We start from the raw sequence: 60,948 nt of genomic DNA, 5'->3' as shown, positions 1-60,948 counted from the left end.
TGAGTGACTAATGCTTTACAGTAAAGGAATCAGCTACCATCACTTCAGTTTGGTAAAGAATCAAAGTCAAGTAGAAGAGTGGGAAAACTTCATTGTGGGAAAAAGGAAGGTGTCATGTATGCCCTATTAGAGATTTTTGACTTGTGGAAGCTGTAGGCAGGCTAACTAAAAACAGAGTATCCTGTGTTATTGATTAGGAGAGGATATTTGGCTTCTTCCAATTGGTCAGAAGTTGGAAATGAGCACAAGAACTAAGACTGATAATAATTAATCAAGTCTTAACTGGTTCAGGTCAGTTGCTATTGGGTTATCATCTGATCTCTTGAATTGGTTACTAGAGAGTATAGGCTGGCTTCCTGGGCTGATTGCTGAAAGTTGTGGGTAGAAGTTCTGTTTTGATACAGAGTCTGGCTGTTATCCATTTGTTATCCATTTGTATGCTTACCTCACACTTCTAGCAATATTTGATATGGATAGTTTTAACACTGCAAGACTGTGAATATTTACTACTTGTACTTTCCACGTAATAACCGAACACTTTTTATTCTCTTGAAGTGAAGGTGTTAGTTGCTCAGTCATGTCTGACTCTCTGTGACCCCAAGGAATGTAGCCCACCAGGCTCCTTTGTCCATGGAATCCTCCAGGCAAGCATACTGGAGTGGGTATCCATTCCTTTCTCCAAGGGATCTTCCTTACCCAGGGATCAAACCTGGGTCTCCTGAACTGCAGGCAGATTCTTTATTGTCTGAGCCACCAGGGAAGCCCCATTCTCTTTATTGGTGGGAAATTAAAATGACATTTTTGCAAGATTAACAACCAAATACCAGTACTAGAGATTGTGATTATTTTATTCATCAAAGATACCACATTTGGAATGAAACCATTCTAGGGAATATCATCAACCTGCTAATCCCTTCATCCTTAAAATGGAGAATAAAATTAATATAATGTCATATTTCATATTCACTAACAATTAGTAATGGAGAAGGCAATGGCACCCCACTCCAGTACTCCTGCCTGGAAAATCCCATGGACAGAGGAGCCTGGTAGGCTGCAGTCCGTGGGGTCGCTGAGGGTCAGACACGACTGAGCAACTTCACTTTCACTTTTCACTTTCATGCATTGGAGAAGGAAATGGCAACCCAGTCCAGTGTTCTTGCCTGGAGAATCCCAGGGACAGGAGAGCCTGGTGGGCTGCCGTCTATGGGGTCACACAGAGTCGGACACAACTGAAGTGACTTAGCAGCAGCATCAGCAACAATTAGTGAATATGTTTTCAATAAACTTATAAAGATAACAAAGACCAGAAGTTGGCAAACTTTTCTTTGAAGATTCAGATATTTAATATTTTAGTCTTTGTGGTCTATAGGGTCTCTGCCACAACTAATCAACTCTGAAAATATAGAAGCAGCTGTAGCTACTATGGAAATTAATAAGAATGAATAAACCTTCCTGATGGACACTGAAATTTGAATTTCACACAATTTTCTGAGCCCATGTGCCATACAAATATATGCAGCAGGACACATTTGGTGGTAGGTTGCTGACTCTAAATAAAGATGATATAAAGGTAAATTAGTGTTATCTTTGTCCTCAAACAGCTGCATTATAACATGAAAGTGTAAACACATATGCTAGAGTAATTCAAATAACAAGGCAGAACTTTTGATCAAAAATCCAGAGTACTGTATGGTATATTTGTTCATACCACTTGTACAAATTAAGCACATAAATTTATACATTTGTATGCAAAGAGTTGATATTGCCAAAATAATACATATTAATTTATAATTGCATTTTTATTGATAAAACATAAAATTATTAAATTATTTCCAACCCTTTTGAGATTTGCATGTGTGATGAAGGGGTTAAAGTGTTTAGAACTAAGCTTACATTTTTAACTAAGGTACATTACTTTTCCAACTTTTTCTGAATGTATTTGCCTGATTTTTTATTTCCTTTGACAATTTGCTGTTTTTAAGGAATTGAAATGTATATTTCAAAACAATCTGGTTTTCATGATAATTATTTTGCAAATTATTTTTGAGTCTTTGTGGGCAAATATTCAGTCATAGTCAGTCAGCCTGCTTTTAGAGACAGAAAACATTAAATCTTTAGATACTGTGTTTTGCTCTAGATATGCAAAAGGTACTCTCAAAACCAGGTAATAATAATAAACCAAGACAGACTTCACATTGACTTTCTTTTTTTTTTTTTTTAGGTTAAGCTTTTTGAAAGTAATGAAAGTGTTAGTTACTCAGTCTGACTTTTATTTATTGACTTTCTGAGAAACATTACAAGGACTCCATTAATTTTGTTAATTCAAATGGGTTATATAAAACACAGCCTAGTGAGACAGCTTTACTATGCCCACATCCACAGACAACATTACTAAAACTCAGAAATTTAATTTACTTGAATATAATTTACAGTTAAAAAATTGGAGAGATGACCATTAATTTAGGTCCATCTGATCCCAGTTAATTTTATTTACCATATGTCAGTATGGTAAAATGAAGCTATATTATCAAACTGCTATAAAATGAACTTCATTATAAGTCATATTGGCTATAAAGAATCATATAAAAATTGGGAAAGTTTCTTGGGGGGGCGAGGTAAATGTAGAGATACTGGATATTGAGTATCCTTCTATTTTTGAAGTTTATCATAGGGCAGATTACATGTCCCTGATGGAAATTCATCATTTGCCTTGTGGTTTATCATGTGAAAATATTTTAAAACATCTGAATATTTTTCCATGGTGAGGGATATTTTAGTACATTTTAACTGTTGCCAATTAATTTCTAAGTTTTCCTATTACAATCTGGAATCAAAATTAATTAAAGTCTGGGGACTGTGTTCCCATAAGTCACTCACTAACAAGGTCTCCAGATCCTTGAAGGGAAATTATTAAACAATCTTACTATCAAGTTAGATCTTCACTGATATACCAACCAGTATATAATATACACAGAATCATAGCCACTGGTCTCACTTTCAAAATGCATGACTCGCCATCAACATCATGTCAGTTGCATTCACTTTCCTATGCAAAATAAAGGGCTAATGCCGCATAGTGAGAAGGTGTGCCTGATCACAGAAAATTTGGAAGTTTTCAGCAATTGCAAGAAGCAGAGGAGACTGGAGACAAATAGAATTTAAGGTAGAAATGAAACCAGGAAAATAAAGAGTTTTGAACCTTGCCTGGTAATGGAAATTCTGTAGAGAATCTATATGATTATCATTAAGTCCTCAAATGTCACACTTTGGTGACTGTATTTGTCAAAGGAAAATAAAAATCTGACTGTAGGCTTCCCAGGATTGAGGTCTAGGGGAAAGCTACATAGAATTACATTTCTGTTTGACTATCTGTAGGAATTACATCACTTAAATAATGAGTCATAAATACTCATATAATCAAACACAGCATAATACTAAGCAGGTACCATTTATGATGTCAAGTAAAACATTTGAGAATGAGAATTACTATTCATTTAGACTCAAACTGATATGCAAAGATGCACCTAAACTCAGGAAACAATTTAATCTCTTGATAATTTCTTGAATCAATCCTGTTGCTTTAGAAAAGCTGTTTGATGACTGAGTTGTGATTTCATTTCCATCTGCCTTGTATGAACCCATAATAGGTATGACTTCAAAGTATGCAAACAATAAGGGCAAACTCTGTTCCTAAAATGATATAGTAGTCATATCATTGTAAAAAGTCTTAAAAGGTCAATAAAATTCTACAGGTTAATATCACACTGTCCTCTTTATAAGTAGATTTATCTTCCATATTAGAGAAATAATGGAAATATATTCAGAGTTGACTCTCAGTAAGTACTTATTCCATTGAATTAAACTAATAAAATTGATCCACTTTTGTGAGGAAAATTTAATAAATAATAGAGAAATATTTTCTAAGTGATAGTTGATTGTTCTATTTTAAAAATACTGTGTATAATTGGGTTATGCTATGATCCAAGGTTTCTACTTCCTAAACACCAACCAACAATTTGTTTTCAGGTAGCTGGTTATTATTTAATAAGAATTTATAAAAAGCGAAGTACAAGTATCACGTAAAAAATTAAACATATTTGGATGTTTTGTCTTAAAGTTTTGGCTCCAAAATTTTTAAACACTGACTTGGTCATCTTCATTAACCTCTTTGCCAGTTGTATTCTCATTGTTATAAAGTTAACCACTCATAATCTTAATGAATATCATAACTTGGGTAATTGAAGTTAGGAGCACAGACCTAAAGCAAATTGTCAAATAGGGTGGTTACAGTGATACTGATGATTTTTGAGATTTAGAATGTTTGAATGTTAGAATGTTTGCCATACCTCATACTAACTTTAAGTTGGAAGTCCTTTGATTATTATTCTAGCAAGAGAAATCAAGTATTTTTTAGTAGACATATGAGTTCAACATAAAATACCGAAAGAGTTGGATGTCTCGACTCATTGAAGTAAATAGAAGGACAAGTTACATGGCATGATATGACTGTACAGTTAAGAATTCCATGAGGTTACTCAGGAATGAGAAAACCTCAGGCTTTCAGAGTTATATAGTTCAAAACAGTTGGATAAAAAAGTGTGTAAGAATTCTAATTTGTTTCCCACTTACGTAGGAAATGTGATTTTCGCCATCAATGTGTTTTTAACCACAACAGACTCCGTGTTGCCTCAAATTTAAATGTACATGAGTTGCTGTGTACTAAGGTAGATATGGGGCTTCCCTGGTGGCTCAGATGGTGAAGAATCCACCGGCAATGCGGGAGACCTGGGTTCGATCCCTGGATTGGGAAGATCCCCTGAAGGAGAGCATGGCAACCCACTCCAGGATTTTTGCCTGGAGAATCCCCATGGACAGAGGAGCCTGACGGGCTACAGTCCATAGGATCACGAAGAGTCAGACATGACTGAGCGACTAAGCACAGCACAAGGTAGATAGAACTCAAATTACATCTTACCTAATTATCCACTTACATCGTACTCAGACATTAGCTCTGTCTACTGTGTTGGCATGTCACCCTATAGGAGACTTAGTTATAGCACTTGTTTCACTCTTCTGTGATTAGTAGATAGAAATGATTTCATATCTAAACTCACAGTTCATTGAAGGTATTGACTGTATCTGAATGCATTGCTGTCTCTTCTTCAACACCTAGTACAGAATGTGTAAAATATAGTGATTATTAAGTAAATGTAGAATGAAAAATAAGTGGCTGGTAAAAGTATTTCAAGAACTATTCTGTAACTCTTCTGAAATCATATGAATATGACTTTAGCAAAATTTGTGCTTCCTGATCATTTGTAACAAGATTACCTTCATAATTTATATTTTAGCAGAGTTGTTACTAAAGGAACGATAATAGTAGTTATTAACTGATATTTTGTTACAAAAATCATCTGGATAAACACATTCAGAAATGAACCATCACCATTAAACCAAAGGAGGGCATTGTTTAAATTATGAAATTCCTGCTGCATTCATAGAGAACAGGATTTCCAGCTATTTTGATGTCTATGCTATATCACTGCACTTCTGAGAGGAAACAGCAAAGAATATGAAATTTCCCCACATACAGCAACTGTCTTATTCAGGAGCAGGAAATCCACTTTTCCATAAGATTACATGGAAGGAACGAGCTTTAGTTCTCATCATCAATGCCAATCCAGTGAGGGATTTGTCCTATATTCTACATGAAAATGTTTACTACTAACTCCATGGGGTTTGTTCAACTTTCTGGTTAAATATTTATTGACTATATATTCTTCTATAGCTACTGTGCTGATTTTATTGAGATAGAGTAGATAAGTAAAACATAATCCTAGCACTTAAAACCTTAACTTTTATGTGAGGAGAAATATGTATACATGGAAAACTATAATAAACATATATAATAATAACTCATCTAAGCTTCATGACTACACTCTTGATGTCACTTGATTAACTTCCGTATTTTAAAGATCAGGAAAGTGAGGCATAGATAGTAAATGATGCAGCTAGGCTTGAATTTGGGTATCCTAGCCGTTGATACACTGAGGTGTCTCAGTGGTAAGTATCCATCTGCCAGGGCAGGAGACGCAGGAAACATGGGTTCGATCCCTGGGTCAGGAAGATCACTTGGAGGAGGACATGGCAAGCCATCCAGTATTTGTTTCTGAAAAATCCCATGGACAGAGGAGCCTGGAGGGCTACAGTCCATTGCGGTCACAAAGAGTCAGACGACTGAGTGACTGAGCACGTATGCAGCCTCTGACATATGCTCTTAGACTCCAAGCTACACTGTCTCTTAGTTATGATGATAAATAATTATATGTCTGATGTTATTAGGGACCGTAGGAATGTGGATAGGAAAATTTCTTCTTCTTCAGCTTTCAGTATACTGATAATTCTGAGCAGAAATAAAAGCGAAGGAATTCAGCTGTGTGAATACATAAGTCCTGTGGAGAAACCATGAGAACGTAGGTTTGACTGGAATTTGGGTTATCTGTTTTAAATTAATAGAATCTAAGATTTATAAGCTTTCTTGGACCCAAGTCATGGAAAATCTAAAATGCTAGACTGAAAATATAAGCTTTATTTGGTCAGAAATAGGGGATATTGATGGCTTCCTAGCAGGCAATAATGTAAGTCTAGGAATTTCTATTACTCCATCTGTGATGCTGTGCATACCTGCTAAGTTGCTCAATCAAGTCTGACTCTTTGTGACCCCATGGACTGTAGCCTGCCAGGCTCCTTTGTCCATGGGATTTCCCAAGCAAGATTACTGGAGTGGGTTGTCATTTCTTATTCCAGGGAATCGTCCCAATCCAGGGATTGAACCCCTGTCTCTTGCATCTCCTGCATTGGCAGGCAGATTCTTTACCACCTGTGCCACTTGGGAAGCCTGTTTATGATGGCACTTACCCATAAAAAGTAAATCAATGGGATATTTCATTAAAAATTTGAAAAGTAATTGATTTGTGATTTTCAAAACTAATTGAGTGAATTAAGTTGATATTTCTTTTGCCCAAATCTCTAAGAGTTAATTGGGTCCATGACTATCAGAAATAATATATACATTTTGAGGTTCAAATTTGTAGAAAGTAGAAACATTGCTATGATAAGATTCTCCAAGTAAAAGCAAAGAAAGAGAAAATATAAAGAATAGAAAAACAAGATGAATCTAATCGAGGTGAAGAGGAACTAAATTTGATCATTTTTTATAATATTCTTTATTTAACACACTTTAGGCAATTGCTCAACAAAATGTAGTTAAATACTTCTGATGAGTTAATAGCACATATTGTGAGAGTCCAATGTTGGGAGGAAAGATATAAAATTTTAGATCCACATATTGATATAAGACATGTACTGAGTGTCCATTGTTCTAATCCATTTGATTTGTTCCCCAGCCCTGTTATATTTCTTTTAGAGGCATGGTGGGTGGGAATGCGTCATCAGTAACTGATTTCATCCTTGTGGGACTCTTTCCTGAGTTTCAGCATTCCATTGTTCTCAACTTCGTGGTCATTTTCATCTACATCCTTGCTTTCCTGGGAAACTTACTTCTCATTGTCTTGATCTGGGGGGACTCTCGGCTCCATACACCCATGTACATTCTCCTCAGTCAACTCTCCCTCATTGACTTGACATTAACTTCTACCATTGTTCCGAAGACAGCCTCTAACTTTTTCACAGGGAAAAGGACCATATCATGGATTGGCTGTGGAACACAGAGTTTCTTCTACCTGATGTTGGGAATGTCAGAATGCCTCATCTTGACTCTCATGGCTTATGACCGCTACGTGGCTGTCTGCATCCCACTGCGTTATCCCACCATCATGAGCCCCAGGTTCTGTCTGCACATGGTTGCTGGATGTTGGATTGGAGGCTCCATAGGTTCATTTATCCATACAGTCTACCCTATGCATTTTCCCATCTGTGGGTCAAGAGAGATCCACCATTTCTTCTGTGAGGTCCCAGTCCTCATTAAGCTTTCCTGTGAAGACACTTCCGTGTATCAGTTAGTGGTGGTGCTCACAAGCATTGTACTGCTTGTTGTGCCTTTCAGTCTCATCATAGCTTCCTATATACTCATCTTCCTCACTGTCCTGCGTATGAACTCTGTCAAGGGCAGGAAAAAAGCCCTGGCCACCTGCTCTTCCCACCTAACTGTGGTAAGTCTCTTCTTCGGCCCAAACATATTCATCTACATGACTTTCACTTCCTCACATAGTCCACAGCAGGACCAGGCTCTCTCTCTTTTCAGCAACATCCTCACTCCCATGCTGAACCCCCTTATCTACAGCCTGAGGAATAAGGAGGTGGTGGCAGCTCTCATGAAGTTGGTGGGGAGATGTGGGGTATCTTAGTAGATAAGGAATACTTCTCAGCTGTGGAAAGAACATGCTTGTGACCGTGGACTAAACTACAATTCAGAGTTTAAATCCCAAAGTGTTGCATGATTCAGGAAACCAGGGTGATTGCAACCCTATTTAAATAAAACTTTTCAGGTGTGATTTCCAGGTTTCTAATGGAGGTCCTTAATTTTTCACTTGGGCATTATCATGTTAGGAGAAATTTAAGAAAATTAGTTTACCTGTTAAATTAAATATTATTTGAAATCTATGAAGTTATTAGAAAATTTTTCTAATAAAATATAAATTCACTGTGGATCTCAAGATGAACTAAAATTCCATGAGCTGGCTTACTATTAACATTAGCAGATAAGTTGAAATACAATAAATAAAAATTACTTTAAATGAACCAGGTTTAGGTGAATTCCAAAGTTAAATATTAAAATAAACTGGTATCTTGCATAATACAAGATGCTAAGGAAAGGTGCATTTTAAACTACGAGATGATGAGATAAAGTCATTTACATATGTATTAGGTGTTATAAGGTCATACCCTACTGTATAAATATCTTATTGCATAGTTGACTCATAATTAGTTATTAAAATCACATTAACTAAATGGATACAAATTCCATACTGTAATTTAAAGGGAAGAATAATACCTATAAGTAGTATACTGAACAATTGGCGAAATTACGAGATGTTGCCCTTCTGCTGTTTTCTCCCCAACATTTTTCCCTTCCCTTGAATGAAATCTCAGGAACTCTCCAGAGTTGATTTGCTTCCCCTTAGACAGTGAGAATTCCTTGTTCATTTGAAGCTACTCACTTTAGTAAATTTCCTTGAGATATGTATCTATATCTCAAGAAAACAGCTTCTAGAACTAACACCCAAAAAGATGTCCTTTTCTTCAGAGGGGACTGGAATGCAAAAGCAAAAAGTCAAGAGATACTTGGAGTAACAGGCAAGTTTGGCTTTAGTGTACAAAATGAAGCAGGGCAAAGACTAACAAAGATTTTCCAAGAGAACACACTGGTCATAGCAAACATCCTCTTCCAACAACACAAAAGACAACTATACGCATGGACATCACCAGATGATCAATACCAAAATCAGACTGATTATATTCTTTGTGACTGAAGATGGAGAGGCTCTATACAGTCAGGAAAAACAAGACCTGGAGCTGACTGGGGCTCTCATCATGAACACCATATTGCAAAATTCAGATATGACCTAAATCAAATCCCTTATGATTATGCTGTGGAAGTGACAAATACATTCAAGGGATTAGATCTGATAGACAGGGTGCCTGAAGAACTATGGGTGGAGGTTTGTGACATTGTAGAGGAAGCAATGATCAAGACCACCCCCAAGAAAAGGCAACACAAAAGGCAAAATGGTTTTCTGGGGAGGGCTTCCAAACAGCTGGGAAAAGAAAAGAACCTAAAGGTAAAGGAGAAGAGGAAAGATATACCCATCTTTGGAATGAAACCATTCTAGGGAATATCACCAGCCTGATTATCTCTTCATTCTTAAAATGGAGAATAAAATTAAATATAATGTCATATTTCATATTCACTAACAGTTAGTGAATATGTTTTCAATAAACTTATAAAGATAACAAACTTTTTCTTTTAGTATTCAGATATTTAATATTTTAGGCTTTGTGATCTATAGTGTCTCTGCCACAACTAATCAACTCTGAAAGTATAGAAGCAACTGTAGCTAATATGGAAATTAATAAGAATGAACGTATTCTAATAAACCTTCCTGATGGACACTGAAATTTGAATTTCACACAATTTTCTGAGCCCCTGGGCCATACAAATATATGCAGCAGGGCAGTTTTGGTGGTAGTTCACTGACCTAAATACAGATGATATAAAGAGGAATTAGTGTTATCTTTGTCCTCAAACAGCTGTATTATAACATGAAAGTGTAAGCACACATGCAAAGGAGAAATTCAATATAATAAGGCAGAAATTTTGATAAAAAATCCAGAGTAGTGTATGGTATGTTTGTTTATACCTCTTGTACAAATTAAACATTTATTAATTTATACATTTGTATGAAGGAGATCCAACCAGTCCATTCTGAAGGAAATCAGCCCTGGAATTTCTTTGGAGGGAATGATGCTGAAACTCCAGTTCTTTGGCCACCTCATGTGAAGAGCTGACTCATTGGAAAAGACTCTGACGCTGGGAGGGATTGGGGGCAGGAGGAGAAGGGGACGACAGAGGATGAGATGGCTGGATGGCATCACTGATTCGATGGACATGAGTCTGAGTGAACTCCGGGAGTTTGTGATGGACAGGGAGGCCTGGCGTGCTGCGCTTCATGGGGTCGAAAAGAGTCAGACACGACTGAGCGACTGAACCAAACTGATGCAAAGAGTTGATATTACCAAAATACTACATATTAATTTATAATTGCTTTTTCATTGATGAAACATAAAATTATGCAATTATTTCCATCCCTTTTTTTAACTAAGGTACCTTACTTTTCCAACTTTTTCTGAATATGTTTGCCTGATTTTTTGTTTCCTTTGACAATTCTAGTTGTTTTTAAAGAACTGAAGTGCATATTTTAAAACAATCTGGTTTTCGTGATATTTTGCAAATTATTTTTGAGTTTTTGTGGGCAAATATTCAGTCATAGTCAGTCAGATTGCTTTTAGAGACAGGAAACACTAAGTCTTTTGATACTATGCTTTGCTCTAGATATGCAAAAGATACTCTCAAAACCAGGTAATAATTAACCAAGACAGACTTCACATTGACTTTCTGAGAAACATTACAAGGACTCCATTAACTTTGTTCATTCAAATGGGTTATATAAAACACAGCCTAGTGAGGGCAGCTTTACTATGCCCATGTTCACAGAAACATTACTAAAACTCAGAAATTTAAGTTACTTGAACAAAATTTACAGTTAAAAAATTGGAGGGATGACCATTAATTTAGGTCCTTCTGATTTCAGTTGATTTTATTTACCATATGTCAGTATGTTAAAATGAAGCTATATTATCAAACTACTATACAATTAACTTCTTTATAAGTCATACTGGCTAAAAGAATCATATAAAAGTTGGGGTAAGTTTCTTGGGGGGGTGAGGTAAATGTAGAAATACTGAATATTGAGTATCCTTCTATTTTTGAAATTTATCATAGGGCAGACTACATGTCCCTGATGGAAATTCATCATTTGCCTTGTGGTTTATCATGTGAAAATATTTTAAAACATCTGAATATTTTTCCATGGTGAGAAATATTTTTGTACATTTTAACATTTGCCAATTAATTTCTAAGTTTTCCTATTACAATCTGGAATCAAAATTAATTAAAGTCTGGGGACTGTGTTCCCCTAGGTTATTCACTACCAAGGTCTCCAGACCCTTGATGGGAAATTATTAAGCCTTCTGTCTAGATCTTTGCTGATATACCAGCCAGTATTTAATATACATAGTATCATAGAATCATAGCCACTGGTCTCATTTTCAAAATGCATGACTCGCCATCAACATCAAGTCAGTTGCATTCACTTTTCTATGCAAAATAAAGGGCTAATGCCGCATAGTGAGAAGGTGTGCCTGATCGCAGAAAATCTGGAAGTTATCAGCAATTCCAAGAGGCAGAGGAGATTGGAGATAAATAGAATTTAAGGTAGAAATGAACCAGGAAAAATAAGGAGTTTTGAACCTTGCCTGGTAATGGAAATTCTGTAGAGAATCTATATGATTATCATTAAGTCCTCAAATGTCAGACTTTGGTGATTGTATTTGTCAAAGGAAAATAAAAATCTGACTGTAGGCTTCCCAGGATTGAGGTCTAGGGGAAAGCTACATAGAATTACATTTCTGTTTGACTATCTGTAGGAATTACATCAATTAAATAATGAGTCATAAATATTCATATAATCAAACACAGCATAATACTAAGCAGGTACCATGTATGATGTCAAGTAAAACATTTGAGAATGAGAATTACTATTCATTTAGACTCAAAACTGATATCCAAAGATGTACCTAAACTCAGGAAACAATTTAATCTCTTGATAATTTCTTGAATCAATCCTGTTGCTTTAGAAAAGCTGTTTGATGACTGAGTTGTGATTTCATTTCCATCTGCCTTGTATGAACCCATAATAGGTATGACCTCAAAGTATGCTAACAATAAGGGCAAACTCTATTCATAAAATGATATAGTAGTCATATCATTGTAAAAAGTCTTAAAAGGTCAATAAAATTCTACAGGTTAATATCACACTGTCCTCTTTATAAGTAGATTTATCTTCCATATTAGAGAAATAATGGAAATATATTCAGAATTGATCTCTGTAAGTAATCATTCCATTGAATTAAACTAATAAAATTGATTCACTTTTGTGAGAAAAATTTAATAAATAATACAGAAATATTTACTAAGGGATAGTTGATTGTTCTATTTTAAAAATACTGTGTGTTATTTGGTTATGCTATGATCCAAGGTTTCTACTTCCTAAACACCAACCAACAATTTGTTTTCAGGTAGTTGGTTATTATTTAATAAGCATTTATAAAAAGCTAAGTAAAAGTATCAAGTAAAAAATTAAACACATATAGATGCTTTTTCTAAAAGCTTTGGCTCCAATATTTTTAAACACTGACTTTGTTACTCTGTCATCTTCATTAACCTCTTTGCCAGTTGTATTCTCATTGTTATAAAGTTAACCACTCATAATCTTAAAGAATATCATACCTTGAGTAATTAAAGTCAGGAACACAGACCTAAAGCAAATTGTCAAATAGGGTGGATACAGTGATACTGATGATTTCTGAGATTTAGAATGTTTGAATGTTAGAATGTTTGCCATACCTCATACTCACTTTAAGTTGGAAATCCTTTAATTATTATTCTAGCAAGAGAAATCAAGTATTTTTAGTAGACATATGAGTTCAACATAAAATACCAAAAGAGTTGGATGTCTCGACTCATTGAAGTAAATGGCAGGACAAGTTACGTGGCATGATATGACTGTACAGTTAAGAATTCCATGAGGTTACTCAGGAATGAGAAAACCTCAGGCTTTCAGAGTTATATAATTCAAAACAGTGGGATAAAAAAGTGTGTAAGAATTCTAATTTGTTTCCCACTTACGTAGGAAATGTGATTTTCGCCATCAATGTGTTTTTAACCACAACAAACTCTGTGTTGCCTCAGTCTTTAAATGTACATGAGTTGCTGTGTACTAAGTAGATATGGGGCTTCCCTGATGGCTCAGATGGTGAAGAATCCACCTGCAATGTGGGAGACCTGGGTTCGATCCCTGGATTGGGAAGATCCCCTGAAGGAGGGCATGGCAACCCACTCCAGGATTCTTGCCTGGAGAATCCCCATGGACAGAGGAGCCTGACGGGCTACAGTCCATAGGATCACGAAGAGTCAGACATAACTGAGCGACTAAGCACAGCACAAGGTAGATAGAACTCAAATTACATCTTACCTAATTATCCACTTACATCGTACTCAGACATTAGCTCTGTCTTCTGTGTTGGCATGTCACCCTATAGGAGACTTAGTTATAGCACTTGTTTCACTCTTCTGTGATTAGTAGATAGAAATGATTTCATATCTAAACTCACAGTTCATTGAAGGTATTGACTGTATCTGAATGCATTTCTGCCCCTTCTTCAACACCTAGTACAGAATGTGTAAAATATAGTGACTACTAAGTAAATGTAGAATGAAAAATAAGTGGCTGGTAAAAGTATTTCAAGAACTATTCTGTAACTCTTCTGAAATCATATGAATATGACTTTAGCAAAATTTGTGCTTCCTGATAATTTATAACAAGATTACCTTCATAATTTATATTTTAGCAGAGTTGTTACTAAAGGAACAATAATAGTAGTTATTAACTGATATTTTGTTACAAAAATCATCTGGATAAACACATTCAGAAATGAACCATCACACTAAACCAAAGGAGGGCATTGTTTAAATTATGAAATTCCTGCTGCATTCATAGAGAACAGGATTTCCAGCTATTTTGATGTCTATGCTATATCACTGCACTTCTGAGAGGAAACAGCAAAGAATATGAAATTTCCCCATATACAGCAACCGTCTTATTCAGGAGCAGGAAATCCACTTTTCCATAAGATGACATGGAGGGAAAGAGCTTTATCTCTCATCATCAATGCCAATCGAGTGAGAGATTTGTCATATATTCTACATGGAAATGTGGACTGCTGAACTCCATGGGGTTTGTTCAACCTTCTGGTTAAATATTCATTGACTATATACTCTTCTATAGCTATTGTGCTGATTTTATTGAGATATAGATTGGTAAAACATAATCCTAGCACTTAAAACCTTAACATTTATGTGAGGAGAAATATGTATACATGGAAAACTATAATAAACATATATAATAATAACTCATCTAAGCCTGACTACCCTCTTGAAGTCATTTGATTAAATTCCTTATTTTAAAGATGAGGAAAGTGAGACATAGATAGTAAATGATGCAGCTAGGCTTGAATTTGGGTATCCTAGCCCCTGATACCCTGAGGTGTCCCAGTGGTAAAGTATCTGTCTGCCAGGGCAGAGATGCAGGAGACATGGGTTCAGTCCCTAGATTGGGAAGATCCCTTGGAGGAGGACATGGCAAGCCACTCCAGTCTTCGTTCCTGAAAAATCCAATGGACAGAGGAACCTGGAGGGCTACAGTCCATGGAGGTCACAAAGAGTCAGACACAACTGAGTAACTGAGCACACATGCAGCCCCTGATATGTGCCCTTAGACACCAATCTACACTGTCTCTTAGCTATGGTGATAAATAATTATATGTGTGATGTGATAAGGGACTGTAGAAATGTGGATAGGAAATTTTCTTCTTCTTCAGCTTTAAGTATACTGATAATTCTGAGCAGAAATAAAGCAAAGTTTCAGCTGTGTGGAGAAAGCATGAGAAGGTACATTTGACTGGAATTTGGGTTATCTGCTTTAAAATTAATGGAATCTAAGGTTTAAAAGTGTCTTGGACCAAGTAAAGGAAAATCTAAAATTCTAGACTGAAAATATAAGCTTTATTTGGTCAAAAAAAGAGAATATTGATGGCCTCCTGGCAGATAATTATGTAAGTTTAGGAACTGCTATTACTCCATCTATGATGGTATACATACCTACTCAGTCGCTCAGTCAAGTCCAACTCTTTATGGCCCCATAGACCCTGCTGGCTCCTCTGTACACGGGATTTCCCAAGCAAGATTACTGGAATGGGTTGCCATTTCCTATTCCCAGGAATCATCCCAATCCAGGTATTGAACCCATGTCTTTTGCATCTCCTGCGTTGGCAGGCAGATTCTTTACCACCTGTGCCACTTGGGAAGCCTGTTTATGATGGCACTTAGCCATAAGAAGTAAATCAATGGGATATTTCATTAAAAATTTGAAAAGCAATTGATTTATGATTTTCAAAACTAATTGAGTGAATTAAGTTGATATTTCTTTTGCCCAAATCTACAAGAGTTAATAATCAGGGTCCATGACTATCAGAAATAATATATACATTTTGAGGTTCAAATTTGCAGAAAGTAGATGCATTGTTACGATAAGATTCTCCAAGTGAAAACAAAAAGAGAGAAAAAAGAAAGAGGAAAACAAGATGAATCCAAGTGAGGCAAAGAGGGACTAAAGTTGATCATTTAATATTCTTTATTTAACACACTTTTAGGCAATTGCTCAATAATAGGTAGTTAAATATTTCTGATGAGTTGATGGCACATATTGTGAGTCCAATATTTGGAGGAAAGATATAAAATTTTAGATCCACATATTGATATAAGATATGTACTGAGTGTTCATTGTTCTAATCCATTTGATTTGTTCCCCAGCCCTGTTATATTTCTTTTAGAGGCATGGTGGGTGGGAATGTGTCATCAGTAACTGATTTCATCCTTGTGGGACTCTTTCCTGAGTTTCAGCATTCCATTGTTCTCAACTTCATGGTCATTTTCATCTACATCCTTGCTTTCCTGGGAAACTTACTTCTCATTGTCTTGATCTGGAGGGACTCTCGGCTCCATACACCCATGTACATTCTCCTCAGTCAACTCTCCCTCATTGACTTGACATTAACTTCTACCATTGTTCCGAAGACAGCCTCTAACTTTTTCACAGGGAAAAGGACCATATCATGGATTGGCTGTGGAACACAGAGTTTCTTCTACCTGATGTTGGGAATGTCAGAATGCCTCATCTTGACTCTCATGGCTTATGACCGCTACGTGGCTGTCTGCATCCCACTGCGTTATCCCACCATCATGAGCCCCAGGTTCTGTCTGCACATGGTTGCTGGATGTTGGATTGGAGGCTCCATAGGTTCATTTATCCATACAGTCTACCCTATGCATTTTCCCATCTGTGGGTCAAGAGAGATCCACCATTTCTTCTGTGAGGTCCCAGTCCTCATTAAGCTTTCCTGTGAAGACACTTCCGTGTATCAGTTAGTGGTGGTGCTCACAAGCATTGTACTGCTTGTTGTGCCTTTCAGTCTCATCATAGCTTCCTATACACTCATCTTCCTCACTGTCCTGCGTATGAACTCTGTCAAGGGCAGGAAAAAAGCCCTGGCCACCTGCTCTTCCCACCTAACTGTGGTAAGTCTCTTCTTCGGCCCAAACATATTCATCTACATGACTTTCACTTCCTCACACAGTCCAGAGCAGGACCAGGCTCTCTCTCTTTTCAGCAACATCCTCACTCCCATGCTGAACCCCCTTATCTACAGCCTGAGGAATAAGGAGGTGGTGGCAGCTCTCATGAAGTTGGTGGGGAGATGTGGGGTATCTTAGTAGATAAGGAATACTTCTCAGCTGTGGAAAGAACATGCTTGTGACCATGGACTAAACTACAATTCAGAGTTTAAATCCCAAAGTGTTGCATGGTTCAGGAAACCAGGGTGATTGCGACCCTACGTAAATAAAACTTTTCAGGTGTGATTTCCAGGTTTCTAATGGAGGTCCTTAATTTTTCACTGGGGCATTATCATGTTAGGAGAAATTTAAGAAAATTAGTTTACCTGTTAAATTAAATATTATTTGAAATCTATGAAGTTATTAGAAATTTTCTCTAATAAAATATAAATTCACTATGGGCCTCAAGATGAACTAAAATTCCATGAGCTGGCTTACTATTAACATTAGCAGATAAGTTGAAATACAATAAATAAAAATTATTTTAAATGAACCAGGTTTAGGTGAATTCCAAAGTTTAATATTAAAATAAACTGGTATCTTTTATAATACAAGATGCTAGGAAAGGTTCATTTTAAACTATGAGATAATGAGATAAAGTCATTTAAATATGTATTAGGTGTTATAAGCTCATACCCTACTATGAAACTGAAAGTGAGGTTGCTCAGTCGTGTCCGACTCTTTGTTACCCCATGGACTGTAGCCTACCAGGCTCCTCAGTCCATGGAATTTTCCAGGCAACAGTACTGGAGTGGGTTGCCATTTCCTTCTTCAAGGGATCTTCCTGGTGAAGGAAGGATCTAACCTGGGTCTCCCGCATTGCAGACAGATGCCTTACCATCTGAGCCACCAGGGAAGACCCTTATTGCATAGTTGACTCCTAATCAGTTACTAAAATCACCATAACTAAATGAATACAAATTCCATGCTGTAATTTAAAAGAGAAGAATAACACCTATATGTAGTATACTGAACATTTGGGGAAATTATGAGATGCTGCCCTTCTGCTGTTCTCTCCCTAACATTTTTCCCTTCTCTTGAATGAAACCCCAGGAACTCTCCAGAGTTGATTTGCTTCCCCTTAGACAGTGAGCAGTCGGACACGACTGAGCAACTTCACTTTCACTTTTCACTTTCATGCATTGGAGAAGGAAATGGCAACCACTCCAGTGTTCTTGCCTGGAGAATCCCAGGGAAGGGGGAGCCTGGTGGGCTGCCGTCTATGGAGTCACACAGAGTCGGACACGACTGAAGTGACTTAGCAGCAGTAGCAGCAGCAGCAGACAGTGAGAATTCCTTGTTCATTTTAAGCTACAAGAGTAGCCTAAATTTAATAACTTTAGTAAATTTTCTTGAGATATGTATCTATATTTCAAGAAAATACCTTCTAGAACTAATACCCCAAAAAATGTCCTTTTCTTCATAGGGGACTGGAATGCAAAAGCAAAAAAATCAAGAGATACTTGGAGTAACAGGCAAGTTTGGCCTTAGGTACAAAATGAAGCAGGGCAAAGACTAACAAAGATTTTCCGAGAGAACACACTGGTCATGGCAAACATCCTCTTCCAACAACACAAAAGACAACTATACACATGGACATCACCAGATGGTTAATACCAAAATCAGATTGATTATATTCTTTGTGACTAAAGAAGGAGGAGTTCTATACAGTCAGGAAAAACAAGACCTGGAGCTGACTGTGGCTCTTATCATGAATTCTGTATTGCAAAATTTAAACTTAAATTGAAGTAAGGAAAACCACTAGGCCATTCAGATATGACCTAAATCAAATTCCTTATGATTATGCTGTGGAAGTGACAAATACATTCAAGGGATTAGATCTGATAGACAGGGTGCCTGAAGAACTATGGGTGGAGGTTTGTGACATTGTAGAGGAGGCAGTGATCAAGACCACCCCTAAGAAAAAGAAATGCAAAAGGCAAAATGGTTGTCTGAGGAGGACTTACAAACAGCTGAAAAAAGAAAAGAAGCTAAAAGCAAAAGAGAAAGGGAAAGATGTACCCATCTGAATAGAGTTCCAAAGAATAACAAGGAAAGATAGGAAAGTCTTCTTAAGTGAACAAGACAAAGAAATAGAGTAAAATAATAGAGTGGGAAAGACTAGAGATATCTTCAAGAAAATCAAGATACCAATGGAACATTTCATACAATGATGGGCACAATAGCGGACAGAAACAATATGGACTTAACAGAAGCAGGAGATATTAAGAAGATGTGACCAGAATACACAGAACAGTACAAAAAAGCTCTTAATGACCATGGTGGTGTGATCATTCACCTAGAGCCAGACATCCTGGAGTGTGAAGGCAAGTGGGCCATAGGGAAGTATTACTATGAACAAAGCTATTGGATGTGATGAAATTTCAGCTGAGCTATTTCAAATCCTAAAAGATGATGCTGTTACAGTGCTGCACTCATTATGCCAGCAAATTTAGAAAACTCAGCAGTTGCCACAGGACTGGAAAAGGTCAGTTTTCATTCCACTCCCAAAGAAAAGCAATGCCAAAGAATGTTCAAACTGCTGCACAATTGCACTCAATTCACATGCTAGCAAGGTAATGCTCAAAATCTTTCAAGCTAGATTTCAAAAATACATGAACTGAGAACTTCCAGATAGATTTAGAAAAGGCCGAGGAACTAGATATCAAATTGCCAAAATCCGCTGGATCATAGAAAAAGCAAGGGTATTCCAGAAAAACATCTACTTTTGCTTCATTGACTACGCTAAAGCCTTTGACTGTGTGGATCACAACAAACTGTGGAAAATTCTTAAAGAAATGAAAATACCAGACCACATTACTTGCCTCCTGAGAAACCTGTAGGCAGGACAAGATGCAATAGTTAGAACCAGACATTGAACAATGAACTGGTTCAAATTGAGAAAGGAGTAGGTCAAGGCTGTATATTGTCACCCTGCTTATTTAACTTACATGCAGAGTATATCATGCAAATACCAGGCTGGATGAAACACAAGCTGGAAAGAAGATTGCAAGGAGAAATATCAACAACTTCATATATACAGATGACACCACCCTAATGGCAGAAAGTGAAGAGGAACTAAAGAGCCTCTTGATGAAGGTGAAAGAGGAGAGTGAAAAAGCTGGCTTAAAACTTCAACATTTGAAAAACTAAGATCATGGCATCTGATCCCATCATTTCATGGCATATAGATGGGGAAAAATGGAAACAGTGGCAGACTTTATTTTATTGGGCTCCAAAATCACTGTGGAAGGTGACTGCAGCCATGAAATTAAAAGAAACTTGCTTCTTGGAAGAAAAGCTATGACAAACCTAGACAGTGTATTTAAAAGCAGATACATCACTTTGCCAACAAAGGTCTGTCTGTCTAGCCAAAGCTACGGTTTTTCCAGTAGTCATGTACAGATGTGAGAGCTGTACCATAAAGAAGGCTGAGCGCTGAGTAATTGATCCATTTGAACTGTGGTGTTGGAGAAGCCTCTTGAGAGTCCCTTGGACTGCAAAGAAATGAAACCAGTCAATTGTAAAGAAAATTAACCCTTAATATTCATTGGAAAAACTGATGCTGAAGCTGAAGCGCCAATACTTTGGCCACCTGATGAAAAGAGCTGACTCATTTGAAAATACTCTGATGCTGGGAAAGATTGAGGGCAAGAGAGAAGAGTGTGACAAAGGATAAGATGGTTGAATGGTATCACTGACTCAATGGACATGAGTTTGAACAAATTACAAGAGATAGGTAAGGACGGGGAAGTGTGTTGTGAATATATATATGTATGTTCAACAAAAAGGAAATGTCTATGTGTGTTTCAATATACCATATGGTAAATCACCAGACAACCATTAAAGGGATGAATCAGGAATTTTAAATAACAGGAGAAAATAAACATTCAGTTCAGTCACTCAGTCATGTCCGACTCCTTGCGACCCCATGAACCACAGCACACCAGGCATCCCTGTCCATCACCAGATCCCGGAGTTCACCCAAACCCATGTCCATTGAGTCGGTGATGCTATCCAACGATCTCATCCTCTGTCATCCCCTTCTCCTCCTGCTCTCAATCTTTCCCAGCACCAAGGTCTTTTCAAATGAGTCAGCTCTTCCCATCAGGTGGCCAAAGTATTGGAGTTTCAGCTTCAACATCAGTCCTTCCAATGAACACCCAGGACTGATCTTTAGGATGGACTGGTTGGATCTCCTTGCAGTCCCATGGACTCTCAAGAGTCTTCTCCAACACCACAGTTCAAAAGCATCAATTCTTCGCTGCTCAGCCTTCTTCACAGTCCAACTCTCACATCCATACATGACCACAGGAAAAACCATAGCCTTGACTAGATGAACCTTTGTTGGCAAAGTAATGTCTCTGCTTTTTAATATGCTGTCTAGGTTGGTCATAACTTTCCTTCCAAGGAGTAAGCGTCTTTTAATTTCATGGCTGCAGAAACCATCTGCAGTGATTTGGGAGCCCCCCAAAAATAAAGTCTGACACTGTTTCCACTGTTTCCCCATCTATTTGCCATGAAGTGATGGGACTGGATGCCATGATCTTAGTTTTCTGAATGTTGAGCTTTAAGCCAACTTTTTCACTCTCCTCTTTCACTTTCATCAGGAGGCTTTTTAGTTCCTCTTCACTTTCTGCCATAAGGGTGGTGTCATATGCATATCTGAGGTTATTGATATTTCTCCCAGCAATCTTGATTCCAACTTGTGCTTCTTCCAGCCCAGTGTTTCTCATGATGTACTTACTCTGCATATAAGTTAAATAATGGGTGACAGTATACAGCCTTAATGTATTCCTTTTCCTATTTCCAATCAGTTGTTCCATGTCCAATTCTGTTGCTTCCTGACCTGCATACAGGTTTTTCAAGAGGCAGGTCAGGTGGTCTGGTATTCCCATCTCTTTGTTGAGGGAAGAAACAAGTTGAAAAACTGTGATTACAGTCAAATTTTGCTCAGATGGTAAAGAATCTGCCTGCAATGCAGGAGACCTGGGTTCAATCCCTGGGTTGGGAAGATCCCCTGGAGGAGAACATGGCAACCCACTGCAGTATTCTTGCCTGGAGAATCCCCATGGACAGAGGAGCCTGGTGAACTACAGTCCACAGGGTTGCCAAGAGTCGGACACAACTGAGCTCTCCTCACCCTGTTTGTAATTATGTATTAAACCAGTGGGATTCATGGAGTGCAGAAAGAAAACACCTTTACTCTCCTGCTTTCCCTGGACTACATGTACATGCAGTTTGGTCTCTCTGGTCCTACTTTGGCCTGGTCCCAGATAACCATTTCCATCTTATAGGGACTTCTGCTGGTCCTGTTTCACTTAGTGGGTCTGAAGGACCCAGATTTTAATGGACTATTTCAGGTGCAATGTCACTGAGTGCTCCGTGGTCGTGTGTCCTATCTCTTCTAGGGCCCAGAAACATGCCAATAATTTTGTTTTTTAAAAGTTTAAATTGAGGTATAATTAACATATAATGTTATATTAGTTCAACATATACAAGATAGTATTTTCATATACATACATATTATAAAATGTTCTCCATGGTATGTCTAGTTAACATAGACTTTTCATTGTAACTGATAAGTGAATATCATGCATGCTGCTTGTGGGTGCTAAGTTGTTTCAGTCTTATCTGACTCTTTGCAACGCTATGGACTATAGCGCACCAAGCTCCTCTGTCCATTGGATTCTCCAGGCAAGAATATTGGAGTGAGTTGCCATGCCCTCTTCCAGGGGATCTTCCTGGACCAGGGATCGAATCCACATCTCCTGCATTGGCAGGTGGGCTCTTTACCACCTGTGCTACCTGGGAAGCCATCAATGAAGTTACAACAAGTAGAAATTTGTTCTTATGATGAGAACTTTTAAGACTTACTCTCTTAACAGTTTTTAAGTATATCTTAAAGTATTATTAACTATTGTCATCATACTGTACATTACATCCCCATGACTTACTTATTTGATAACTGGGAGTTTGTATCTCTTGATCACCTTCACCCATTTCACCCACTGCCAATTCCTGCCTCTGGTAACCACCAATCTCTTCTCAGCATTTGTTTTCTTTTTTTAACTTTTAGATCTCATATAAAAGTGAGATCGTATAGTACTTGTCTTTGTCTGTATGATTTATTTTACTTACCACAGTGTCTTCATAGTCCACTCATGTTGTATAAAATGTTAGAATTTTCTTTATTTTTTGACTGAATTATATATATATATATATATATATATATATTTCCTACTCATCAACGGACAAATATGTTGTTTCAAAGTCTTGACTGTTGTAAATAATCATGCAGATATATTTTTGAGATAGTACTTTTTATTTCTTTCAGATAAATACCCTGAAGTGGAAGTACTGGATCATACATATGGTAGTTTTACTTTTAAGTTTTCAGGAAATGTTTTACTGTTTTCCATAGTGGATGTGCCAGTTTACATTCCACCAAAGGCCACAAGTGTTCCCCTTGCTCCCTATCCTCACCTGCAGTTGTTGTTTCTTGTTTTTGATGTCAGCCATTCTAACAGGTGTTATGTGACATCGTTATGGCTTTGATTTGAAATTCTTGAATGATTATTGAAGGTGAGCATGTTGGCTATCTGTATGGATTCCTTGGAAAATGTCTGTTCAGATCCTCTGATTATTTTTTAAGTACTATTGTTTGTGTTTTCACTACTGACTCATATGAGTTTTTAACAAAACATTTGAGACACTAATTCTGTATCAAATATGTGATTTTCAAATATTTTATCCCATTTGGAAGATTGCTTTTACATTTTGTTGATGGTTTTCCTTGCTGTGCAGAGTTTTTATTTTTTTTATTTTCTAAGTAGCCCCACTTGTTTATTTTTGTTTCTATTGTCTTTGCTTTTAGTGTCTTACTGCCTTTGTTTTCTTCTAGGATTCTCTTGGTTTCAAATCTTATGTTCAATCTTTAATCTATTTTGAGATAACGTTTGTGTATGAGATAGGATATTGCTCCAGATTCATTCTTTTGCATATAGCTACATAGTGTTCCCAACACCTTTTTTTGAAAAAACAAATTTTTCTCATTGAATATTCTTGGCTCCATTTTAGTATATTCATTGACCACATATATGTGGGTTTATTTCTTGGACCTCTATTTTGTTCAGTTTATTTGTGTCTGTTTTTATGCCAATAGCATATCATTTGTTGATTGGTATACCTTGCCATATAGTTTGAAATCAGGGAGCATAATGCCACCAGCTTTTTTCTTTCTCAGGAGTGCTTTAGCTATTTGGGGTCTTTTGTGGTTTCATACAAACTATAGAATTGTTTACTTCTTTAAATTGAGTACTGAAGAAGATTTCAGGAAATCTATAGGCTGTTTTTGGGTAGTTTCTATATTTGAACATCAATTCATCCTACCTGTGTGCATGGAATATCTTTCCACTTATTTGGGCCTCTCATTTCTTTCATTAATTTCATATATTTTTCAGTACATATCTTTAAATTCCTTGGTTAAATTTATTACTGGATATTTATTCTCATTTATGTAATTATAAACAAGATTGTTTTGTTAATTTATCTATGTGTGCACAAAAACACAACTGATTTTTCCATGTTGCTTTTGTACCCTGCAGCATTACTGAATTTGTAACTATTTTTAATAAATGTTTTAAATTGAAATATAGTTGATAATATTATTGTTGTTGCCATTCAGTTGCTAAGTCGTGTCTGACTCCTTGAGACCCCATGAACTGCAGTACACCAGGCTTCCAGGTCCTTTACTATCTACCAGAGTTTGTTCAAACTCATGTCCATTGAATTAGTGATGCCATCCAGCCATCTCATCCTCTGTCACCCCCTTCTCCTCTTGCCTTCAATCTTTCCCAGCATCAGGGTCTTTTCAAATGAGTCAGCTATTCAAATCAAGTGGCCAAAGTACCGGAGCTTCAGCTTCAGCACTGGTCCTTCCAGTAAATATTCAGGGTTAATTTCTTTTATGATTGACTGATTTGATCTCCTTACTATCCAAGAAACTCTCCAGAGTCTTGTCCAGCACAACAGTATTGATTCTAGTCTAGTTAACATAGACTTTTAGTTGTAATTTATAAGGAAATTACATGCGTGCTTCTTTCATATTCCCACCTCTGTCCTGGGTCTCAGAATGTATGTGATTTTGTGTGTACCATGTTGTTGTTGTTCAGTCACTCAGTTGTGTCCAACTCTTTGTGACCCTACGGACTACAGCACCCCAATCTCCCCTATCCTTCACCACCTCCTGGAGCTTGCTCAAACTCATGTCCTTTGAGTCAGAGAGGCCATCCAAACATCTCATCCTCTGTCATACCCTTCTCCTCCTGCTTTCAATCTTTTCCAGCATCAGGGTCTTTTCTAATGAGTCAGCTCTTCACATCATGTGGCCAAAGTATTGGCACTTCAGCATCAGTCCTTCCAATAAATATTCAAGGTTGATTTCCTTTAGGACTAACTGGTTTCATCTCTTTGCAGTCCAAGGGATACTCAAGAGTCTTCTCCAAGGTGTCCCAAAAGAAAGAAAGAAAGGGCATGAGAAGATACTTGAGGAGATAATAGTTGAAAACTTCCCCAAAATGGGAAAGGAAATAGCCACCCAAGTCCAAGAAACCCAGAGTCCCAAACAGGATAAACCCAAGGAAAAACACAAGACAAATGTTAATCAACTAACAAAAATTAAACACAAAGAATTAAACACAAAAATTAAACACAAAGAATAAATACCAAAAGCAGCAAGGGAAAAGCAACAAATAATACACAAGGGGATTCCTCATAAGGATGACAATTGATCTTTCAATAGAAACTCTTCAGGCCAGAAGGGAATGGCAGGATATACTTTAACTGATGAAAGAGGAAAACCTACAACCAGTATTACTCTATCCAGCAAGAATATCATTCATATATGAAGGAGAAATCAAAACATTTACAGACAAGCAAAAGCTGAGAGAATTCAGAACCACCAAATCAGCTCTTCAACAAATGCTAAAGGAGTTTTTCTAGATAGGAAACACAGAAAAGGTTTATAAAAATGAACCCAAAACAACAAAGTAAATAGTAACAGGATCATACTTATCAATAATTATCTTAAATGTAAATGGGTTAAATGCTCCAACCAAAAGACAAAGACTGACCAAATGGATACAAAAACAAGACCCCTATATATGCTGTCTACAAGAGACCCACCTCAAATATAGGGACACATACAGACTGAAAGTCAGGGGCTGGAAAAAGATATCTCATGAAAATGGAGACCAAAAGAAAGCAGGACTAGCAATACTCATATCAGATAAAATAGACTTTGAAATAAAGACCATGATAAGAGACATAGGACACTAGATAATGATCAAGGGATCAATCCAAGAAGAAGATAAACAATTATAAATATACATGCACCTAATGTTAGTAGCACCTCCATACATAAGGCAAATGCTAACAAGTAGGAAAGGGGACATTAAGAGTAACACAATAACAGTGGAGGACTTTAATACCCCACTCACACCTATAAATAGGTCAACCAAACAGAAAATTAGCAGGGAAACACAAGTTTTAAATGATACAACGGACCAGTTAGACCTAATTGATATCTACAGGGCATTTCACCAAAAAAACACCAATGTATTTCACCTTTTTCTTAAGTGCACATGAAACATTATCCAGGATAGATCACATCCTGGGTCACAAATCTAGCCTTGGTAAATTTTTAAAATTTGAGATCATTTCAAGCATCTTTTCTGATCACAGTGCCAGATATCAACTACAGAGGAAAAAAACTATAAAAAACACAAACATATGGAGGCTAACCCCTGACCTGCCTCTTGAGAAACCTGTATGCAGGTCAGGAAGCAACAGTTAGAACTGGACATGAAACAACAGACTGGTTCCAAATAGGAAAAGGAGTATGTCAAGGCTGTATATTGTCACCCTGCTTATTTAACTTATATGCAGAGTACATCATGAGAAACGCTGGGCTGGAAGAAGCACAAGCTGGAATCAAGATTGCCAGGAGAAATATCAATAACCTCAGATATGCAGATGACACCACCCTTATGGCAGAAAGTGAAGAACTTCTGCCAAAGAGCTTCTTGATGAAAGTGAAAGAGGAGAGTGAAAAAGTTGGCTTAAAGCTCAACATTCAGAAAACTAAGATCATGGCATCCATTCCCATCATTTCATGGGAAATAGATGGGGAAACAGTGGAAACAGTGTCAGACTTTATTTTTCTGGGCTCCAAAATCACTGCAGATGGTGACTGCAGCCATGAAATTAAAAGACGCTTAGTCCTTGAAAGGAAAGTTATGACCAACCTAAATAGCATATTCAAAAGCAGAGACATTACTTTGCCAACAAAGGTCCATCTAGTCAAGGCTATGGTTTTTCCAGTGGTCATGTATGGATGTGAGAGTTGGACTGTGAAGAAAGCTGAGCACCGAAGAATTGATGCTTTTGAACTGTGGTGTTGGAGAAGACTCTTGAGAGTCCCTTGGACTGCAAGGAGATCCAACCAGTCCATTCTGAAGGAGATCAGCCCTGGGTGTTCTTTGGAAGGAATGATGCTAAAGCTGAAACTCCAGTACTTTGGCCACCTCATGAGAAGAGCTGACTCATTGGTAAAGACTCTGATGCTGGGAGAGATTGAGGGCAGGAGGAGAAGGGGACGACAGAGGATGAGATGGCTGGATGGCATCACCGACTCAACGGACGTTGAGTTTGAGTGAACTCCGGGAGTTGGTGATGGACAGGGAGGCCTGGCATGCTGCAATTCATGGGGTCACAAAGAGTCGGACATGACTGAGCGACTGAACTGACTGACTGACTGAATGATGGAGGCTAAACAACAAACTTCTGAATAACCAACATATCACAGAAGAAATCATAAAGGAGATCAAAATATGCACAGAAACAAATGAAAATGAAAACACAGCAACCCAAAATCTATGGGATTCAGTAAAAGCAGTGCCCAGAGGGAGGCTCATAGCAATACAAGCCTACCTCAAGAAACAAGAGAAACATCAAATAAACAGCCTAATTTTACACCTAAAGCAACTAGAAAAAGAAGAACAGAAAAAACCCAAAGTTAATAGAAGGAAAGAAATAATAAAACTCATAGCAGAAATAAATGAAAAAGAAACAAAGGAGACTATAGCAAAGATCAACAAAACTAAAAGTTGATTCTTGGAACAAAATAGAAAGCCCAGAGATAAATCCACACACCTATGGACACCTTATCTTTGACAAAGGAGGCAAGAATATACAATGGAGAAAAGACAATCTCTTTAACAAGTGGTGCTGGGAACTCTGGTCAACCACTTGTAAAAGAATGAAACTAGAACACTTTCTAACACCATACACAAAATAAACTCAAAATGGATTAAAGATCCAAACGTAAGACCAGAAACTATAAAACTCCTAGAGGAGCACATAGGCAAAACACTCTCTGACATACATCACAGCAGGATCCTCTATGACACACCTCCCAGAATATTGGAAATAAAAGCAAAAATAAACAAATGGGACCTAATTAAAATTAAAAGCTTCTGCACAACAAAGGAAACTATAAGCAGGGTGAAAAGACAGCCTTCAGAATGGGAGAAAATAATAGCAAATGAAGCAACTGACAAGCAACTAATCTCAAAAATATACAAGCAACTCCTGCAGCTCAATTCCAGAAAAATAAACGACCCAATCAAAAAATGGGCCAAAGAACTAAACAGATATTTCTCCAAAGAAGACATAAAGATGGCTAACAAACACATGAAAAGATTCTCAACATCACTCATTATCAGAGAAATGCAAATCAAAACCACAATGAGGTACCATTTCACGCCAGTCAGAATGGCTGCTATCCAAAAGTCTACAAGCAATAAATGCTGGAGAGGATGTGGAGAAATGGGAACCCTCTTACACTGTTGGTGGGAATGCAAACTAGTACAGCTACTATGGAGAACAGTGTGGAGATTCCTTAAAAAACTGGAAATAGAACTGCCTTATGACCCAGCAATCCCACTACTGGGCATACACACTGAGGAAACCAGAATTGAAAGAGACACATGTACGCCAGTGTTCATCACAGCACTGTTTATAATAGCCAGGACATGGAAGCAACCTAGATGTCCATCGGCAGATGAATGGATAAGAAAGCTGTGGTACATATACACAATGGAGTATTACTCAGCCATTAAAAAGAATACATTTGAATCAGCTCTAATGAGGCGGATAAAACTGGAGCCTATTATACAGAGTGAAGTAAGCCAGAAAGAAAAACACCAATACAGTATACTAATGCATATATATGGAATTTAGAAAGATGGTAACGATAACCCTGTATGTAAGACAGCAAAAGAGACACAGATGTATAGAACAGTCTTTTGGACTCTGTGGGAGAGGGCGAGGGTGGGATGATTTGGGAGAATGGCATTGTAACATGTATAATATCATATGTGAAACGAATCACCAGACTAGGGTCGATGCATGATACAGGATGCTCGGGGCTTGTGCACTGGGATGACCCAGAGGAATGGTATGGGGAGGGAGGTGGGAGGAGGGTTCAGGATGGGGAACACATGTACACCCGCGGTGGATTCATGTTGATGTATGGCAAAACCAATACAATATTGTAAAGTAATTACCCTCCAATTAAAATAAATAAATTCATATTTTTTTAAAAAAGAATCTTATTAAAAGCTGACTCATTGGAAAATACCCTGATGCTGGGAAAGATTGAGGGCAGGAGAAGTGGATGACAGAGGATGCGATGGTTGGATGGCATAAAATAAAATAATAAAAGTTGGTTTTTTGAGAAGATAAACAAAATAGACACATCATTAGCCAAACTCATCAAGAAAAAAAGAGAGAAGAATCAAATCAATAAAATTAGAAATGAAAATGGAGAAATCACACAACAGACAACACAAAACTACAAAAGATCATAAAGAGACTACTATGAGCAACTATATGCCAATAAAATGGATAACCTGGAAGAAATGGACAAATTCTTAGAAAAGTATAACCTTCCAAAACTGAAGCAGAAAGAAATAGAAAATCTGAACAGACCAATCACAAGCACTGAAATTGAAACTGTAATCTAAAATCTTCCAACAAAGGCCCAGGACAAGATGGCTTCACGTGTGAATTATACCAAAAATTTAGAGATGAACTAATATCTATCCTACCAAAATCCTTCCACAAAATTGCAGAGGAAGATAAACTCCCCATCTTATTCTATGAGGCCACCATCACCCTAATACCAAAACCAAAGACACCACAAAAAATGAAAACTACAGGCCAATATCACTGATGAACATGGATGCAAACATCCTCGACAAAATTCTACCAAGCAGAATCCAAAAACATATTTAAAAGATAATACATCATGACCAAATGGGCTTTATTCCAAGGATGCAAGGGTTCCTCAATATTTGCAAATCAATCAATGTGATACACCATATTAACAAATTGAAAGATAAAAACCATATGATTATTTCAATAGATGCAGAAAAAGCCTTTAACAAAATTCAACACCCATTTATGATAATTAAAAAAAAAAACCTCTCCAGAAAGCAGGCATAAAAGGAACATACCTCAACATAATAAAGGCCACATATGACAAACTCACAGCAAACATTATCCTCAGTGGAGAAAAATTGAAAGCATTTCCTCTAAAATCAGGAACAAGACAAAGGTGCCCACTCTCACCATTACTATTCAACATAGTTTTGGAAGTCCTAGGCACAGCAGTCAGAGAAGAAAAAGAAATAAAAGGAATCCCAATTGGAAGAGAAGAAGTAAAACACTCACTGTTTGCAGATGACATGATCCTCTACATAGAAAACCCTAAAGATACCACCATAAAATTACTAGAGCTAATCAATGAATATAGAAAAGCTTCAGGATATTAAATTAATACACAGAAATCCCTTGTGTTCCTATACACTAACAAGGAAAAATTTAGAAAGATAAATTAAGGAAACAATCCCATTCACCATTGCAATGAAAAGAAAAAAATACTTAGGAATAAATTTACCTAAAGAAACAAAAGGCCTGTGTATAGAAAACTATAAAATCCTGATGAAAGAAGTCAAAGATGACAGAAATAGAGAAATATACCATGTTCGTGGACTGGAAGAATCAATATAGTGAAAATGAGTATACTACCCAAAGCAATCTATAGATTCAACACAATCCCTATCAAGCTACCAATGATATTTTTCACAGAACTAGAATAAATAATTTCACAATTTGTATGGAAACATGAAAACCTCGAATAGCCAAAACAACCCTGCGAAAGAAGAATGGAACTGGAGAAATCAACCTTCCTGACTTCATACTATACTACAAAGCTACAGTCATCAAGACAGTATGATACTGGACAAAGACAGAAATATAGGTCAATGGAACAAAATAGAAAGCCCAGAGATAAATCCATGCATCTATGGACACCTTATCTTTGACAAAAGAGGCAAAATACACAATGAAGAAAAGACAATCTCTTTAACAAGTGGTGCTGGGAAAACTGGTCAACCACATGTAACAAAATTAAACTAGAACACTTTCTAACATCATACACAAAAATAAACCCAAAATGGATTAAACATCTAAATGTAAGGCCAGAAACTATAAAACTCCAAGAGGAAAACATAGGCAGAACACTCTCTGACATAAATCACAGCAAGATCCTGTATGACCCACCTCCCAGAGTAATGGAAATAAAAGCAAAAATAAACAAATAGGACCTAATTAAACTTAAAACCTTTTGCACAACAAAGGAAACTATAAGTTCAGTGAAAAGGCAGCCCTCAGAATGGGAGAAACTAATAGTAAATGAAACAACTGACATAGAATTAATCTCCAAAATATACAAGCAGTTCATGTAGCTCAATACCAGAAAAACAAACAACCCAATCAAAAAGTGGGCAATAGAACTAAACAGTAATTTCTCCAAAAAAGAGACACAGATGGCTAATAAACACATGAAAAGATGCTCAACATCACTCATTATTAAAGAAATGGAAATCAAAACCACAATGAGATATCATCTCATGCTGGTCAGAATGGCCACCATCAAAATGTCTATGAATAATAAATGCTGGAGAAGGTGTGGAGAAAAGGGAACCCTCTTACACTGTTGGTGTGAATGCAAACTGTTACAGCCACTATGGAGAACAGTGTGGAGATTCCATAAAAAACTGGAAATAGAATTGCCATACAACACAGCAATCCCACTGCTGGGCATATACACCAAGGAAACCAGAACTGAAAGAGGCACGTGTACCCCAGTGTTCACTGAAGCACTGTTTACAATAGCTAGGACATGGAAGCAACCTAAATGTCCATCAGCAGGCAAATGGATAAGGAAATTGTGGTACATATACACAATGGAATATTACTCAGCTATAAAAAGGAAAGCTTTTGTCAGTACTAATGAGGTGGATAAAACTGGAGCCTATAATACAGAGCGAAGTAAGTCAGAAAGAGAAACACCAATATAGTATATTAACGCATATATATGGAATTTAGGAAGATGGTAATGACAATCCTATATACAAGGCAGCAAAAGAGACGCAGATGTAAAGAACAGAATTTTGAACTATGCGGGAGAAGGGGAGGGTGGGATGATTTGAGAGAATAGCACTGAAACAAGTATATTACCATATGTAAAATATATGACCAATGTAAGTTCGATGCATGAAGCAGGGCACTCAAAGCTGCTGCTCTGGGACAACAAGGAGCGATGGGGTGGCGAGGGAGGTGGAGAGGAGGGTTCAGGATGGGGGGACACATGTGCACCCACGGCTGATTCATGTCAATGTATGGCAAAAACCATCACAAAGCTGTAAAGTAATTACCCTCCAATTAAAATAATTAATTTTTTAAAATTGTGGTGCTAGAGGAGATCCTTGAGTACTTTGGACTACAAGGAGATCAAACCTGTCAATCCTAAAGGAAATTAACCCTGAATATTCAATAAAAGTACTGTTGCTGAAGTTGAAACACCAATATTTGGGGCACCTGAGGTGAAGAGACAACTCACTGGAAAAGACCGTGATGGCGGGAAAGAGTGAAGGCAAAAGAGAAGGGTGCAGCAGAGTATGAAATGGTCAGATAGCCTCATGGACTCAGTGGAAATGAAATTGAGAAAAACCAGCGAGATAGTGAAAGATAGGGGAGCCTGGCATGCTACCAGCCTTGGGGTTGAAAAGAGTTGAACACGATTTAGCAGCTTAACAACAATGAAAACAACAACATGGCTACTGAAGAAGAGATTCATTTCCACCAGCAAACAATGTTCCATATAAACTCTGAGAATTAATAAAATTTTTCTCATTAAACACAATGATATATTAAATTTATTGCCTAAGCCTTACCTAGATTATCCTGGAAATTGCAATAACCTATCCTCTCAGAAAGCTAATGCAGCTATGCTCAAAAGTAATGTCACCTGACTATTGCTGATCAGGCCTTTCCCCGGAATGAAATTCTGAAATAGAGTGTTACATGTGGAAAGTTTACAGGGGTGTCCTCCAGAGATAAACCCATAGGACTAGAGCAAGGCAGAAATGGGCAGAAGGAAATGCTGAAGCACAAAACAGTTGTAACTGAGTCTCAGTCAATCGTCAGTAATCTCTGAAGCTGGGATGGCCCTTCAGTTTTCTCTCAGATTGAGACAAGGGAACCAAGCTCTCAATTGTCATATCCACTAGACACTGGCTTCTGCTTGTGCTCTGAGACAACCTGTCTTTGGGTGAGGTAGCCCCTAATACTGTGGGCATTTGCTATGATGTAAAAGTTTTTGATCCATGACAACTCAATATTCCCAGTAGCTGTGGGGTGGATACCTTGGCCTCGAGCACAGATCTGGGCTTCAGAGTATTGACTGCATTTTCCCTCTTCCTTCCAAACCCAGGGCAAGCCCTCACAATCTGATGAAGTCTCTGGAACTCTGGAAGGTGTTTATAACTCTGTGGGAAGCATACACTCTGCTTCCATCCTTACCGTTGTTGTGATAAGAGGGAAAGGCATTGGGGAAGAGCAGTGTCTCTCCCCAGAACTCAGTCCACTCACCTGTGGAATTTTGTACAGCTCCAGAAGTGGTCCAATCTCACTGAAAATGCTCATGCAGTTCCTGTAACTATCCAGAGTCCTGTGGTCACTTTCAAAGGCATTGTAGAGATCATAACCCAAGGTCAGTTTGGGAAGGAGATGAGGGCTTTTGTTGATCTCCTCAATGTCAAAGACAAAGACCAGAACATGTTGGTAGCTCTTCATGAAGAACCTAAACAGTGGGGACAGCATTAGGCAGAATGGTCAAGTAATTCAGGAGTATATCATAAGCCAAGCCAAGGAAAGGGAAGGGCTTTAAGCCAAGGTTTCCCACAGAGGTTCTCCTGTCTTCTCATATGGAGATGGTATGAATAAGGTTCCCAGGGATCTGGAAGACACTGGCAAGCTCTTATTGTGAGGAAGAAAATTGTGGCCAGTCCACCTAGAGAGGTTTATAGTGCACTGGAAGTGGTGTGAGGTTGTATTTATTTGGAATATACAGCTGTCAATGGAATAGATTTTTTTTTTCCTCTTTAAAGATCAAGTGCATCAAGATAGCAAGATATTCTCCTCTACATATGTAAGTAAGGAGTAAAAAAAACAGCTCATAAACCATTTTGGAAAGATAGTTGATTCTCAAATGTCATCTTGTTTTTCTTAGGGCTGAAAGTCAAGATGCAAGCACCTTTCCCATACTTCAAATACATTAAATAACACCAGATTTCAAAGTTCCTACATTTTGGGGGATTTCTTTCTGACATCATATTCAGCTGATGCATTAGAAAGGACTTTTACTATTATTTTCTGTTTTGTTGGTTTTTTTTCTTTTTTAATTTTTATTTTTAATTGGAGGATAATTGCTTAAAATATTGTGTTGCTTTCTGCCATACAAGAACATGAATCAGCTATAATTATACATATATCCCTTCCAAATAGTGCCTCCCTTTCACGACCCCTGCCCCCATCTTACTCCTCTAAGTTGTCCCAGAACACTAAGCTGAGCTCTTTGTGTTTTATAGCAACTTCCCAACAGCTATCTATTTTACACATGGTAATGAATATAATTTAACGCTACTCTTTCAATTCATCTCACCTTCTCCTTCCCCTGCTGTGTCCACAAGTTTGTTCTCTATGTCTGGGTCTCTATTCCTGCCCTGCAAATAAGTTCATCAGTACCATTTTTCTAGATTCTCTCTCTCTTTTTATATATATATATATATATATGTATGTATATACATGCAAGTATATACCCTGAAAAAACATTCATTAATTCAAAAAGACATATGTATCCCAATGTTTATTGCAGCACTATATACAACAACCAGGACATGGAGGCAACTTAGATGTCTGTCAATATTTGAATGAATAAAGAAGTTCCAGTACATACATACAATGGAATATTAGTGATAAAAAGGAACAAATTTGAGTCAATTAAAATGAAGTGGGCAAACCTACAGTGTGTAATACAGACTGAAGTCAGAAAGAGAAAAACAAATATCACTCTTAATTTCCATTCTGATTAGTCAACTCTTATGAAGCCAGTTTTGTCTAATTATATTGTCTTTGAGATATATGCATCCATTCAGATAGTCTTGTTTTTATTCAACAAATTCTTTCTATCTTTTTCTTCTATCATTTTTAACTTTATATGTGACTTTTCTTCTACTGAGGCACTAGTCCTTTGCTTCAGATCAGATCAGATCAGATCAGTCGCTCAGTCGTGTCCGACTGAACCCATTGTTATAGATTTCACAATTATTTATCACAACGATTTATTTAGAGCTATTTAAACATCAAAAATCATAAATATTTAGAAAATGCAACTATGGTAACATCAGAAATTGAGTCACTCAAACTCAGACATGACTGAGTAACTTGTACTTTCTGATATTACAATAATTGCATTTTCTGAATATTTAAGGTTTTTGATGTTTAAATAGCTCTAAATAAACCATTGTGATAAATAATTGTGAAATCTGTAATATTAGGCTCAGATAATTATTACATAAGAATATATGAATAAATAAACAAGAGCCAGCACTTCAGTAGAGATAACATAAAAGACAAAAGACTATGAACAAACACAGTGTTGAAAAATAGATGCAATGGCCGAAAACCATAGGCAATGATACTGAGACTCTAATCAGCAAAAACGTGCACTGTGATATCATGGCCTAGTATTATGTGCCTCTGAAGTGAAGCAAAATTTGAATATTCAGTTTGACAAGGAGGTAGAAAAAGGATGACCCTGCCCTCTGCTGGCTGTATTGTGAAGTGCTAGTTCCCGGCAGATTTCTCGACAACACATATCAAATGCTATGTGAAAAGTGAATGTGTCTTGGTCTAAAAATTTTTAATTATTAAAATAACAAAAATGTTCCCAGTTTATTATAAGGAATTAACAATCCCTAACTCATTACTGGAAAAATTAATGGCAGTGAATTAATAAATATTCCATATCTATATGAAATCACATTTGTATACATTAAACAATAACGTAAAAGTCCATTTACTCATGATAAATAATGTTCATGGTAAACTGTTTTGTGAAGGAAGCAGTTTACAGAATCAAGTTGACAGTATATATTCATGCAGTTAACCACATAGCTTAGAAAAACATGCCAGAGTTGAGAGTCACATGATACCCGCAGCCCTTGTGCCAGAATGGAGATACGCAGAAAGATCCCTGTGTACTATGCAGAAGTAATTCTCAAAGTTCCACCTCCAGCCACTTGACATTACTAAAACTCTCAAACCCTCCACCACACAGACCTCATGGACAAAACAGGTTCTCTCTTTCCCCTCAGAGTATCGAGAATCAGAGAGGTTTTTCCTGGCCTGATACTCACTTCCTGCCATCCTAACCCTGTTGGAAGGCCAATAATCAGTAGCGTTCACCAAACTGGAGAATGTACACTCATCTAACAACATATATAAAACATTTCAATTCATGTTTTGGTAAAATACACAGACACAAACCAAGAAGAAAGGAGACATGAAATGAGACAACTGGAAGGGACAAAGGTCGGGCACGAGAGGTCATCACACAGGTGAGAGGAAAGGTCAGAGCCCTCCAGCACAAGGACCCCTATTCAAATGACTAGGGTTAAACAAAACTCCAAAAAGAACTAGTAACAAAACAAAGTATGTGATTCTAAATATCTCCACACTCTTCTGAGGACACCAACATGTTGACAAACGGTGCAGAAGCACTGCTTATTCTTTCAACCAACAAAGCAGGAACAGAACACAGGTTACTCAAGAAAAACCAGTTTTTAAGCATTGGTACTAAACTCAACCAGAGACATGCATGCCACAGGATTACATAAATCCAGATTTTGAGGCAGTTCCTAATTTTTCCTGGAGAATTTAAAATTATAGCTCAAAATGAAGGGGTTACACTTCCTCAGAAATATTGTTTTCTTCTTTTGGCTTCTGGGAAAGAGGTGAATGCCACATTACTGATGAGATTAAAGTAATGACCTTTAGGAGACTTATCTTTTATGCTGGAGAATCCAAGCACTTAGCGTCTCTATTTCAGCAATGTCTGTGTCAGCAGTGAGCATAACGACTGAGCCACTTTCTCTTAAACCAGGGCCAGGCTTACTGATGACCTCAGGCCAGGGCATCAATGTTTCAAAGGCCTTGTGTGCCTCAGTCTAGGGGTCCTGGCAGTAGGAGGGACTGGGGTTCATCAGTCTCAGTAATTCTAAGACCTCCAGGAACAGAGCTTCAGTACACTGCTGGTGAGGTGAACAGGGTATGATACATCATTCACTCCTCTGTCTTGAAAGGAACAATGAGATAAAACATTTCAGATAGTTGAGGGACACAGAAGCAATGTGTGTGTGTGTGTGTGTGTGTGTGTGTGTGTGTGTGTGTGTTAGTCGCTCAGTCGTGTCTGACTCTTTGAGACCCCATGGATTGTAGGCCGCCAGGCATCTCTGTCCGTGGGATTCTCCAGGCAAGAGTACTGGAGGGGGTTGCCATTTCCTTCTCCATACAACTGCCTGTGTGTGTGTGACAGAAGCAATAGACCATTCTAAATTCCATGGGCCAAATTTCTGCCATTTCTGTGCACTACTGAGATCATTTCAAGGGGATGAAACACACACAGATGTACATACGAACAATAACTTACCAAATGGATGTAATTTCTTCTGGCCTGCGCACAAAAGACATCAGGAATATTTCTGCTTTCCAGCCCAAAGGAAAAAAGGGGACAAACCCACTAACATTTAGATCCCCATCTCTATAGGCACTTAGCTTGTGGTGATGTAAACAGCCATCCTTACCCATCTCACACGCTATGTGTAAAGGCGGCAGGATTAGGAAAACACTAACCGGAGAGAATGACATGGCAGGGTCTGCCAGAGGGAGACAAAAATCTGTGTCTAAGCTGAGCTGAGGAGAAGCTGGATCAGGTTTGAGTCTGTAAGGCTCTGCTCAAATAGGAAAATTTCCCCTCACATACAGCACAGCATATGCCCACTACTCCTCTGTCTCTCAGCCTGTGTGAACCCTACAGGGCATGTTGCATGCTGGTGTCCCAGACAAGGACACAGTTAAAATCAGAAAGTAGGTGTGTATAAGGGAGTCACAGTGCTGAGACCTCACCCTCTGTGTCACTGTGACGGGAGCAGCCTGGCTTCCCCTTCTTTTTACTGCTTCATATCAGTCCCATGGAGGATGTCTGGAGAGGCTCCTGCCCTGGGGTCCTGCACCTGTTTCCCTCTATCCTGATGAAAAACAATGAGAAAAAAATGTGTTTTTTCCCATTGCCTTTTTTATTTCATCATAGTCTGTGACTCTCAAACTTCAGGCTTGGGGGCAGACTGAGGTGTGGGAGAGACAAGTGCATCCTGACACTGAGAGCTCTTCCATTCTGTGTCCATGGCTGATGTCCCTCCAAGGAGCTCATGGTTTCTGTGCCACAATTGCTCTCACGGTCTTCACAGAGTTGGAATCAACATACGACATGTTAACGTCATTTCAACTGATTCTTTAGCAAGAAGGGAAATGTTAATCATCAATTCTTGATCATGGCATATATGACAAGAAGCCTAATTCTTTATCTCAAACACAGTTTTATTTCTTTCAAACTTATTATATCAACAGCCTAATGTTACACCTTAAAGGACTGGGAAAATATGGGAAACAAAATTCAGATCTTTGGCATGGAATGAAATAATACATATTTGAAGAATATGAATGAAATAAAGGAGAGAGAAAATATAGAAAAACAGCAAATTGTGTTCTTTGCCAAGATTCACAAAATAAAATTTCTGTACTGGCTGAGATGACTGACCCTGATTACCAAGGGGAAACTGATCTGCACTCTGCAATGAAGGTGAGGAAGCCTAAGTCTGGAAATCAGATTTCTTAGGGCATTCTTAGTATTAGTGTATCTCATGATTCAAATCAACAGAAAACTACAGAAAAACAAACCAGGCAGGATTACTAATGATTAGATCCTTCAGGAATAAAGAAGAGAGTCATCCAACCAGGTGAGGATCCAGGAAACGCGGAGGTGCTTACTGAGGGTGAAGTGAATAGAAATGGGTAATGGAGACAGTTATAAATACCAGCAAGAAAAGGCAACCAGCTTCAAGAACATGAATTTAATTGTTATGAGTATTTTTTATTATTCTGTTTTGAATGAATCAGAGTGCATTTATTACACAGATGAATATGTGACTAGTGAGAGAGATCATTACAAGAAATATGTTCTATCAGGGCACTTGGGCAATTAAAAGCCAAGAGTTGCAGTAAGTTTTCCTTCCTCTGCCTTAGTTGCACTCACAAGACTTAGTCAACATTGCTACACACAGCCTCTGCTCTCAGGAAGTTCACATTTCTCCAGAAGTCCTTCAGAACAACTTCCCATTCCTGGCCTTGGATAAGCACTGGGGCCTGGCATTGTCTTTCTCTTTGAAGTGAAAGTACAGCCTTGTGAACTTCTCTGTAGCCTATCAGTCTCTTGGATAGCTGTACCATATGAATTTGAACCTGCTGCTGCTGCTAAGTCACTTCAGTCGTGTCCGACTCTGTGTGACCCCATAGACGGCAGCCCACCAGGCTCCCTTGTCCCTGGGATTCTCCAGGCAAAAACACTGGAGTGGGTTGCCATTTCCTTCTCCAATGCATGAAAGTGAAAAGTGAAAGTGAAGTCGCTCAGTCATGTCAGACTCTTAGCGACCCCATGGACTGCAGCCTACCAGGCTCCTCTGTCCATGGGATTTTCCAGGCAAGAGTACTGGAGTGGGGTGCCATTGCCTTCTCCAGAATTTGAACCTAAGAAGGTAAAAACTAGGGTTTCTCTTCTGCTACTGGCTATACTGGAAAGGCCTTTCCAGAACCCAGCCTGCAGTGTTTCTCAAGACATCAGCCTTGAAGTGTGGCTGGGTGACATCAGTGTGGAGTCGAATTTACACTGAAGTTTGTCCCAAGGTTTGTGCTAGAGGTCACTGGAGACAATTCTGAATCTATCAAGATAGCTGAGAAGAGCTCGTTTTGTGCTAGAGACTGTCCTTGACCAGAGAATAGGAGTCCAGTTGGGTGATGCTGTGGGTCTGTCTGCTCAGCTCATGGAACACCGGCTTGGCTAGCAGATCTTGTTGCTGAGGAGCTGCCTGTAGGTGCAGAAAAGGTCCACCCCTGTGTTACTGCCATTTTTCATTAATCTCAGAATGGAGAAGTTGACTTTTGTGGTTTGCAGCCCACATGGTTTCTCTGTGTGTTCACTAGAAAATACATTCCATTGTAGGTTGAAAATGTACATGATCAAATCAAAATCTAAAACAAATTCTGATATAATGAAAAAGAAGAGAGGAATAAAAAGTAATAATTGGGGATTTCAATATTCTCCTCACCAATTGACAATACAGCTCATCAAAAAGTCAGATAATATAAGAAAAATTAAATAGTGCCTTCAAGCGTCAATAATCCATCAATTTATAGAATATCAAATAATCAATTATTGGACAATCCCTTCATAAACAGCAGAATATACATTATTACCATGCACCAAAGTAACATCCCTAAAAATAGAACATATTCTGGGTCATAAAACAAACTTCATAGACCCTTAAACATTGAAATTATACATAGTATTTTCAGATCATAGAGGAAATAACCTTAAATCAATAACCTAAAGGTAAGCAGCAAGTTTGAAAATCATTAGAAAATAAACATCCCATTTTTTCTAAAACCTAAAGTTCAAGCAGAAAGTCTCAAAAACATTTGAAAAATATATTAAAAGTAAAGAACATGGAAATGCAGCATAATAAAATGTGGAATTCATTTTAAAGTTAATTTTAAGCTTTTAAGCTGAAAGGGGAATTCATAGTACTAAAAGCTTACATTAGAAAAGAAAAAATGTCTGAAATCTATACTCCAAGTTCCTACTTGAACATATTAAAAATATAGGAATATAACTCAGATATCACCAAAAATGTAATAATAAATATAAAAAATCAATGCAATATAAAACAAATTCAATGAAAAGGGTGATAAAATCATGATTAACCAGAGAGGATATAAAACCCCTGATTAAATATTACCTTATTTATTAATTGTATAGCAAAACTCTCATTTGCATCCAAAATATCTGAATCAAAGAAATAAAGTGAACGCAATATCCTAATTTAAAAAGCAAAAGTTTTGATTCTTACATTAAAAAGAAATGGAAGCTTTTCAAGAAAACTAATAAATTTTCTAGGGGAAAAAAAAAGAGCCATCAAGAAAGATATGAAAAAATATATACCAATCCTGCCAATCGTTTGTTGTTAGGGGACAAAAAAATCATTGAGGACAAAAAGAAAATGATATCCCAGAAATAATTTTTGTATATATAAGAGGTTGATATTTAATGATGTTCAAGTAAGTTGAAAGAAGATGACTTAAAATGATTTAAGGAGATACATTACAATTTTCAAAATTTGGCTAACTACTGCATTCAGAAAAAAAGATTAAAGCAAAATAAAAAAAATTAAACTCTAAATGATTTTGAATAAATATGGGAATGTCAAGCATAATATGGATTTTTTTAATCCAAGTATAAGTTTTTACCCTCACAGTTAGCTGATGAACCTAGAGAATATACAGGAAAGAATTATCTGAAACGTTCTTAGTTATAGAAAGCTCCCTGGGATACAGAAGAGGCTGAAGCAATAACGATATACTTAATCACGAAGGAAAAGGCTAGATTATGTACAAAAAGCATGAGAATAGTTGATAAACTGATATAGAGCACTTAGTGTGAGTCTGGATGGTTATGGGGAATTGTACAAAGAAATTCCTTGCTAAAGAGAGGTAAGGCAGTTTTTATGGTTTCTAATATCTGAAAGAATAAACCTATGCTATAATGTTTCTGATTCATTTTTGTTCAAAAGCCAAAACTGTCACAGAGATAAAACCTCAATGTCTATTTCTTTAGAATCTATTTTATTCCTGAAACGTTTCAAAGAGCTCTTCTCATTTCTTATAAGGATAATGTAGCACTTTGGGGCAAAGATACAGCCTAGAAGCCCAGCACTGGAGGCCAAGATGGAGAAGATCTCCACAGCCACCATGACCTTGCCCTTGGTGCTGTGGTAGACTGGGAGGAAGGTGACCTGGACATTGCAGAACACCAGCATACTGAAAGTCAGGAACTTGGCTTCCTTGAAGATGTCAGGCAGGTTCCTGGCCAGGATAGCCAAGAAGAAGGTGCCCAGGGCTAAAAAGCCCAAGTATCCCAAGACACAGTAGAAGGCAGTGACCATTTGTTGCATATGATGATGAGCTCCATGGGCTCAGAATAACTACTTCTCAAGGAAAGGGGGTGTGGTTCCCAGCCAGATTCCACAGATAATCAATTGGATCAGAGAGCAGATGGGAATGACATAATTAGAAGCTCCTATTACCAGCAATCATCTCATGGTTCTTCCTGGTTTCATGGCCTTGAATGCCAGAATCACAATCAGGGTTTTGGCTAAAACTATGGCAAGAGCCACAGTGAACACAGATCCAAATGTAATTTGTTGGATGATGCAGATGACTATGTTGGGACAGCCAATGAAGAGTAAGGAGCAGAGGAAACACAGGAGAAGGGAGATGAGCAGGACATAGCTGAGAGGCCAGTTATTGGCCTTGACTGGAAAAGATCAGTTTTCATTCCAATCCCAAAGAAAGGCAATGCCAAAGAACTACCACACAATTGCACTCATCTCACACACTAGTAAAGTAATGCTCAAAACTCTCCAAGCCAGGCTTCAGCAATATGTGAACCATGAAATTCCAGATGTTCAAGCTGGTTTTAGAAAAGGCAGAGGAACCAGAGATCAAATTGCCAACAACCGCTGGATCATCAAAAAAGCAAGAGAATTCCAGGAAAACACCTATTTCTGCTTTACTGACTATACCAAAGCCTTTGGCTGTGTGGATCACAATAAACTGTGGAAAATTCTGAAAGAGATGGGAATACCAGACCACCTGACCTGCCTCTTGAGAGATCTGTATGCAGGTCAGGAAGCAACAGTTAGAACTGGACATGAACAACATGTTTCCAAATAGGAAAAAGAGTATGTCAAGGCTATATATTGTCACCCTGCTTATTTAACTTATATGCAGAGTACATCATGAGAAATGCTGGCCTGGAAGAAGCACAAGCTAGAATCAAGATTGCCAGGAGAAATATCAATAATCTCAGATATGCAGATGACACCACCCTTATGGCAGAAAGTGAAGAACTAAAGAGCCTCTTGATGAAAGTGAAAGAAAAGAGTGAAAAAGTTGGCTTAAAGCTCAACATTCAGAAAACTAAGATCATGGCATCCAGTTCCATCACTTCATGGGAAATAGATGGGGAAACGGTGGAAACAGTGGCTGACTTTGCTTTTCTGGGCTCCAAAATCACTGCAGATGGTGACTGCAGCCATGAAATTAAAAGACGCTTACTCCTTGGAAGGAAAGTTATGACCAACCTAGACAGCATATTAAAAAGCAGAGACATTATTTTGCCAACAAAGGTCTGTCTAGTCAAGGCTATGGTTTTTCCAGTGGTCATGTATGGATATGCGAGTTGGACTATAAAGAAAGCTGAGCGCTGAAGAATTGGTGCTTTTGAACTGTGGTGTTGGAGAAGACTCTTGCGAATCCCTTGGACTGCAAGGACATCCAACCAGTCCATTCTAAAGAAGATCAGTCCTGGGTGTTCATTGGAAGCTGAAGCTGAAACTGAAACTGAAGCTGAAGCTGAAACTCCAATACTTAGGCCACCTGATGCAAAGAGCTGACTCATTTGAAAAGACCCTGATGCTGAGAAAGATTGAAGGCAGAAGGAGAAAGGGATGACAGAGGACGAGATAGCTGGATGGCATCACCGACTCAGTGGAGATGAGTTTGAGTAAATTCTGGGAGTTGGTGATGGATAGAGAGGCCTGGCATGCTGTGGTCCACGGGGTCACGAAGAGTCTGATATGACTGAGCAACTGAACTGAACTGATGGGGGTATCTCGGTGCTTCACAAAGACCCAAAAAACCACAGATGTGATGACACAGAAGCACAAAGCCATGAAGGCCAGTGACATCCCCAAGATATCTTCAAAGGCCAGGAAGATTACAATTTGGGGAGACAGTGATTTCTCTAGATGTCTGGATACTCATGTGCTAGGCACTGGACACACTGCTCTGCATCTAGGAACAAAGCAGAAACATTTATACTCAGAATTTGTTCATTTTGACCACATTTAAAAGCTGTCACTATTACCTTTAGAATGGATAAACAATAAGTTCCTAAGATATAGCACAGGGAATTCTTCAGTATAGCAATGTCTTGTGATAAACTACAATGGAAAATAATATAAATAAATAATATGTATACATGTATAACTGAGTCACTTTGCTGTACAGCAGAGATTGGCAAAACATTGTTAATCAAATATATTTCAATAAAAATTTATTATAATCATAATTAAAACTGTCACCTTTCCTTTTCTTGTGCCTGTTGATTCCCCCAATGTACCAGTCAAAACATAAACTTTGGATTCTATTTTCTGAGCAAGTCACAATGCTCTCTAGGTTGATGCTGAATTTTGTCATCTGCCACTCAATGTCATCAAGACACATTTTATTTCTAACTGAAATGTTGGCTTATTCTGCATCAATGTGTATCATCAAGGAAATGATGAATAGGCAAAAGAAAAGGAGAAAAAAATCATCTGTCTTCATTGTTAAGGGATTATATCCAGGATCAGTGAAGATCTTGTATAACCACACAGAAACAATAAAAAATACAACCCATTAAAACTGAACATTGAACTTGAGTAGACATTTGTCCAAATGAGATATGAAAATGGTCAACAGATACATGAAAAGATGTTCAACATTAACAAGTGTTACAAAATACAAATCAAAATTGTGAGATATCACTTTCACCCATTAGAATGGCTATCATTTTGAAAATAATTATCAAAGTGACAACTTTTGGTGATGATATTGAGAGCCGGAAACTTTGTACATTGTCGCCGGTAATATAAATGCTGCAGAAAACTGGTGATAGTTCCTTAAAAATTTAAGCAAGGTAGGAGGACATCAAGGTGAATGAGTAGGAGGAAGTGAAACTCACCTTACCCTGTGAACACATCACAAATATATGCGAACTTGTTCTCAATGAAAATAAATTGGCCTCAATCAGAAAATACTCTTATACTACAAAGACTAAAAAAAAAGCTCCACTCAGAGTGAGATAGAAATAGAAGAGAAGCTTTCAGGTCAGGAACCACACTCCTAAGTGGGGAAATTAAAGGCAAGAAGGATCACACAGGCTGGTAGATCCTCCTTGGGAAGTGAATGTTTCAAACCACATCTTGAGTGGCCCTGCCCTGGAATAAACACTGGGAGATGAGTCCCCTGGGCTTGTTTGAAAGATAAGGCTGAACATGAGGCTGAAAGAAAACTAGATTCTATTCATGAACAGTGACCACACACACATGCACATCCATGCTCCTGGAAAAAGGCAGAGAACACAGGTTGAGTTTTCCAGGAACTCACCAGTAAAGACTTCCTCAGCGATCAATGCAAAGAAATAGAGGAAAACAACAGAATGGGAAAGACTAGAGATCTCTTCAAGAAAATTAGAGATACCAAGGGAATATTTCATGCAAAGATGGGCTGGATAAAGGACAGAAATGGTATGGACCTAACAGAAGCAGAAGATATTAAGAAGAGGTGGCAAGAATACACAGTAGAACTATACAAAAAAGATCTTCATGACCAAGATAATCACGATGGTGTGATCACTGACCTAGAGCCAGACATCCTGGAATGTGAAGTCAAGTGGGCCTTAGAAAGCATCACTACGAACAAAGCTAGTGGAGGTGATGGAATTCCAGTTGAGCTATTTCAAATCCTAAAAGATGATGCCATGAAAATGCTGCACTCAATATGCCAGCACATTTGGAAAACTCACAGTGGCCACAGGACTGGAAAAGGTCAGTTTTCATCCCAATCCCAAAGAAAGGTAATGCCAAAGAATGCTCAAACTACCACACAATTGCACTCATCTCACACGCTAGTAAAGTAATGCTCAAAATTCTCCAAGCTAGGCTTCAGCAATATGTGAACCATGAACTTCCAGATGTTTAAGCTGGTTTTAGAAAAGGCAGAGGAACCAGAGATCAAATTGCCAACATCCGCTGGATCATGGAAAAAGCAAGAGAGTTCCAGAAAAACAACTATATATGCTTTATTGACTATGCCAAAGCCTTTGGCTGTGTGGATCACAATAAACTGTGGAAAATTCTGAAAGAGATGGGAATACCAGACCACCTGACCTGCCTCTTGAGAAACCTATATGCAGGTCAGGAAGCATCGGTTAGAACTGGACATGGAGCAACAGACTGGTTCCAAATAGGAAAAGGAGTACGTCAAGGCTGTATATTGTCACCCTGCTTATTTAACTTCTATGCAGAGTACATCATGAGAAACACTGGGCTGGAAGAAGCACAAGCTGCAATCAAGATTGCTGGGAGAAATATCAATAACCTCAGATATGCAGATGACACCACCCTTATGGCAGAAAGTGAAGAGGAACTAAAAAGCCTCTTGATGAAAGTGAAAGAGGAGAGTGAAAAAGTTGGCTTAAAGCTCAACATTCAGAAAACTAAGATCATGGCCTCTGGTCCCATCACTTCATGGGAAATAGATTGGGAAACAGTGGAAACAGTGTCAGGCTTTATTTTGGGGGGCTCCAAAATCACTGCAGATGGTGACTGCAGCCATGAAATTAAAAGACGCTTACTCCTTGGAAGGAAAGTTATGACCAACCTAGATAGCATATTCAAAAGCAGAGACGTTACTTTGCCAACAAAGGTCTGTCTTGTCTAGGCTATGGTTTTTCCTGTGGTCATGTATGGATGTGAGAGTTGGACTGTGAAGAAAGCTGAGCGCCGAAGAATTGATGCTTTTGAACTGTGGTGTTGGAGAAGATTCTTGAGAGTCCCTTGGACTGCAAGGAGATCCAACCAGTCCATTCTAAAGATCAGTCCTCGGTGTTCTTTGCAAGAAATGATGCTAAAGCTGAAACTCCAGTACTTTGGCCACCTCATGAGAAGAGTTGACTCGTTGGAAAAGACTGTGATGCTGGGAGGGATTGGGGACAGGAGGAGAAGAGGATGACAGAGGATGAGATGGCTGGATGGCATCATTGACTCAATGGACATGAGTCTGAGTGAACTCCAGGAGTTGGTGATGGACAGGGAGGCCTGGCGTGCTGGGATTCATGGGGTCACAAAGAGTCGGACATGACTGAGCGACTGAACTGAACTTATGGTGACCAGCAGAGCAGGTGCATCAGGCATTGGGACTAGTCTTCCTGGACTGCAAGAGCACACACCCTAGCATACAACTCTTGCTTCAGCACTGTCCCTCTCTGGGGGAAACGTGCCAAAACTTGGAAAGGGGAGAGAAAACTTTGAGGGAACAGAACCAGCTTAGAATTAAACCTTAGAACTTCTGATCCAGAAAATTTGAAATGACCCAGTTGCCATTTGAGTGATGTTGGTCACTGAGCAGAAGAGACCTTCCAGCTCTTAAATGACTGGTTTTAGCCCTGCAATCTCCCACACTGCCTCCTACCAAGATGAGGGCCAGCACACCCTCAGTATGAGGGAGAAGGGAATCCAGCTCATATGCATACTGTCTACACATGCTCTGACATAAGGACCCCACTTCAAGACCAGGATATGCAACAGTTTCAACTTTTTAATATAGACAGAGCAAGTCAAGCCCCATAAGAACTCAAAGGAAGTTGTTTCAAATAAAAGAACAAAAAAGCAAAACTCAAAAAAAGCAACTAATGAGAGGCAATTTACTACATAAATAGTTCAAAACATGAGTAATAAGACTGCCAAATGAACCAGAAAAGGGAAGAGATTAAGAGTGAAAATTTTAGCAAAGAGCTAGAAAATATATTTTTAAAAATCAATGAGTTGGGGGCCACAAGTGAACCTGAAGGAGCCTTGAAGGAGGTGCTGCCCCTGCTGCTGCCCCCACTGGTGCAGCCACCAAGGAAACAGCAAGCTCCAGGATGTTCTTCAGAGTGCCTGACAGCCTCATGCCTAACGATGGCCTGGGATGGATGTTACAGGCAAAAACAGCACTGGGTTCCTATCCTGTGTGTCTGTTATTTTCTGTCTCTCTTGACATCACCACAGTTCCACTCACTCCCATAACCAGTCCACAGCTAGAGCTTCCTGAGTGTCCAGAGCCAGCATGAACTCTTCCACCAAGGATGGGAGATAGGTGGGGAAATATCCTTGAATATCCTTTCTCAGACCCCTCTACAAAACATCCCTAAGCCAGTGAAGGTGAAGCCAGTGCTGCCAAGAGCCGTGCCCAGCTCCATGGGGGATGGGAAGAAGGCAGCCCCAGCCCCATGGAGCTGAGGGATGCTATGGCAGGGAAGCAGTCACTACAGCAGGAGCTCCTGGAGCTCAGGCAGCAGCAGCAGTTGCAGAAGCAGCTCCTGTTCACTGAGTTCCAGAAACAGTAAGGAGGCAGCCTCACCAGGCAGCCTCAACCATTCCATCCCAAAGCATCCCAAATGCTGGGCAGCCCAACTTGCTTCTTTGGACTAGAGCACCCCTCCCCAGAGTAGCCCCCGGGGCCCTCCTCCTACATTTGTCTTGGCTTGAGCTCTAGGACAGCGTGACTACTTCCCACTTCTCAACACAGCTTTCAAAACCAACTTAAAAGTATGTTCAATGCTGAAACAGAAGGTGACCTTTCAGAGAAGCAGTTCCCCCTGTATCCTAGGACACGACTGTCATTGGCACCTTTAAGAAGAGAGCTGTTGAGATCACAGGGGCCAGGCCTGCCTTCCAGATGTGTGTAACAGTACACCAGCCTCTGGTTCCAGCTCTTCCGACAGCTCCCATAGCATCACCTCTGAGAATGATTTCACTGGCTCAGGCCCCAATGTCCCCATAGAGAACTCCCCCAGGATCAGGCCCTGCCTCTGGATATCTCACCCAACCATTTCAGCCTCTACAAGTCTCTTCCTCTGTTCAGCATCTCCCTAGGGCTCCAGCCCATGGTCACTGTCAACAACTCACACCTCACAGCTTTCTTGAAGCTGTCAAGCAGCAGGAGGCCAAGAGGTATGCCCTCCAAACCCTGTTGCAGTTGGTGTACTGATGTGCAAGTTCAAGAGCCCATCCTCCATCCTGGCAGCCTTCTGGGCTTGGCTCTTGAGGGCACCAGAGCAGACCAGGCAGCAAGCACCCTGTTGTTAACACTGGCAGGGAGCCAGATGGTACTGGCCTTGAAAGAAGGCAACAACTTGACCACCATCTGTGATGCCTCTGAGGCATGTTTCTTGGCTCTGCTCAGTGTGAAAATGCAGCCCTTGAATAAGAAAGTCTTGCAACAAAAGGCCAACATCAACACAGTGATCACATTAGAGAAAGTCCTCAATATCAGAGCAAACACTGGAGCTGTGCACAGAAGTTCCCGGCTGGTACACCATTCCCAGCAGGAGAATAAGGCAGGTGAGATAGAGGAGGCTAAGACTGTGATCACTGTGGCTGTGAACTCCTAAGCCAGGTATGGCACAGATTTGTCAGGAAATTAGAAACATATAATGGGTACAATGTATTATTTTATTAGCTCCAATACTTTGGCCACCTGATGCTAAGAGCCAACTTATTGGAAAAAAACCTTGATGCTGGGAAATACTGAGGGTAGGAGGAGAAGGGTGGGACAGAGGATGAGATGTTTCAATGGCATCACATGGAGCATTGTCCAGGATTGATCACATACTGGGCCACAAAGAGAGACTTGGAAAATTGAAGAATACTGAAATCACATCCAGCATCTTCTTTGAACAAATTGTCCAAAAGAGGGCAAATGGAAGCAAGAAGAACTAGTCTTGAGACCAGGGGAATGGAAACCACAATCACATAGAGTTAGAAAAAATGAGATGTCAGAGAAATATGTTCAACATGAAGGAACAAAATAAAATCCAGAACAAGTAGGTGAAGTGGGGAAGGCAACCTACTGGAAAAAGAGTTCAGAACAATGATAGAGAAGATGATCCAAGAGCTTAGAAAAAGAATGGAGGCAAGATTGAGACGATGTAATGTTTACTAAAGACCTAGAGTAAAAAGAGTTGAATAATTTTTAAAAAATTGAAATGAAAACTACACTAGAAGGAATCAATAGCATAATACCTGAAACAGAAGAATGGATAACTTATCAGGACAGCAAATTTGTGGAAGTCACTGCCATTGAACAGAAAGATAAAATAAGAATGAAAAGAACTGAAGACAGTCAAATGGACCTCTGAAGCAACTTAAATGTTCATCGACTGAGGAATGGATAATGAAGCTATGGATCATATTAATATAACTACATTATAAAAATCCCAAAAGAAGAAAAAGGACAGAAAGGACCTGAAGAAAATATTTGAAGAGATAATAACTGGAACTTCCTAAACATAGGAAAAGAAACAGTCACTGAAGTCCAGGAAGCACAGAGAGTCCCAGGCAGGAAAAATTCAACATGCTAAGACACATATTAATCAAACTGAGAAAAATTAATGACAAAGAAAAAATATTTAAAGCAACAAGGGAAAGGCAACAAATAACATACAAGGAACTCCCCTAAGTTTGCAGGTGATTTTTCTACAGAAATTCTGCAGGGCAGAAGGAGTGGCATGATATATTCAAAATTTATGAAAGTGAAAAGCCTACAACCAAAAGTACTCTCCCCAGCAAGGATCGCATTCAGCTTTGACAATGATATCAAAAGCTTTGCAGATAATCAAAAGCTAACAGAATTCAGCACTATCAGAACAGCTTTGAAACAAATTTTAAAGGAAATTCTCTAATGGAGAATTGGGGTACTGGCAGGAAGGGCACCATCTCCTTTACTAAATATTTCAGACAGCCACTGAGTTCTTTTTGGTTTCTGATTTCAGATTTCTTTGATATGGTCCATTTTCAGTCTTTATTGAATTTGTTACAATATTGCTTCTGTTTTATGTTTTCATTTTTTGACTTCAAGGCATGTGGGATTGTTACTGAGTCCCAGCTCACTCTGGTTGCTGCATAACAGGGCACACTGCTTTATTAAGCAGAGGTGGGGTGTTGAGGCAGGAAATATGACTTTATTCAAAAAGCTGGCAGACTGAAAAGATGGCAGACTAACATCTCAAAGTAACCATCTTGTCAGGGTCTGGATGCTAGTGTCTTTTATATAACACAGAGCTGGGGGGGAGGGGGCGCAAGGAAATAAAGGAAAAAGGCCATTAATCTTGCAATATCTCCTGGAATGGCCAGCCTCAGGAGGGAATGTGTTAATTTCTTCATTCCTGTAGCCATCCACAGGTGGACAGGGCCCTGAACAAAGGCAAAGGGGCAGGGTTCCCCATTATGTATGGACAGTATCCTTGTAGTAAACAAACCAACAAGAAGCAAATGTTAAAGTAAATGATCCAACATGGAGTCAGATTTTGTTCTTCCCTGTAACAATTCCCCACAGTCAGTGTCCATTCCACAATTTTATGGGAAAGGGGGTGATGATCATCCTAATTGCTTCATCAGTTGCATCTTTTGGGGAGTGTCCACCATCGGTACCAGTGTTTCCAATGCTGAGATTTGTCTTCCTTTGTTCTTCTTTGGAAAGTGTCTACTTATCTGTAGACATTTAAAAATGTCCACATATAAAAAACATTTATAACCTAAGTGTTGAGAGTTATGTTCTATTCAGTGAGAATCTTTTAGGACTTCAAACCGAGGAGGCAGCATCTGAAGTTAAGGAATTTAGCACTTTTCTATGTATGGGAGTAGAAGGCAATGGCACCCCACTCCAGTACTCTTGCCTGGAAAATCCCATGGATGGAGGAGCCTGGTAGGCTGCAGTCCATGGGGTCGCTAGGAGTTGGACACGACTGAGCGACTTCACTTTCACTTTTCACTTTCATGCATTGGAGAAGGAAATGGCAACCCACTCCAGTGTTCTTGCCTGGAGAATCCCAGGGACGGGGGAGCCTGGTGAGCTGCCGTCTCTAGGGTCGCACAGAGTCAGACATGACTGAAGCGACTTAGCAGCAGCATGTATGGGAAGATGCAAGAGTCATTAAATTGAAATCATTCCCTTTGATATGCACCTCACCATCTGGGGCCAGTATCCTGTATTCTCCTTCCTGAGTTTCCTCAAGGCTCACCATGGGGAGTGGCTGCAGTCTGATGGCTGCTAGTCTGCAGGTATTCTTCTCCTTCCTGAGGCTCTGGGGAACTAAAGGATGAATATCAAAGAAAATCTTACTTCACTTACTTTACTTACTTCACTTACATCTCAAGGTTCCCCTTGAGATGGGCAGGGGCAGCACCAGAGCTACAAAAGGCTTTTGTGGTTTCAAGCAGTAGAAACCCTGGTCCAGAGCGTTGGGACTGGGACAGGGCCAGGGGAGTGGGGGAGGCAGCATCTCACAGCAAGGGGGCCTTTCTGGGATTGTGGGGTTGCCGCTATCTGCTGTCCAGGATCACCCACTGACAGGGGCCACCCATTGACAACCCCACCCCTGCTGCATCACTCCTGCTCTCAGGCCCTCCTCCCCATGGCTGCTCCCCCCACTCCCTGCTCAGCTGTCAGTTGTCCTTTCAGCTCCCAACTCCTGCCCCTGAAAACAGGAATCTGACTGACCACTCTGATTCCAGGCCCAAACTCTCCCTCCTGGGGCACCATCCTGCTCACAGACTCAGGGACCCCCGAGCCACAGCTTCTTGGGAAGCTTCTGTTGGTGCCATGGCCATATACCCAGTTCTCCAACCTACACCTGGGACTGAAAAGTACCAGGTGTTTCAAAGGAAAGGAAGCCAGGAGAGGGTGTTCCCCTTCCCCTCCAGGCCTGCAACCAGCAGCCACTAATGCTGCCTCCTCTGCCCCCACACTGCTCAGTGGGCAGACAAGCTGTGTTCTGATCACCCATGTGAGGCCAAGGCCATCTCAGACCCATCATGGACCAAACATGAGAGGCTTGGCTCTAACCACCAGGACACAGCTCCCTGACCCCTCAGCACAGCCCTCACCAACCACTTCTCTCCCTCTGGTTCGTGTGCTTGGCCTATCTCCTGCCCTGTGGCCATTGTCCAGACTGGACTCCCCGGACCAGGGTCGGGGAGAAGAGAGGACAGAAGGGGCCTGGGATCAGAGCATGATGGGAAGGTGGGAGTGTGGAGCATCACCCTCCCCTTTAGCACTTAATAGTTTCCTAGTCCCTGAAGTTAATCACATCAAGGGGAACCTGTTCCCCCATAGTGACAGTCACATCGAAGGATGCCCTAAAGATTTCTGGAAGAGTAAACAAACCATGTGGAAATTATTATAATACTGTGGTGAAGTATTTGAACTTGTATCACTCGATGTCATTTGATCATCTCCATCATGAGTGGACTACAAGGGGATACATCTAACCTTAGATTTTATGTTAGTTTGCTTTGTCACATTGGCTGAAACTATCAATTCCCCTCCCCTTTGTCCCCACAGGAACCTCTGTGATGCAAGTCTCAGCATCGGATGCAGATGGCAATAATGAAACCTACAACACAGACAACTCGGCCATTGCCAATACCCTCAGCCAAGATCACCCGGTGCCATGTCACATAAGCTAGCACATGGAGACCACCAGCATGCCCACTGCCAGGCTGGACCCACAGGTCAGGGATTAGCAGAGGTCCACCATTGCTGCAACCAAATCTACGCTTGTACCCGCTGGCGAGGCACAGACACACCAGCCAATCAGAAGAGGCACCAGCGATAAAGACATAAGACATGACATGGTAAAACCCCTAGAAGAGAACACAGGCAAAACATTCTCTGACATAAATCATACCAATGGTTACTTTAGTCAGCCTCCCAAGGCAACAGAAATAAAAACAAAAATAAACAAAGGGGACCTAATCAAACTTACAATCTTTTGTACCATAAAGCAGAGGAAACCACAAACAAGATGAAAAAGACAACTTCCAGAACGGGAGAAAATATTTCCAAATGTTGTGACCAACAAGGATTCAATTTCCAAAACACACAAACAGCTTATACAACTCAGCAACAACAACAAAAAAAAACAATCAAAAAAAAAGGCAGAACTAACCAGGCATGTCTCCAAACATGAAATACACAGTCACCAACACCACCAACCCTCTAGCTCTCAGCCTGACTGCGAAGTCCAGCTGAGGCCAGCAGATACCCCACAAGCTATGCTCTGTGGCGGCCGCTGTGTCAGTGGTAAGCAGCAGTGTCACAATGCAAGCCAGCAGTACTCAGCCTGGCAGATTGCGCGAATCAGTGGGGACACACTGGCCCATGATCGCTCCCGATTCTGGGCCAGGCAGTGACCCGAACGGGCAGACGAGTGAAGAAAGCAGAGTCCACAGCTCAGACAGATCCAGCCATCCCCAGGCAGGGAAGGGGCCCCATCTCTGGCCAGAGCCCTTGGGATCCCCGTCTTAAGAATAAAGAGGCTTCAGGCACAGGTGGTCAGAACAAACTTGGAGCTGCTTTTTAAGACATTCAGGGCAGGACACATAGGTGAGTGAAGGCCAGAGGGAGTTCATCATAAAAAAGCAGAGTGTCTAGGGGAACAGACGGGCTTGGGTGGAGCTGAGCCCTGTGCGGGCTGGGAGGCCGGGCTTAGAAACCCTGTATGCCTCTCTCCCATCTCTGCCTCCTAATCTACTTAACCCCTACTCTGCAGCCTGATGTTGTCTGTCCTGTGCAGCTCCACACTCAGACTGTCCATTCATTCAAAGTATATTTGTTTAGAACCTGCCTCTGGCCAGGTCGTATTCCAGACACCAGGCCAGCCATGAGGAGACAGACAATAACTCCAGTCCTTGGGGAGCAGAAACTCTACCAGAGACCAAACACATCCCTCTTGCGGCCACCGCCCCCAGCCTTACCCTCCTCAGCCCATTGGCCAGCCCTCCAGGAGCTCCAGCCCAAGGACATGGTTCCATCTGAGCACCTCCTCTCCAAAAAGGTGACTCTCTGGACTCATTGCCCATCAGCCTCTTGCACCCAGTGCCCTGTGTCCTGCACATACCACCATCTGAAACGGCCTCCCCGTCACCTGCATCACCTCAGTGTACCTGGCAATGTTATGCCCTTGGTGAAGGAAGGTCCCAGATGCCTTCACAAACTTTCTGTTGAGTTTTCACCACAAATTCCCATAACAGCGGCCTGGAAGAGCTCTCTAGACAGGTGTGGAGCAGGGATTCAGCAGGCTGGAGAGGGTGAACTCACATGGGCCGCTCCAGTGGTTCAGGATAGGACAAGGGCCTCCCAGCACCGGCTTGGACCTGGATGACAAGCAGACCAGCTTCATTCTCCCTGGGACCACGAGGGGGCAAGTCTCTTGTTGCTGCTCAGGGTCTTGGCTGCCCAGGAAGAACTGTCAGTTCCAAGGTACTGAGTACCCTGTGTGCTGTTACCCGTTGTCCCTGCGTGATCTCAATTCCCCCAGACAGAACTCTTTGGGCTACATGCTTGGAACAATCAACAGGAGAGGTTTAAAATCACAATCCAGGACCTCCCAGCACCAGCTCGGACCTGGATGCCAGGCAGACAAGCTTCATTCTCCCTGGGACCATGAGGGGGCAAGTCTCTTGTTGCTGCTCCATAATCCAAGTAACACAATCCAGACACAAAAGGCCCCACACACCTACCACAAGGCCCAGGGGTAACACCAGAAAGCGAGCTGCTTATCTCCTCCTCAGCGTCTTGTGTCTTCCTTAGCGCAAGTCATGCCCACATCACACAGTCAGAAGGGAGTAGGAGGAGGAGGGCAGGCTCCCAGCAGAACTGCGCTTTGCTCCCAGGAGCCCAAAGGTGCTGAGTGGCCACTACTGGCTGGATCCAGTCAGGCAGATACTGCTTGGGGGGTCATGTGGTGAGCACGGCATGGCTGGCCCTATTAGGCTGGACCTGCCTTCTCTTAGTCAGCCCCCTGCCCTCTCAGGTTCCAGGGGAAGCCTGCAGGCCAGACAAGGGCCCTGGTGAGGCCTCAGAAGCACCTGTGGTGATGCCCTGCCCTGGCCTGCCCTGTGCTCTCCCAGGACTAGGTTGTCCCTTGGAGCAGAGAAGGTATGAGGGCTCTAGACGGGGAGTGTGACAGGGCAGCCACCAAAAAAGGTTTGACTGTTGTTCACTGGCTTCTGACATCTGTACAAGGAAAGGTTACAGAGTGAAAATGATCAGCCTGTCGACACTGCTCGTCCAAGACTTGGTCCTGGCGTCACTCTTCTGTGTCCCACACCAGGCGTTCCAGCACACAGCCCCTCTGCACCTCAGCTTCACCGTCTGTAACACGGGGACTCTGACAGCCACAGCCTGAGCCTGTGACGGTGACGAGGTGAACTAACCCTTGTAATGGAGTGAAAATGGCTGCAGATTCAAACCATGAAGCTATACTGCCTCTCCCCCTGGTCAAGAGCCACTACTCACCCCTCACCTCACAGGCCAGCGGCCTCCTCACTCTGTGCTGGGCTGCACAGCTGCCGGTGTGTAGAGAAGTTCATTGATTTAATTGTCCCTCGTGGGAGCAGCATGATTGTTTCTGGTCCCGTCCCCATGGCCGTTTGCCTAAACAGGTGTGTGTGTCTCTGTGGGGTCACCTCCTACCGCACATCACGAGATATTTTAATACAATGACAGGAATCACACCTTGCCTCTTCGTCAATTCTGCACAGCCCGGACCCTACGCTGTCGGTGTAGGGGGTCCCTGCACCTTGGGAGTCGAAGTAAACGACCACAAGGGTGTCACCCTGCACTGTCACTCTCAACCCGGGGTCGGTCCTGCCTGGGGCACCTCCACGAGGCCTGGCACCCCGTCACTCTCAACCCGGGATCGGTACTGCCTGGGGCACCTCCACGAGGCCTGGTGGGGCTTCTAGCAAATCCTGACAGTCCAGGGAAGGAAAACAAGCTGCACAAGTTCAGGGACCCTGGCGGTGGTCGGGCTCCACCTGCGCTGCCAGCGTGGACTTCGGCTGGAGCTCGGCCGGGTCTTTCCCCCACCGCCCGCACAGGGTCCTGCGTCCCTCCCGGTCCTGCGCCCCGACCCCGCCCTGCGCCGCCTCCCCGTCCTGAGCCCCACCACTTTCCGCGCCCCCTCTCCCGACCAGCGCCTCCTTCCCCCTCCTCTGCTCCCCATCCCCCCGTCCGCTCCCCATCTCCCCATCCGGTGCCCCTTCCCGGTCCTGCGACCCCTCCGGGTTCTGCGTCCCCTCTCGGTGATCCCCGCCCCTCCCCCCAGCCCCGCCCAGCTCTCCACCCCAGGTTCCCCAACCCAGCCCCTCGTGCCCCATCCCCACTCCCACCCCTACGCTGCAGGGTCACTCCACTTCCTCCCGGGAGGAGCCTCCACGACCCCACGACCCCGCGACCCCTTGAAGGTCTGCGCACTGCTTGTTCCGTTGCCCCCCACTCAGTTGCGGTAGTTTCCTCAGTTGCGGTAGTTTACTCCAGGCGCTGCCTCTACGTGGGGTGTGGACACAAGGACGCCCCACAGGCGCATCCCTGCCCCTCTCACGGTCCAGGGCAGAGGCATGGAGCCGGGCTGCAGCCCGCTGACCACACATGTGCTGGACACTGCCTCAGGGCTCCCAGCCCAGGGCCTCTGCCTCTGTCCAGACAGGAGGACCCTGGCCAGCAGTGGACCGAGCTGAAGAAAAGGTAGGAGGGTGGTCTGGGGCAGGGCTTGAGTCCGGAATACCCTTCACCCCACCCCCACAAGTGGCCCTGCACCAGGGCAAGGGGTGTGGACAGGGATAGCAGGTGGCAGGGCTGACCCCATCAGATGGTCCCCCTGCAGAATCTCGTAGCCTCTGTTTCAATAGGCTGAGTAGTCCTGGTCAGGCCTCAGCCACACTCGCAGAGCTTACACCCGGAGTGCCCCTTGACACTCCAGAGTGCCCGGAGACAGAGATGGGCCTGTCTCTCCCTGCCCACTGGCCAGCTGAAGCCTGAGGAGGAATCAGCAAGGCCTGGTCGTCACCATGACTGGCGAGTGACCTGTGCTGGGCAGCTCTCCAGCACTGGACGTTTGTTAGGTTCTCACTGCACCCTGTGTGCAGACCCCACAAGCACCCTTGTCACACATGAGGAGACTGAGAGTGAGGCAGGAGACAACTGCCCCTGGTGGACCCCAAAGGCTCGGAGCCTCAGGTTATAGAGCCCTTCACGAAAGGGGTGTCCAGGTCACCTCTGAGCTTGGAGGAACACATGGGGCCGCTCCCAACCTCTCTAAACTGACTGATAAATGCTGCTGATGCCGCTCACAGCACGGACACTTGAGAGCATGGCTGCAGTGAGCAGAGGCCCTCAGAGCCTCCAGCATGGCAGCTGCAAACAGCCTGCCATGCAGATGGCAGCCTGGGCACAGTTATTGATCCAGAAAGCCATGCGCAATGTAGTAAACAAGTACACGTTACAAGGGCTCCCCAGGTGGCACTAGTGGTAAGGAACACCCCTGCCAACACAGGGGGCTTACAAGACCAGGGTTCGATCTCCAGTTCGGGAAGATCCCCTTGGAGGAGGGCATGGCAACCCACCCCAGTATTCTTGCCTGGAGAATCCCATGGACAGAGGAGCCTTGAGGCTACAGTCTATAAGGGTCGCAAAGAGGCAGACACGACTGAAGCGACTTAGCACGCACAGACATGTTATAAAACAGTATGGCTAGAAAAAACAGTTTTTTAAATTTGTAAATGAGCACACTTACACATAGAAAAAATCTGAAAAGTCTTTGAGTCAGGGGACAGGCAGGTTCTCTCCCTTTTCTTCTCTGTGATTCCCTAAGGACAGTGAGGCAATATAGCCCTGGCCCTGGACACTGCCCTGCTGCAGAGACGTCCAGGTCCTGCTCACCCAGGTTTGACTCAGGCCACTGGGCACATGGACCCAGGAGATCCAGGCCTGGACGGCTCTGCAGTGCCCCCGCCTTTCCCCAGTCACAAAGACCCACCCGGATGGCCTGCTGCCCTGGGGCTCCTGACACCAAGCCAGATGAAGGCAGACACCTACAAGCTGTCCTTTGACCCCGAGGGCTACAGGAAGAAGAGTGGCCAGGAGAGCTTCTACCCATATGTGGAGGTGAGGGCGAGACGGGTGGAGGCCAGTGATGCACTGTGACCAGGAGGCCTGTCCTACCCCACCCCCTGCTACTGAGCACCTGCTCTGAGCTCCTGGCCTTGACCGCAACACACCCATGCCACCTCACCCCATGGGAAATTAGTCCACTGGGGGCTGTGTGTGTGATGCTTTAGGGGGAAGAAATAGAAACAAGTCCACAGGGGATTTTGTTTATTTTAATACATACATATATTTACAGAGTACAGTTGACTTTGAATGTTTCATGTGCACAGCAATTTGACTCCGTGATCCATATACACACACATTATTTTTGAAATGATTATCCATGTTATTACAAGATATTGACCATAGTTCCCTGTGTTATACAGTAAACCATTGCTGTTTGTTGCATATCTTTCTTTTTTAATTAAAAATGTAGCATCCTATTCCTACTACATCAAACAAGTGGAATCAAATGTGAAAAAAATTTTAGTAGGGCAAAATTTCATAAGGTTTATAGAATAGATATACATATTATTCATATATATGGATACAGAAGCTTTACTACTGCAGGTGATGAGGGCTTGAGAAAGAACATCCAGAGAAAAAGGAGAGATGTAGAGATTGGAGAGCATCAACTAACTGACATGGGGGCTCTGAAGAGGAAATATAAAAGTGAAACAAAGGAGGTAGATGTAAAAAGTCTTCATACAGTTCAGCTGTTTTTAAAAACAGATTTCTGTTCAGTAGACACCTATGTGGGTCTCTGGCCAAAGAAGAAAGCAGTACCTGGGCATTTGTATTTTTCAAAAAATTCCAAGATAATTCTGATATGCTCCTGATTTTGTAAAGTGATTAGAGGTTTTCCTATTCCATGGTACTTTTGGTGATATAGAGTTCTATTATTTTTCCCATTGACCATTCCAAGACCTTCTGCATTTGCTTAGGCACATTCCACTTCAATTCACTTCCCAGGAAGCTGTATTTGCCTTGGGCTCTGGTTGCCACCCCGCCCCCGACCCCTCCCCAGGGAGCAAGTGGTGGGCACGAAAAAGTGTTGCCACCTTGTGAACACTTCCTGTAACTACAGCTTGACCACAGGGCACTCCAGGCACCTAGAATTCACAAGGCCTGGGGTTATGTGAATGACAGCTGACTTCAGGAAATGTCCTGGGGTGGGTATTGCAGAAATACCAGAAACA

At 40.6% G+C, this 60,948-nt stretch overlaps 2 protein-coding genes across 2 annotated transcripts; both read left to right on the top strand.

Annotated features, from left to right (window-relative positions):
- Nucleotides 1-7,311: 7,311 nt before the first annotated feature.
- Nucleotides 7,312-8,366, top strand: LOC112587123 (olfactory receptor 2L3-like). Its single transcript, XM_025294193.3, has one exon. It carries the CDS (start codon nt 7,431-7,433, stop codon nt 8,364-8,366), a length of 936 nt encoding a protein of 311 aa, XP_025149978.3. The 5' UTR covers nt 7,312-7,430.
- A 7,886-nt stretch (nt 8,367-16,252) lies between these two features.
- On the top strand, nt 16,253-17,188 carry LOC112587122 (olfactory receptor 2L3-like). The gene has a single exon (XM_025294192.3). The coding sequence runs from the start codon at nt 16,253-16,255 to the stop codon at nt 17,186-17,188; it is 936 nt and encodes a 311-aa protein (XP_025149977.3).
- The last annotated feature ends 43,760 nt before the right edge of the window (nt 17,189-60,948 follow it).

This window comes from Bubalus bubalis, chromosome 9 (genome assembly GCF_019923935.1).
Source record: "Bubalus bubalis isolate 160015118507 breed Murrah chromosome 9, NDDB_SH_1, whole genome shotgun sequence".
NCBI classification, from domain to species: Eukaryota; Metazoa; Chordata; class Mammalia; order Artiodactyla; family Bovidae; genus Bubalus; species Bubalus bubalis.
Note: the sequence above shows the minus strand (reverse complement) of the source record. Positions and strands in the feature narration are given on the sequence as shown.

Coding starts and splice junctions, on each gene's coding strand:
- LOC112587123 (XM_025294193.3), top strand. CDS start 7,431: ATGGTGGGTGGGAATGCGTCATCAGTAACTGATTTCATCCTTGTGGGA.
- LOC112587122 (XM_025294192.3), top strand. CDS start 16,253: ATGGTGGGTGGGAATGTGTCATCAGTAACTGATTTCATCCTTGTGGGA.